This window comes from Neopsephotus bourkii, unplaced genomic scaffold (assembly GCF_033783945.1).
Source record: "Neopsephotus bourkii isolate Nb327-2 ecotype Australia unplaced genomic scaffold, CSIRO-AGI_Nbou_v1 NB_107, whole genome shotgun sequence".
In the NCBI taxonomy this organism is placed as follows: Eukaryota; Metazoa; Chordata; class Aves; order Psittaciformes; family Psittacidae; genus Neopsephotus; species Neopsephotus bourkii.
In genome coordinates, this window is record NW_026900624.1 from 15,122,674 (window position 1) to 15,178,577 (window position 55,904).

At 47.4% G+C, this 55,904-nt stretch overlaps 1 protein-coding gene across 7 annotated transcripts; it reads right to left on the reverse strand.

The window, feature by feature from the left end:
* Window positions 1-983: 983 nt before the first annotated feature.
* Window positions 984-52,919, reverse strand: ZC3H7B (zinc finger CCCH-type containing 7B). Of its 7 annotated transcripts, none has more exons than XM_061363200.1 (23): window positions 52,286-52,919; window positions 46,131-46,191; window positions 44,239-44,272; window positions 43,664-43,861; window positions 42,689-42,847; window positions 39,667-39,747; window positions 38,439-38,498; window positions 37,137-37,179; window positions 32,861-33,126; window positions 31,614-31,962; window positions 30,533-30,645; window positions 29,497-29,659; window positions 29,249-29,410; window positions 28,176-28,381; window positions 24,842-24,942; window positions 24,002-24,183; window positions 19,906-19,991; window positions 14,405-14,538; window positions 10,093-10,198; window positions 8,622-8,730; window positions 6,785-6,918; window positions 5,869-6,032; window positions 984-5,090 (listed from the first exon to the last, which is right to left on the reverse strand). In XM_061363200.1, exons 2-23 carry the CDS (start codon window positions 46,181-46,183, stop codon window positions 4,898-4,900), a joined length of 3,096 nt encoding a protein of 1,031 aa, XP_061219184.1. In that variant the 5' UTR covers window positions 46,184-46,191; window positions 52,286-52,919; the 3' UTR covers window positions 984-4,897. The 7 variants fall into 7 exon arrangements, with proteins under 7 accessions (XP_061219184.1, XP_061219194.1, XP_061219229.1 ...); XM_061363210.1 differs by having other exon boundaries at window positions 38,439-38,495; window positions 52,286-52,918; XM_061363245.1 differs by having other exon boundaries at window positions 30,587-30,645; window positions 52,286-52,918.
* Between the last annotated feature and the right edge of the window lie 2,985 nt (window positions 52,920-55,904).

Genomic DNA, 55,904 nt, shown 5'->3' on the forward strand with positions numbered 1-55,904 from the left:
GTTTGCTCTCTATTGTACTGGAAAACTACCCTTGCTCTTGCCAGCATGACCTCAATCATCTTTGGAGTGTAGAACTAATGCCTCTCACATTGTGTAGATGCACCTTAGAAGTGCACTGGGTCCTCATTCCCTCTGCACTACAAGCTTGTATTCAGGCCTCTCCTCCTTCGACAAGAAGGACACCAGTCCTTGTGTCTGTAGCTAGGCACATGGGGGAGATGCATCGTCAATCTCCTCTCCTCAGGTCTGGCTGCAGATCCCCTTCTGGTCACACCATCAGTTTATGCAGTGTTAGCAGGGTGTCTCCATGGGACCCCCTTGCCTTTGCCACATCTCCAGTTTTGGCTTCACTGGGAATCCAGATCAATCTGTATCGAGATGGAATTGAAAAATGAAGAAAATAGTTTTATTAATAAATGTTTCCACCTCAACCTGTTCCCCCAGATGCGACCATTGCTGCACAGCATCCTCTGCAGGGGGATCTGCACTGACACTGCCTGCGACTCGGTGCGTAGGGCAAAGCAGGGAGCACACTGCTGGGCAAAAGAACCGGCTGACCCAGTCGAACAGAGCAGCCTACACAGTGGAACAACCTCTAAGTGAAGGTGATGACAAGACATGATTACTGGAGGTTTCAAAACACGGGTTACCCAAACACCTGAAACTGTGTGTTAATGCAGAGCGTGTGGATTCTTGATCCTTGGGGGAATGAAAAACAGAGAAAGTCTTAAATACACCTAAAAGCTCACAAGAACTGTGCACCTGATGGAGAACTGCAGAATCTCTTCATACACACAGAGGCAATTTTGCACTCAGCAACAAACAGCAGTAGCTTACACCTAAAAGATGGGAGAAAGCAAAAGCGATCCAGCACCTGAAGTGCTCCCTTTGCTTCCCTCCTTACAGGAGGGAAACCTGAAACCAGGACAAAAAGCCTTTGCAGGGCATCTGAAAAATGCAAACACACACACTGGATCAGGAGCGGGTTTAAAGTGCACACTTTTATTTTCTATTACAAAGGCTAAAAGAAGCAAGTTTGGTTGTTGGGTTTTATTTATTTATTTCTTTAAGAACAAAACCAAAAATGTTGTTAAAACATCTACATTATTATCTTGATACTAGACCTTATGAAAGATACTAAGTTCTTTTTTAATAGTAAAGCGTGGTATTCTTAAATTATATTAATACAAAGACATATTAAAGGACTCAAAGTCATTACTACCCAGCTCAGAACTGCAGCATCCCCTTGCTGTCTTTCCCTCTCACTTGCTAAAACCCTTCCATTTTTGACATACAGTTTCATACACACTAAGTAGGGTATTTTTTGGTTTTATACTTCCCCCCGTAAAGGTCAGATCAGCTCCAACACCAGTGCCACTGAAATCCCTGCCCCTACCAAAGGATTTGGGAAAAGCTTTTCACTAAGTCCTTCAGCATTTGACAAGCCCCTGCTCTGTGCAAGTGTGTGTGGCTGGGGTTATTTTACAGGGTATGTGATTTTCTTCTAATGTTATAAAATTAAACCATCGCTTGTTTTGTTAATAACCCTCGACTTTGGTTCTGCGCTGCAAAATCATCTCCTCTCACGTGAATGAAGAAAAGAGAGAGCTGTCACAGGGTCAGCAGCCCTACAACGTGTGGTTTGTCTGCAGCTCTGCTAAGAGTACAGAATGTGCTGAAGAAAACCGTCTGGGCTTGGTAAAGCCAGCCTGGGAAGTCAAGTGTGAAGCTTCCTGCCCTTTAAATAATATAAGCAAAGCCTTTACCATTAAAACTTTACTTGCTAGTGAGCAGTATAATCCTCTGCCATCGAGATACGACCGCGAGGACATCCTAGGGGGTTTCAGAATGTGAACAGGGAAGCCTGTCCCATCTCAATGTTTATACCTATCTATATAAACCCTCCCCTCTTTGTTATTTCCCTTTCCCTAACCCAAATAAAAGTCTTCATATTTAAAATGGAGATGCTGCGTTTCCTGGCCCGAGTCCTTTTCCTTTACCCTCATTTAAAAGATTCTTTCGATACCACACACATATAATATTATATAGAGCGATATATTTAATACCTGTGTATATATGCTTCATGGGAGGGGTCACATATATACACACTAAAACAAGTCTGGTGACAAAGTACTGCAACACCACAGACCAGGTTATCATACCAGGGAAAACATAAGGAGATATTGGACGCAACCCCCATGACTGTGGGCCTCCCTCACATCACCTCACCTCCCCTCACACACCTCTCCCCGCCTCAGCCCCGGAGCAACAGGGAGAGGGGACAGCGACCCACTTTGTACCCTACAAAGTTACTGTATGAGAAATCACGGCGCAGTGAACACTAGAGTCACACTAAGAGATGGAGGTTTGGTTTAAAATGAAAACACATCCCAGTGTTCCACGATCCACATCAGCTTCCTTGGCATCTCTGCCTGAGAAGAGCAGAACAAGACAACCCGGAAGCTGATGCCAACCTCCTCCTGTCTCTCTCTGTCTATGAAGCTGACCACTTAAGCACAAGGAGCACCAGGAGAAGGTATGACCCGGACAGCTACAGTGAAGGGCAGAGGAGAAAATACACCACCTGACCACTCAAACTGCCATGTTTGATGCTGCGCCACTCTCTCTCCCCACAGCACCACAGATCCTTCCCCATCTTGTCCTCCCCACACGTGGGCAGAGATGGAAATAGCCACTTCCCTCCCCATCTATCCCAGCGAGCCGCCTGTATCATCAGATGTTATGGTCCTGGCCCCTTCCAAACCAGATCTCAAGGTGCTGAGCAGCTGGGAAAGGAAGCTCACACCAAACCAGCAACCACCATCCACACTTTAAAGGAGAGGAAATAAGCTCTGCAGGGCAGTGGTTGAGTTGTCATCCCTGGAGGTATTTTAAAGACATGCAGATGTGGTGCTCAGTGACATGATTTAGTGACGGACTTGGCAGTCCTAGGGTAAACAGTTGGACTTCATGATCTTCAAGGTCTTTTCTAATCTAAACAATTCTAAGCCCAGGAGCACATTCAGCTTACTTAGAGCATGGAGTATCTCTGAAGGGACCCCAAACCAGCATGCAGCGCACTCTGCTCCTGGGCCGTAACTATCCCAGTGGAGCTGATGCACCCACCTGGAAGCTGGTTTAAAAAAGGTGCAGCTGCCCCCACAGCACCTCCTGCACTTCCACATCTCTGCTGAAGCTGGGAACCCCAGGGATATGGGAGCAGTGGGGGAAGAAGGAGACCCAGCAATGCCAAAGCACAAAGCAGTTCACAGCCAGTTTCTATTTACCACGGATACAGCACTGCCAGCCCCAAGGGCTCTGAGCCTGCTGTCCTGGGAGACTCTGTATGAAAAATACATCCCCTACAAATGCTGGGAAGGAGATGTGTTTGTGTTTGAGTGGATGGTGCCATCCATGCATGCAAAACTGCGGAGCGCAGCTGGACTGTGGAAGAGAGGAAAGGGAAGCTCAGGACAGGACAAGCTTTTTACTGCCTATGGGGTGAGACCAACAGAAAGGAGAAGGCTGGCATGCAGAGCAGTGCTGCCTCTATAAAAGCCGAAACTCCTGTCCCAGAGCTCAGCATCACTGTTTCCCATGGTGGCACATGTCAGGTGGGACAGGAGCGGGTGCATGGCTGGGTCCCGTTGTGCCACTTGCCCTCCACCACAGCCCCTGCCCTGGGTCACAGCCTGGCTGCACTGTGTGTCTGCAAGCTCCCTGCCTCAGCTCCGAGGAGGAGGGGGATAGACCTCTGGTGCTGGTAAGCATCCTTCCAGCTGGATTCCCATCAGCAAAGCTCTGCCTGTGCTGCTCAGTGCTGTCCTTTTGAACAGGTCCCCACTTCTTCTGGCAGTGCAGGTCAAAATGCAGCTATAAGTAACCACGAGCAAGAAGGGAAACCCATTACCTCCCTACCTCTCTTCAGGAGACAAGGCAACACAGGAACACAGGCTCCTTTTGGTTACAGCCTTCCTCCTCACTAATACTGCTCACAGATTGCAGTGACACAGAGTGTGCCACAGCCTCCACTACACCTTATAGATGCCTTCAGTCTTAATGCTACCAGTCACACCAGCCAAAAAACCAAACCAAAACCTGCTGCGCACTGAGAAAGACATCTAATGAGGAGTCACCAATTTGCTTTCCGAGTACAGTCAGCTGAAACAGTCTTAAGTCGCCTACAATTCAGTTCCTGCTGCTGCAAGGGGTTTTATTACTTTGCTGCTCTTAGCTATAGTCTTTATATGACACGGCTGTTATTTCAGCACCAGTTGATGCCTCACGGCAATACAGAGAGCAGAAGCTAAAGCCTACATGTTTTAAGCCAGATCTAGTGGTTTTCCCTCTTTGCATCCCGATTCCTAATTTTCCTGGTACCGAACCCCCAGGAGAGCAGGCCAGCCGCAGCAGTGTTAGATGGGGCTTGCTCTGCAGCACTGAGAAAAGGAGCACATGAACTTCAGGGTCACCTTTTCACCAGATGTCTGGCCCTTCCTCTCAGCTTTGTCCTCCACACCTCCGCAGCCACATTCTGAGCTGAGGGGCAGAAGAATGATACAGCGACAAGCTCTCCAATCCACAGCCCAGTCTAGACTGGATTCATTCCTTTGAATGAAGGACAGTGAAAACAAGAAGATGAAGATGAAGGAGGATTGGGAGGGAAAGAAGAAAGAGGAAATGGATCACAAACTCGGTGAGCACGGTGTTCACTGGCCAAGGAGAATCAAATTCACGATTTCATTCACCACTAATAAATCATCATCTCATAATCTTAAAACAAAAGAAAAGAAAAAGTTCTCTTTGCGAGACACAGGCCTCGCTCTCCCTGCTACTGCCCCCCATGGAAAACCCGCCCTGTGTTTCTCCAGCTGACAGGCTCCCCCCTCATCCCTTACTATACGCCATCCCGCAATAGGAAGTTGTATTTCCCAAAGTCGTCATCCCTGGGGCACAGCAGCATGTCCTTGCGGGCTTTGGCCAGTTTCTGCTTGAGCACCTCCCTCCGGTCCAGCCACTCTGTCAGCTCATCCTGGCCGTGGGCAAAGCGGCATTCCTCTCCTTCGGGGCAGGTCTTGCTCTTCTGGAACCTGCCGGCACAAGGAGCGCGATCAAGACGGCACCCCTGGGATAGGGTTTTTTGCTCCCCATCTGGAATACCCGCTTGGAGCCCACTGAAACATGCTGCCAACTCTGCTTTCTAAGGGTGAAGTGATCCTCCTAGATCCTTCCCATGCACAGCTAGGGAAGGCAACAGAGAGGTTGTGCAGAGCAACAGAGCAGCAAACAGAGCAATGTCTACAAGGGGATTTAGTCAACAGAACAAAACAGTGTGAGCTGGAACTGGACCAGCAGGGATGAGGAGAAACTACCACACAACACCACGTGGTAGCCATGAGAGACAGAGCCTTTCCTTGAATGAAAATGGCACTTCTAACCATCACAAGCCTTCTGAAGACACCTCAAGGCACCGATCTGGAGGATGCAAAGCATTCAAACCACTCAATAAAGCACCTGGGATTCCCCCAAGCATCACGCCAAGCAGACTGTTCAGCAGCCAGAGCCAAGAGCATCCTGGCTACGGAGGGCACAGGTGCAGATGTGAACCCCCCTCTCCTTTTCTAAAGACATGTGCTTGGGAATGTATTTTTACCACTCAGCAGTGTGGCTGAGCATCCCTGGGATCCAACTGCAGCCTCACTGTCACCCAAACCTGCCAGTCTCACCCCTCCTCCAAGCAGAATTCCCTGGGGACTCTGTGAGAAGAGGAGGAGGAGGAGGGAGTGAAGGAGGAGGAAGGATGAGGTCCCTGGGCCTGCTGCCCCATCCCTGCAGCAGCAGCACAGAGGGGAGATGAGACAACGGTACCTTTCGCAGAGCCGGAATTCACCCATGGGGAAGCGGTAGTTCCAGCAGCTGGAGTCGCTGTCCGAGGTGAAGACCTTCTCCTTGTGCTTCTCTGACTGGATGTGCTGCTGCCATTGCTTTTTGCTGTTGCTGTTCTTCCCGCAGAGCCAGCAGTGGTAGCCCATCTAACCGGTGCAGACAGGGCAAAGGGCCAGTCAGTGCATGAACAGTCACACCCATCGGCCTTCCCCATGCTGGCACTGCCTCTCCCCCTCTCTTTCCAGAGCATCCTGGAAGCTCCACTCAGTCTAAGCTCTCCCACACTTCCCTGCCATGCCATCTCTAGGACATCATGCTGCTGCTAAGGGGGAGCAGAGGAGATGCTCTGTCAACATCTACCCTGCACCTCAAACAGGCTTAGAGAACAGTTCACTGACATGGTCCCCATGCCCCTGCTGATGGCACCCAGGAGCACAGACAATGCAGGACTCTTCATACACCATTCACAACCCCTGGCCTGAGGAGATATATCTGCCTCTGGTTCTCCCAGGCCTTTATGCTCCCAACCCAGTTCTTCTCCAAGCTTCTACACCTTTTCCAACAGACCAGCAATGACTTTGCCAGCTTTCCCAGGAGCCGGTAGGAACCTTGTGGAAAGGCTGAGCCCACATGAAAGGGAACCTAAGGTAGACTCCTACTGACTGGAGGATTAACAGGAAAGCCATTGCAGAGCCTTACTGATGCCAGGTCAATCTCTTTCCACCTCATCTATGCTGCCCTTGCTGTGCTGCTCCAAGCTGCCCATCTATCCTGCATTAGCACAAGCTCTTTCCCACAAAAGCAGTGCAGTCCCTGCTGGCTCACACCTGGAGTACAGGAGGGGGCAGGCTGTCAGCACCGAGGAGGAGGGATAAAAGACAAGAGATGAGCTGATTACCATGATGTCAGCATAGTCGGTGGGCATCTGGATCTGTTTCTCCCCTTCTCGCGAGGTGAGTGGTGTCCCCTCTCCAGGCTTCCCAGGATTGTGTTTCTTCAGCCACATGTCATAGGTCTGCTGCATATCCAGTACTGCACAAAGGCGATCCACGAGGTCACTCAACTTCCTGCACCGCGCACAAACTACAGCACAAACACTGGGCCAGCCCTTCCCTCCCCTCCCCTGTCCTCTGCAGCAGCACCAGCCGCCACACTGAAGGCTCAGGAGGCCCCATGTAACCTCCTCAGATCAGACCCCTGGGGAAAAGAACCAAGTTCACACCACGACCATGCGGGGTAGGTGTCTTCTATGAGTCAAGCGGCAACCTTGACAGCAGCTACACAGAGTGTTCAGGAAGGAGGGGAAGTGCCCAAGATCTCCACGGGTTTTCCCCACCAGCTGGTTCTCCATCAGGCCTGATTCTGCTTGACTCAGCAGACATCTCACTCCAGCCAGGGACCAAAGGCAGGGGCTGGATTCAGACTGGTCCCTTCCCTCTAAGCCCTTCATCCTCAGCACTCGAGAGGTAGGAGAGCCCTTAAGCAAGCTGGCCACAGGAAACACTGGGGAAGGGAAGAAGACCTAATGATAGCTTGCCCCAAGTTCAAAACCTGCCCAGAGGACTGCAGTAGATGTCTCTTGGTGCTTTTGTTTTAAAACCCACTCAGCACACTAGTGGGAAGGGAAATTTTGGGTGCTTTGAGTGCACACCTCCTTTTTCCCCTATTTTCTCCTGAGAGAGGCTATGGAAACAAATGTTTGCAGCACCAGGGTGATGCTGTAAGTGTGTTGGTAGTGATTTAGTCCTCTCTAAATGGGTAATTGAGGAACTCGTGGTAATTTGGGATAATGAATGCAAATTCCCCCAAACTAAAACAACTCTTTGTCATCTGCAGATCTTCCTGCTTGGGCAAACACACCCCGACTGGTCTGATGTGCTTTAAAGGCCTCAACAACAAAATTACTTGGACTGCAACAAGTAACAGCGTCTGGCTGGCAAAGACTCTCCATCCAAACACGAAGACTGAAGAAACTCAGAGCATGCCTGAAACCCTCCAAGCTTTGCAGCATCTCCCAACAGAAACAGGTGAGCACCTGGACAACTGGGCCTTGCAGAGAGTCTCTTTTCCCAGCTCACTGTTGGTCTGAATAAACAAGGATTGCTGCCAGGGAGTTGGCTGTCAAGGACATGGGTAACCCCCCAGCTATCCCACAGAAAGTAAGCTGGGAGTCTCCATAATTAATTCCAGACAATCCACTCCACAAAGGCACCACCCAACGATGCTCTCATTCGGGATCTCAAATCCAATCCAATGAATACAATGCCATGAGCAGGGAGTGCCACAGCCCAGGAGCAAGGGATAGGGGCAGAAATGAGCAAGAAAGCTAAGGCAGATACAAGACAGACAAAAAAGATACAGGAGCAGCTACACGTCAGGACTGGTGCTTTGGCAGAGCTCCATACGGAGTCAGGCCTGGGACAATACAGGCAACTGGAGGGACAGCACAGCATGGATTCAACAAGCTGCAGAAAGGGAGGGCAGCAATGGAGCAGTGCAAGACATGGGACCAGTGTGCACTAGTCCCAGAGTGAGGGACTCAAGATATGCATATATGTTTAAGAAAAGAGCAGCTCTAAATTACTGTAGACAGACCTGCCCCATAATCCCATCAAAGCTCATGGTACCAGCTCTGTCTCTGCTGTCAAGAGTACACCTTAACAAACCCTGCATCCATTGCCCACATGCCCTCTTCCCTCTTCCCACAGTCTCTGGTCCGTGTTTCCCCCACTCACTTTTATTTTCCTTCATGAAGGTCCACATGTCTCTCTCCTCAGGGCTGTGGGCGAAGGAGCAGTTGCCCACATACTGGCATTTCCTGCCATTTTGTGCATGGATACACAACTGGTGAAAGAGAGCAAAAGTTAGCATCTGCACAAACACTCCTTGCTAAAGGGGACAGTGGGTTCAGAAAAACAGCTGGGGCATTAAACTGCACACAGGAGAGGTTGCAAACTGGGCCCTCCATATGATGCTAACTCATGCTTCTTTTCCTCGATGACATGAAGGGTAAGTTTTCCCTATAAACATGTGGGCAGCTCAGTTCAGCCCCTGGCCACTCTCTTGTTGCCATTTCCACACGTGACTGTGTGCAGGTACACTTAGTGCTGGCCCTGGGTGAGGCAGCAGGGAGCAACTTGGATGGACCTAATGTTGTCTCCTGCTGGTCAAGTTGCTGGTCCCAAAAGGTGCTCCATTCTCCACCCATTTCCAAGTGGATGAAGAGTGGCCTTACTTACAGGTTGCTTAGACCACACTATTGTGCACACAACTCTACCTCACAGCTACCAACAGCATCATTGACAGGGAAAATGAGCAGCTTTCTTAGCATCGTGTTTACTGATGGTTCCTTCTCCCCCAGTCCTGTCACCAATGTGGACACCAGCTCGCCCATTCAAACTGGGGAAGAAGAGACAACACTGCTTCTCTCTGGCTGGGGCTGAGTGGGAGCTCAGGCAACACACACTCGAACTGCTTTGCTGCATGATCTGTGACTCACCTGCTGGCTCGTTGCCTACTGTAGCAGCTATAAATAACTCCTCTTCCCCCACACCAGCTTCTAGCAACTGCCCTACAACTGGAGAGTGCTCAAAGCCTTGCGCCTGCCCATGGACTAGGGAGCAGCAGATCCCATAGGACAGGGGGAGAGGTGCCTTCTACTTTCAGGGAGAAAGGAAAGGAGAGGAAGAGGGAACTATCAATTGCTGTATTTGGGGCTGGGCTTGGAGGTTGAGTATCTGTAGTTCTCAGAGAACATGGCTTTTTAGATGACTTCTTAGTTCTCCTGTCAAAATACATCATGAGGCAGTTTCACAGTCTACAGCAGCACAGCCATAGGGACAAGGCCTCTCAAGTGCCCTGTTTCACCTCTCACCCACATTGGGAAACCCTGACCTAAAGCAAGAATCAAGTCTCATTCCCAAACCCCATGCCATCGACTTCTTGAGATGGTGACTGCATTAATAGCAATGTCAGAAACTCCCATACGTGTGTAGAGTGGCTTAAATAGGTGCTGCTCCTCCTTCTGCTCCACCCTTTTGCTGGATGTGTTTGAAATCTTGATGCCATCAGTCTGTCCTTGCTTTCCACCTCAGCCAACACGTGCTTGCATCCCTACCAGGTCTCCAAGGGACCAGCCCCAAAGCACTGCACCATGGTGGGAGGGAAGAGGAAGGGGCACCTGGCTGTGCCAGGCATGGGGCTTACATCATACTGCTGTGGGAAGTTGCGGATGGAAGGCAGTGGTCGGACAGACACCCACTTCTTCTTTGCTTTGGACATCACCAGCAGGACACGACGTTCCTTTGTCCAACTGAAAACCAGAGAATAAATCAAGAGAGGCAAAGGAAGAGCAGAACAAAGCTTTGTTTTCCTCAGGGACTCTTAAATACTGAGAGATGACCAGATCCTCCTGTCCAGGTTGCCCCTGCACTATGCAGCTATTCCTAGACATGCACACCTGTGATAGAGAAGCCTCAAGAAGGGTGTTTAGGAGGATTTCTCCTTGTACGTGCTACATATTTCCTGGGGTATCTCTTCTCTTAAAGTCCCTGAAGTCTCCCCCAGGTCTCACAGGGCATCTCCAAGGACTATTAAACAGCTGCTTTCCACCCTTCTACACAGCCAATTCTTGTGCAATCAGATCCATGAAAAACAATTGGGAGTATTTTCTGCTTGAAAGGTGTAGTAGAAATTCAAGTCATTACAAGCACTGGTTTATGAACAGGTGCCAGAAAGTACTAATTCTCCTGCAGCTCCAGCAGGTGATCACCAGGAGATACCCTGGGCAAAACCTCAAGCTCAACTCAGCAGCTGCACAAAGAGGCGTTGTCCTTCCCATTCCAGGAAGCGATCCTCACCTGCTCACCTCTTCCAGCAACTGCTGCTTCTGTCTCTTGTTCAACAAAGTGCTTACATTTGCAATAGGATGATGGACTGTGCGGCTTGTGTTACGGGTTGTGAAGTCCTATAAACCCTTCTATCCTATCATGCCAGGGAGCCTAGGTGAGATGGGCCACAGTTCCCATGACCCAGTGGTGACTGCCCAGGTGATACTCCTCTTCTAGCGGGCTTATAAGAAAGATGGGGACAAACTTTGTAGTACGGCATAGAATCATAGAATAGTTAGGGTTGGAAAGGACCTTAAAATCATCAAGTTCCAACCCCCCTGCCATGGGCAGGGACACCTCACACTAAACCATGTCACCCAAGGCCTCGTCCAACCTGGCCTTGAACACCACCAGGGATGGAGCATTCACAGCTTCCTTGGGCAACCCATTCCAGTGCCTCACCACCCTCACAGTAAAGAATTTCCTCCTTATATCCAATCTAAACTTCCCCTGTTTAAGTTTTAACCCATTACCCCTTGTCCTATCACTACAGTCCCTAATGAAGAGTCCCTCCCCAGCATCCCTATAGGCCCCCTTCAGATACTGGAAGGCTGCTATGAGGTCTCCACGCAGCCTTCTCTTCTCCAGGCTGAACAGACCCAACTTTCTCAGCCTGTCTTCATATGGGAGGTGCTCCAGTCCCCTGATCATCCTCGTGGCCCTCCTCTGGACTTGTTCCAACAGTTCCATGTCCTTTTTATGTTGAGGACACCAGAACTGCACACAATACTCCAAGTGAGGTCTCACGAGAGCAGAGTAAAGGGGCAGGATCACCTCCTTCGACCTGCTGGTCACACTCCTTTTGATGCAGCCCAGGATACGGTTGGCTTTCTGGGCTGCAAGCGCACACTGCAGCTGGCTCATGTTCAGTTTCTCATTGACCAGCACCCCCAAGTCCTTCTCCGCAGGGCTGCTCTGAATCTCTTCTCTGCCCAGCCTGTAGCTGTGCCTGGGATTGCTCCGACCCAGGTGTAGGACCTTGCACTTGGCATGGTTAAACTTCATGAGGTTGGCATCAGCCCACCTCACAAGCGTGTCAAGGTCCCTCTGGATGGCATTCCTTCCCTCCAGCGTATCAACCGAACCACACAGCTTGGTGTCATTGGCAAACTTGCTGAGGGCGCACTCAATCCCACTGTCCATGTCAGCGACGAAGATGTTGAACAAGACCGGTCCCAACACCGATCCCTGAGGGACACCGCTCGATACTGGTCTCCAGCTGGACACTGAGCCATTGACCACAACTCTTTGTGTGCGGCCATCCAGCCAGTTCTTTATCCACCGAGTGGTCCGTCCATCAAGTTGATGTCTCTCCAATTTAGAGACAAGGATGTCGTGTGGGACAGTGTCGAACGCTTTACACAAGTCCAGGTTGATGACATCAACTGCTCTATCGCTGTCCATCAGTTCTATAGCCCCATCATAGAAGGCCATCAAATCGGTCAGGCAGGATTTCCCCTTAATGAAGCCATGCTGGCTGTCACCAAGCACCTTGTTGTTTTTCATGTGCCTTAGCATGCCTTCCAGGAGAATCTGCTCCAAGATTTTGCCAGGCACAGAGGTGAGACTGACTGGTCTGTAATTCCCCGGGTCATCCATTTTCCCCTTCTTGAAAATGGGGGTTATATTTCCCTTTTTCCAGTCGTCAGGAACTTCACCTCACTGCCATGATTTTTCAAATATGATGGCCAGTGGCTTAGCAACTTCATTTGCCAGCTCCTTCAGGACCCGCGGATGGATTTTATCAGGTCCCATGGACTTGTGCATGTTCAGTCTCGAACCATCACAGTGGGCCTACAGTGGTCCCAAGGTCTTCATTCTAACAGTCCCTGCGTCTGCCTTCCAAGCCTTGGGTGGTGTGGTCAGAGCATTTGCCAGTGAAGACTGAGGCAAAGAAGTCATTCAGAACCTCAGCCTTCCCCAAATCCAGGGCAGCCAGGTATCCTGGTAGCTTCCAGAGAGGGCCCACGTGGTCCCCTACCTTCCTGTTTTCACATCCCCAGCCAAGTCTGATTCTAACTGGGCCTTAGCCTAACCTGGTCCCTAGCTTCCCAGACAACATCCCAACCCACCTGTCCTTGCTTCCACTTTTTATAAGCCTCTTTTTTCATTTGAATTTTCCTCAGCAGCTCCTTATCCATCCAAGGAGGTCTCCTGGCCCTCCTGCTGCACTTCCTTCTAGTTGGGATGCAACACTCCTGAGCTTGTAGCAGGTGATCCTTGAATATCAACCAGCAGCCTTGCCCCCCCTGCCCTCAAGGGCTATATCCCACTGAACCTTACTAAGCAGGTTCCTGAAGAGGCCAAAGTCTGCTCTCTTGAAGTCCAGGGCAGTGAGCTTGCTGCACGCTCTCCTCACTGTCCTGAGGATCTCGAATTCGACCATCTCGTGATCGCTGCATCCAAGGCTGCCCTGGAGCGTCACATTTCCAGTGAGCCCTTCCCTGTTGGTGAGCACAAGGTCAAGCATGGCACCTCTCCTTGTCAGCTCCGCTATTACTTGCAGAAGGAAGCTGTCTTCCACACAACCAAGGAACCTCCTGGATTGCTTGTGCCGGGCCATACCGTCATTCCAACAGATGTCAGGGTGGTTGAAGTCACCCATGAGAACAAGGGCCTGTGAATGTGAGGCTTTTCCTATCTGTCTATAAAGCACTTCATCCGCAGGTTCTCCTTGATCAGGTGGTCTGTAACAGATCCCCACAGTAATGTCTCCCATCACTGTTTTCCCTTTAACCCTGATCCACAAACTATCTGTTACCTGATCACCTGTCCCCAGACAGAGTTCCATACTCTCCAGCCTATCGCTAACATAAAGGGAAACTCCCCCTACCCATCTGCTGGGCCTGTCTTTTCTAAAGAGCAATAGAACAAGGGGTAACTAAAAGAGGGGAGTTTCAGACTAGGTAAGGAAGAAACTTTTTACAATAAGGGTGTTGAAACACTGGAAGCACCAACAGAGGTTGTAATGCTCCATCCCTGGAAACATTCAAGGTGAGGCTGGATGGGGCTCTGAGCAACCTGATCTAGTTCAAGATGTCCCTGCTCATTGCAGGGTGGGGTTTGGACAAGATGACCTTTAAAGGTCCCTTCCAACCCAAACTATTCTATGATTCTATGATGCTACCACACCAATCATCCTCACGGGCCCCAAGGAGCTAGGAGCTGCAAAAGGACAAGACATGCCTCAGAAAAGAGCAATCAAAGCAATGAAAGAGTCAAGGAAATGAATTTAAAAGGAAGCAGAATACTTTGAATCATTGCTAATAGTGACCTGACAGACATCTGCAAACAGGTAGGAGTATAAACAACTGCAGAGAACTATATTAGTGACCTTTCTAAGAAGAAATGACAGCAACTGGGAGAAAAGGGATTTGTGGGAGCTGGACTGCATGCACCAGGAGTAATAGCCTGCACAATGCTGGAAGCAAATACAAACAGTAAAGGGAGCTGGAAACTGGAAACCAGCTGTCTGCAATGCTTGCTGTAGTGACAAACACCCTGAGCAGAGAGGCTGCAAGGTTTCCTAGCAGCCTCTTCCAGAGAGGCCAAATGAAGCCCTGGAGAGGGTAAGAGGAGAAATTTCTGCCCTTGGGGAGGGGTGGGGAAGAGAAGGCAGCATTGCTCACCAGTGGCGGGCTTTGGCACTACAGTACTTGAGGTCTTTGTCTGGCTCCACCAGCTGCCCATTCCTCCAGCACTGGCCACAGACAAATTTCATCTGGAGGTCGAAGGTGCTTGATGCAGGAGCCCGGGGAGAAGCCTGAGGAAGAGAACCACAACCTCAGGCAACCTGATCCAAAATGCACCCCTCAAGCTGCGTGTCAGCAACAACTCGGGTTAAATCAGAGACAGCCCAGTTCTCCTCTGCCAGTGTTATCTGCTGTCCCACTGATATACTGGACAGGAGCAAAACCACTGCTTGCTCCAGCATTATTTCTTGAGCTTTGACAAATGGCCAAAACACAGCCACCCTGGCAGATTCAAGCACGGACCAGGCCTGGCTGTGAAACCCCCGCAGCATATCTCCATGTACAGATAAGCTCTGTGAGACCTGCACCAGCACCTAATCCCCACCTCCCTGCAGGGAGGGCAATCCATAGCCCCTCGCTACCATGGGGAGAGCTCAATCACACAGTTCAGAGAGTCCCATCAGGCGGCAATGAGGCCGTGCCACAGCAGAGGACCCACCACTCCTGCTGTTGGACTAAGAGGCACATTTGACACCATGAAGTCAGAGCTGGGTCCCCTTCCAATCCATTTCTGGGCAGGTTTCCATCTCTCACAGTCCCTTTGCACCAGGTTTCACAGGCATTGTGATCACTGAGCAGAAACATACAATGCACATATTCCAAATCCTCTCAGCCACTTGACTGGCCTTCTGCTTGTCCTCATGAAAAAGCTGGTTTGGGATTATAACTAACTGGCTGAGGATTAAAAACGAGCCAGTCTGCCCATCCCATATCACTGCTGCCTCATGTTTTCTGAACAAATCTCTGGAAAGCTGTTTGCATTCTGTATCCCCACTGGAAAACACATTACTGGTGTCTCCAATTCATTTCCAAACCAAAGAGCAAACCTGCCTGGATGCCAGTGGTCCTGAGCATGGGAATATGTGAGGGTACAAGAGAACACCCCAGTCATCAGGCTGACCATAACATACAGAAGTTGTGTATGGATGAAACAGCTCCTGATTGCTGACACTGCCCATCCCAGCTGCCATGCCTTGACTTCTAATCCTGAGCATCTAACAAGGAGAAGACAGGAAAACCACATCCCCCAGGAGCAGGCTCCTGCCAGCAATTGATTAGCCGCAGCATGGACCCTATGTGCATCCCTTTGGCACAGGGAAAACAAGCACAGGCAGTGCAGAATCAAAGCATCTCCCAGGAAATGCCACATAAGCTACTACCACTCTGCATTGCTCCAGACCTGACACGTGAAAGTTACCCAGCTGCTGCGAAAAGCTGACCAAAGAGCTGTGCTGACTACAGGAGACCATCACTGCCCAGGATGTCCCAAGAAAAGGACTCGTCCAGAGAACCATCATCGCTCACGAAAAGCAGCAGCAATTCTGTTTTACTCGCCTCCAAGATGGCCTTTCTGGTGGCATCTGGCACATGACTTGTGCATCTGTCAGCTTTCACCAGTGCTGGTGACCACAAAGAACATATCAATCTGTCTGGCTGTGGGATGAGCAGGCTTGAGACGGGTAGAAAGGGAGTAGAGTACTTCCCTCTCAGATGCATGGCCTCTGAACACTAGTTCTAATCTCCACTTGGTCTCCAAGGGAAATTACGCTACAGCTTGCCTCTGACCCACCAAACTTAGAGATAGGCCTAAGGTAATAAAACAGCACTGCTGGCATATTCCCTTTTATCAGCCCCATGCTATCTGCCATGTAATCCTCCAGGCAACAGATCTCTCAGCACAGCCAGGGAGCTTGGCTCAAACCTACTGACACAGCAAAACCAGAAACTGAGTGGCTCCAGAAGGCACAACAGATCAGAGATAAAGAGAATGTTTCCCAGGTAATTCTGGTGATCCTGGCTGTTTTTCCCACAAATTCTTAACCAAAAGAAGACTTTCTGTGTGCATTTCTTCATCAGTCATGCAAACTGCTGGTCAATCCAGTGGGCATGTATGCTCCCAGGGGATTAGGAGACAAGTGAAAAATCAAAGCTGCTGCTGCTGTTGCTGTTACATGACTGTATTTGTGAAGGCAAGACACATACCTGGCAGGCTGCTGATAACCAGCAGTGTGGAAATTATATCACATGAGACTCTAGCAGATGAAGCCAGGCAAAACTGCCTCAGGCTGTGGCACCACCCCTTGCTATGGAGCCAGACAATATAGTGTTAGCTATGCACCATGGCAACCAAATAAATAAAGGTCTTTAGCACGACAGCTCTCCACTTCAGGCTTTGCAGAAAGCAACAGCCCCAGCGTAGCCACTCGTGTCTTCCAGCTTCAGGAACCCCGCTCAGCAATACTTGAAATGCTCTCTGGAGGAGCCACATGTCTCGAGGGGACTGTAAGAGTGGCCCAGGTTACTCAGCCACCTGGCCCAGTGAGCTGTACTTAGGTGCAAACTCCCCTTACTAGGCACTTTGTGCTCCATGCTGAAATTGATAATTCTGAGGCCACTTCTTTTTTTACTCCAACAAGAGGAGTAAAACCAGGATAGTCCTCAAGAATCAGAAAAAATGAGCATTAAGTCCCCTCAGCTCCTAAGGAGGTGATGGGAGGACACCCAGCTATTGCAACAGTCTCTTCTGCTCACTGCCTCTTCAACCTGCAGCCACTGGTTTTACTCCAATAGCAGCCTTTATGGGGCCAAAGGCAAGATCCCTGACAGGTCTTTAGCAAGCAGTGTATCTTCATTTTCCACTTCTTGCTAACTTCCACTCTCCTGACCCGCAGCATCACAGCTGCTGGGTCCCTGCATGCTGCCTGCCTCTTTTCTCCAGAACTGGATAGCCCCAGCCGGTAACTGAGTCCAACTGGCAGCTGTGACAAAACTGCAGCAAAATCCCTGGGAGCGACTGCTTCCGCTGACCAGAGGGCGCTGGGGTGAGCATGGATCACACGGGATGGTGGGAAGGAGGGGTCTGCTTTTACAGCACTCCTGGGAAGTTGTCTTTGCCAAGCAGCCAACTTCGAAAGCTGGGAGGGCGCTGAGAAAACTCTGAGTCACATCAGCCTGCTTGGATGGGAGAAAATAATGGCAAAAGTAAACATCTCTCAACAGATATGTTAGTCCTGCCCCTGAGGTCTGTGGCAACAAGCCAGTGTCTCATCCCATAGCACAGCCCTCTGGCTGAGTACGTGCTGATGCCAAAGCCATGGTTTGCTATTGCAGATGCATGCATCTGACCGATTTGATTCTGTCTCCCTGCGCAGTGTCAGTGCCAGGCTGCCAATCCCTGGTGCTGCTGGCAGGCACTTCCTGACTGTAGCAACAAAGTTGCTGCTTTGCCTCCGCACAAAGTAACAACCTGGAAGGGATGGAGGGTGCAGTCCGGGTCTGACAGGCATCTGTGAGGCACACCTAGACTTGGTCTCTAGCCATCAGCCCTCATACTGCCCAGGGTGCAGAAGCTGTAGCTCACTGCTCATCTCCCGACAGCTGATGTAGCGGGCACTGCCATTCCTTTTCCTGATCCACTGTCCCCTGCAAGCCCCAAAAGCCAAAACTAAACCCTTGCTCAGCATCCAGATCCCAAGTGCTTCAGAGGACATGCTCTGACTGTGCCTGCTGAACAACCTGTTCTTCCAACAGCAGCACCTCCAGACAAAGGTGAATTTGAAGCTGCAGGGGTTGCAGGACAACAGCTCTTCACCCATCTTTTTTTATCCCCTGATTATGCACAGAGAATGGCCAGACAGAGCTTTCTGGAAAACGCAGATCCACAGCAGGCAGGACAGAACCAGTCTCTGGACTCCTCTCTCCATGCGGCAGGGATTGCTGATATATATCCAACTACTGTCACAAGCTGCTGTACATTCACACTTTGCTTCCTCCACTATGAGGATGCAGGCAGCTGCCTCTGTACTCACATCAGGCAGAAAGAGATCATAGCCAGCTCTGTCTGCAGGGGCCATTCAGGTCATCCAGGCTCACTTCTTATACAATACAGGCTGCAGAAACTCATCCTCTCAGCTTCCTGAGAGGCTAGAACATATTCCTTAAGCAAGTCAGGCAACTTTGAGAACTAGAAACCTTGGTTACTCTGGACTGTTGCTTCGCATTCTTCTCCTCCAACCATGTCAGACCACAACAGAACAAGCTGCACAAGTACGTTGCTGAGCATCTCCTCAAAGATGACTCCATTCAGCATGATGTAGACACAAAGCCCACTGCAAACATCAGTGCAGTCACCCAAACTTTTCCTGCTGGTCTTGCCCGTGCCCATCAGATCTGCTTTTCCCCAGCATCAGTGCCCTGGAGCCTTCTGAACACTTTCTGATGGTCCATAACCAGCAAAAAAAAGCTGCTACCTGACACACTGAGTGACTCGTATACCTTTCCTATAAAACACCTCCTCTGCAGGGTGCTCACAGGCTGCACTCAGTGCTGGTCTCTGCAGAGGGACTCCTGGGTGAGGGGTCCCAGATAAAGGTGATGCACCCTTGCTCTGCCAGCGAGGCACAGGCCAAGGGGTGGCAGCTCAAGCATCTACAGGGGGAAAGAAAGTTGTCAGGTGGGAACAAAAGGGATTCGCAACACCTTCCCCAACATTTTGCAGGGGACAGAATTGCTCCTATGCCTGAGAGCTTGCTGGGAGGCATGAACTTTCTCATCTCATCAGACAGATTCTCTGAAAGTAATGAAAGAACAACAAACTTCCTGTTCTAATGGCAGAACTGCTTTAGTTCAATCTCAGGGCTGGGTTGGAAATCATCCTCACTGGGTGGGCTCTGTTCCTACACTACAGAATGCCCTCTTGGGGAAAAAAATAAAAGAGGGGTAAGGCCGTGCCACCCATAGCCAACAGGCTGGAAGAAAGCAAAGAGGTGCTCTTTGCTTGTAACACACCTCTCCAGAGAAAGCTTTTGGCCGTGCTGGAGGGTACAGGCAGAGGCACCTTCTCCCACACTGAGAGATTGGTGGCACAAAGAGAGTCAAAGCTCACAGCCTCCTCCTGGCAAGGTGTTGCTAAGATCTCTGCCCAGCCCCAACAGCATCTGAGCTGGAAGTTCCATCCACTCCTGCATTCAGAGCAGTCCTGAGGGTCATTTCTTAGAACCCTTCAAACTGTCGTATCGTCCCTTGGCCACTGAAGGGCAGCAGGACACCTTTGGTCCCCCCTCTGTGTGGCCATGGTCTCCAAAGTCTCTTGATTTCAGTAGCAAGGTGTCACAGGAAGCACCATGCTCTGCACATTGCCCTCCATCCTCTGGAGGCTTCACCCCACCACTGAACAGATCAGATAACAGTGCTGCAAGACAAGCCACACAGCACATCACTAGTACTGCAACCAGGAAAGCTCTCAGGTGTCCTGCTCCTCAATGGCCGGCCTAGTCCGCCTGGGACCTGTCACACACTGCACTGGAAGTTGAAAAGAGAAAGTGCTGGAACAGTTGGGAGCAAAGCTAGGCTGCAAGCAATAGATGCACCTTACTTACCATGCTGTTGGCTGGTTTGCTGGCATGTGCCTCCATCTGCTGCCAGTACTTCTTTGATTCCTGCACGATATCTTCGTGAGTCATTCCTGGGAACAAAAGGGGACAGAACTGAGCTACCCTGTCTTGGCCAAGAGAGGGAAGGAGAGGTTTCAGGACTTCCTATGTTGGGGCTTACTAACCCCTGTGTGACTGACAGCTCCCAGTGTACCTACTGGGAATGTCAGGGTTGTAAGAGGACCTACCACAGAATGTATTTAAGCACAGGCTAAGGAAGCTCCTCTCTCCACACAGGGCAAATAAAAGGGGTAAGAGTTTGGTCTCCTGGGCTCACTCAGACCTGATGTTCTGCACACACTGTCAGCAAAGGACCCAGATGTTGCCTCCAAAATGATGATTCTTGGCACAGGGTCAAGAGGCCATCCCTCAACACTGTATCAACAGATCCTACCCAAGACCTTCAAGACAATGCTTTGTTACTGTTGGCCTACTGTATACTGGAGTTTTGGGCACTAGCTTGGAAGATCACAGATATTCCACCAAGACATCTACCATCTCCAAGACCCCAGAAGTCTCACCTAATCCCTGCTGGCATTAATTAACCTGTTACTTCTTTAATCAATAGGTGAAGAGGAAAGTTGAAATTCAACACAGACAAACACCAAGCGCAACCAAGGTAGCAAGGAAAGACCAACAGCACAAAGCCATCCAAGGAACAGCTACGAGTACATAATCAGCAAGTAAAGATCTGCAAGGTTTCAGAAATCAGAAATGCAATATCAGACAGCAAGAAAAAGGGTTGTTCAGACCTTATCTAAGGAATTAGCTCCTGAGCAACCCAAGTGGTGAGGGAAAAGCCCCTGCCAGCACCAAGCAGCTAGATGGCCAGTATGAATGTCAGAGTGCTGAACAGCAAGAGAAAAGTATGTAAGAGTAGGAACTGTCTGGTCAATGTGAGGTCTCTGTTACAAAAGAGCCATGTTATTCAAGTGCTGTGAAGACCTGAGGTAGCTGCCAAAATAAACTGAAGCAGGTATCTTAGAACAGCCAGCTGACTGCAACAAGTGGGGTGCTGGGGGTGACCTTGATGCAGCACCCCCAGCACAGAGAGGTTGCAAAATTGCTTGCTTTGCTTTTGCCTATAGCTTTTATTATTGAAGTGTTCCCCAGAAGTGCCACATGGACACGATCTTTGATCTGAGAGGCAGCATGTTCCAGAACTTAAAGGCCAGCAAACACAAGTTTTCATCTCAGCTTAGGCTGTGTGTAACTTGGGTAAGTCACAGCATTCCTGACCTCAGTTTCCCCACCTGTGATTTCAGCTGTCCAGGTCCCTGCCAGGCAACAATACTGCTGTTTGTACAGGGCTTGGAGAGAATGAAAAGCATTCAGGGAACTTTACCATTCTTCAAGAACATTTGCTCAGGCCTCCAAAATGGCAGCTGCTGCAGAGCCAGTACTACTCCCAGATCAGAGCTGTTTGTGGATTTTCTTCTTCTTAACCATTAATCCCAGAAGAAACTGTGCAAAGTTGGGAAAACTGCAACTCTCTCTTTCGTGTCCAAATATTCCAGAGCTGGACACAACACTTATCTGTACATTTCTGAGGGACAAAAACTCTAAAGCTGGGAAAAGGCACAGTAAAAAGTTAACTGCACTGGACCTGGCACAGAAAGGGCCAAAGCAGCTGCCATTTTCTCCATTCTGTACACCTGCACTGTGATCCTTGGGGTGCAGAACCGACAGGAGAAGCATATAGAGCTCTTGTCACAGGACTGAATTTTAGGTCAAGTTCTTAGCAAGTGACTGCCTTCTTCCCGTCTCAGAAATCTGAATTAACTCAACAATACAGTCTAGAAATGTGGTGGCTGGGGAAAAAAACAACCCTCCCAAATATGAAAGGATGTTTTTCAATATACCAGCTCTCAATAGCATGAACTGTCCCCGAAGAGATGATCTGGGAAGCAGAAGACCCATGTGTTGATTACTTATATTTCAGCTTCTTTTGCAACACCATTAGTGAGGACAAAGACCCTGTGATTTCCCCTGATGGAAGAAGATAGTAAGATATGGCTGTGAAAAGCCACAGTGAACAAGAAAACAGTCCTGCCTGCCCACATTTTCATATCTTGGGAACCTTTATTCCACTAATACAATTCTTTATCCCCATGAACAAAGCTACAAGCTCTGTAAAAACTCAAATGGCTGTGAAATACAACAGACCAGAGGTTTTAAATGCAAGCTGCAATGAATGATGCCTCCTTCCTAATCTTGCCAAGCAATGGTGCCCAAATCAAACTCTCTGCTCCAAAGCTAAAGCATTCCCAGAAAATAGCAACAACTACCTTTCGTCTCCATTTCCATCATGAGGGATATACTTAAGAGAGATAATAAACTACCACTCCAAGAAGGAACACTCACAAGGGAAGCAGGCTCATACATACAGCCCTGCATGAACACACAAATTCATACAACAAACAAACCAAAAAAATATGATGGCTCTCCCATTGTTGGAAAAGGTGGGAGTAAGTACAAGGCTTACTGACCACCTCTGCAGCTAAACTCATGGCTTATTTCATCTCCTCAGCCTCCTGTTTGGAAAGCATTCTTCAAGCAAACAAGGCAAGAAGCAAAAAATCAATCTAACCGATTTCTTCCACAGTCTGAAGAGGAAGGACCAGGGGAGGAGGGGGCAAAACACTTTTTCTAAAACAAATTAAGCAAAATATTACAAAAATAAACCAACCACAGGGTGAGTTAAAGAGCAAGGAGCTTGAATGTTAGACTGCCCAGATTAGTACAGGCAGCATCATAAGCATGTAGGGCAGCAGTGGTGACTTATGGCTCACAGGCAACAGTCTTAGAAACTCTGGTGGTGTCATTTTTAATTTCTTGTGGCCACAAGCAAGAAGAGCAGAAGATGGCATTTGCCACAACGTGCTATTTGTTCATCTGTATCCCCCAGTGAGTCAAGCCAAGGACAATGACTGCGCTGAACTACAGTGACAGGCACTTCACAATAAACTGAAGAAGTTGCCCCCAACTGTACCAAAGAGTGGTGAGAAACATCCATAACATGTTTCCTCTCTGAAATACTCTGGGCTAGGTCCTGCACTAAACAGGACCCTGTGGTTAAAAAAGATGTAGCATTGTGGGTGAACCAGCATCTACTCAGTTGGAGAGCAGCAAATGAAACCCTCCAGCATGTCAGAAAGAGAGAGAGAAAAGACTGAAAGTGCCAGATGTGGGATTGTCATCATATAAGTGACCTGAATATAATTTTTGCAATAAGCTCTTCAGAGCCATGTCATCAAAGCCTCTCTGGGAAACACTGAGTTATTTTGTCATTTTCCACTGGTGGTGAACTTGAAACTGGAGATGCACAGTCTTTGTATAACTGCTTTGTAACCTATGCATACTGCCATTCCTTCTCACTGCACCAGATGCTCACTCAGGGATCCAATTGTTATTTAGGGTCTTGCACAGGATTTATGCACCAAAAACCTCTGGTGATTCAGCCCTACCTAATAATCATTTCAACTTATGCAGCTGGTCCCAAGGGAAAGGATTCCTGGTCTGCAAACTACAATAGCACATGTAAAGGGACAAGGGCTAAATCAGAATCACAAAATGGTTTGGAAGGGACCTTAAAGATCATCTACTTACAATCCCCCTGCCATCAGCAGGGACACCTTCCACTAGACCAGGTTGCTCAAAGCCCTGTCCAGCCTGGCCTTGAACACTGCCAGGGATGGGGCAGCCCCAACTTCTCAGGCACAGCTTCTGGTGCCAGGGCCTTACCACCCTTATAGTGAAGAATTAACCCTAATATCTAATCTAAATCTACCCTCTTCTAGTTTAAAGCCATTCCCCTTGTCCTGTCATTACATGCCCTTGTAAAAAGTCCCTCTCCAAATCATCTCACAGAACACCTTGGTTCTCTTTTCTGTGCCCCTGAGGACAAAAAGTATACGCACAAGTTGAGCGACAACTTCTCAGTACTCCCAAATCACTCTTTTCCCCTCTCAAATGGCGTGGGGTACACACCGGAGGAAACTCAAGTCCACACATCACCAGCCCTGCACCAAATCACACTCACCTGAATACTGCTGCAGCAGCCAGACCTTGAGCTCGATGAAACTATGGGCGAAGTGGCAGCTGTCCTCGCGCAGGCAGCCGTACCGCACCTCATGCCGGCACACATCAAACTGGAAGTGCTCCTGGAACTGTCGGATTTTGGAGTACTTCAGGGAGGTGGAACGTACGATGTGGACCAGACACCTGCCCATGCCAGAGAAATATGAAGCACCTGAGGAAACAAATCTTCACTCCCTCCTCCTTGCATGTGACTTTCAGACATTTGACTGGGCAGACAAAGGTCCTCTGGGAGAGACAGACTCCACTGGGAAAACCAAATCCCTGTCCTCCTACCCTATCAACCCTAGGTAAGTACTTTCAATCTTCTCAGCCCATGGGTGATGCTCCACTTAAGTTCACAGATCAGACACATTTCAAAGTATGAAGCAAAGATACCAACACCTCTGGCTCAGCAAGTCCCCAAGTCTCAGGTTGCCAGGAACCAGAGGGTTCTATTACTGTGTACTTGATGTGTTTCTTATACTTGTTTTCCTAAACATTCATCACCAGCCAGAGGTAGGATCCTGAGCTAGGGGATCTTTGGTTTGACCTTTATGTAAAGGCCAAACTGAAAGGCAAATTAAGTCAAAGGCTGACTTCAAAGGGCTTTGCCAATGCCTGAAATCCCTTAGTACCAGGAAGAAACAGGCAGGGTGAAGCACACAGTGCTATTTATCATGCTTTGAGCTGCCCTATGATTGGAACCCATGGGGAGGAAATAAAGAAAGAGAGCAGTGCCCTGGAGTTAAACTGGCTGGACTTGTGAGAGATTGCTCTCATCAACACAAAAACATTCACTCACTTGTTGTCATGGAAACTGTGTTTGGCAGAAAGGTTGGAGCAGACAGATGGTGTGTCCTTGGTCCCTTTGCTGATAATCCGGGGTTTGCTGTCAAAGCAAATCTGAGAAGAGAAGAATTAGCATGCTGGGAAAATCTTAGAGAGCAGTGAACCCGAGCCACTTCACTTGGAAGGAGAAGAAGAGCCAGAACCAGCCTATTCTGATGTTCAAAGCCAGAAGCAGCCTGGTGAAAACTTTGTGGTGGGGCTTTAAAATAAAGCAAGCAAACTTTTGGAAGAGCTTCCAGGCAACATTTTTTGGCTTATTCTCAACAGTATTTTCCATTGTGGTTGGAAAACTTTTGGTCAGAGCCACATATTCTTTCCCAGTTAGCCAACACAGCAAGAACAAGGGGGAAACATTGGGGAGAAATAAAAGAACAGCCAATTCACAGCAAAGAATGTGTCTCTACATGTACCACTGCTAATGTGGGGCACTTTCTGCTGCAGAACATCAAGATGGTACAAGTCAATTCTCAACTGCCTGTCTTGGTGGCTCAGCACAGACAGCAAATCAGAATTCACTGATTTACAGGTTTCTAAAGTAGATGAGGATAAATTACAATTCAAAGCAGTATCTCAAGACAGAGAAAGAGATGGGTGATCGATCCCATGAGTCTGCGTGCACCTGGTTCAGCTGCAGGAGGAGGAAAACTACCTCTCCTTTCTTCTACACAGCTGTATCCACTACTCACTGCCCTTCTGGGAGCAGGACAATGACTGGGACATATAAAATCATAAAATTTATTAGGTTGAAAAAGGCCTTTAAGATCACCGAGTCCAACTGCTACCCTAGCACTGCCAAGTCCACCACTAAACCATGTCACTAACCATCACATCTACAACTTCTAAATGCATCTACACCTTCTAAATACTTCCATGGATGGTGACTCAACCAATTCCCTAGGCAGCCTGTTCCAATGCTTAATAATCCTTTCGGTGAAGAAATGGTTCCTAATATCCAGTCTAAACCTACCCTGGCACAACCTGAGGCCACTTTCTCTTGTCTTATCGCTTGTTACTTTGAGAAGAGAGGGACCCCACCTCACTACAACCTCTTTTCAAGTAGCTGTAGAGAGCGATAAGGTACCCCCTGAGCCTTCTCTTCTCCAGACTAAACACCCCTAGTTCCCACAGCTGCTCCTCATCACACTTGTGCTCCAGATCCTTCATCAGCTTCATTGCCCTTTTCTGGACCTGCTCCAGCACCTCCATGTCTCTCTTATAATGAAGCGCCCAGAACTGAACACAGGATTTGAGGTGTGGCCTCACCAGTGCCAAGTACAGGGGGATGATCACTGCCCTGGCCCTGCTGCGACACTGGTGCTGATACAGGCCAGGATGCTGTTGTCCTCGGCTGCGTGGGCACAAGCTGGCTCATGTTCAGCTGCCTGTTGACCAACACCCCACCCGTCTTTTTCTGATGGGCAGCTTTCCAAACACTCTTCTCCAAGTAGCATTGCATGGGATTGTTGTGACTCAAGTGCAGGACTCAGCACTTGGCCTTTCTGAATCTCATACAATTGGCCTTGGCCCAATGGCGCAGCGTGTTCAGATGCCAAATTGGTGCTGTCTGCAAATTTACTGAGGGTGCACTGTATCCTCTCATCCAGACCATCGGTCAAGATATCAGAGCTGGCCCCAGTACCGAGCCCAGGGAACACCACTTGTGACCAGCCACCAGTTGGAGCTAATCCCATTCAGCACCACTCTTTGGGCCTGGCCATCCAGCCGGTTTTTTACCCAGCAAAGACTGCACCCATCCAAGCCACGAGCAGCTTCTCCCAGAGAATCCTGGGGAAAACGGTGTCAAAGGTTTTATTGAAGTCTCAGCAGACAACAACCACAGCCTTTCCCTCATCCACTCTGGGTCACTTTGTCACAGGAGATCAGGTTGGTCAAGCAGGGCCTGACTTTCATAAATCCATGCTGACTGGACCCAATAGCCTGGTTGTGCCATATGTGCCACGTGATGGCACTCAAGATGATCTGCTCCATAACCTTTTCTGGCATGAGGTCAGGTTGACAGGCCTGTAGTTCCCCAAATCCTCCATCCAGCCCTTCCTGTAGATGGGCATCCCATTTGCTAACCTCCAGTCAACTGGGACCTGCCAGGTTAGCCAGGACTGCTGAGAAATGATGGAAAGTGGCTCAGTGAGCACTTCCACCAGCTCCTTCAGAACCCCTGGGTGGATCCCACCAGGCCCCATAGATCTGTGTGTATCTAAGTGGTGTAGCAGGTTGTTGATCATTTCCCCTTGGATTACAGGGGCTTTGTTCTGCTCCCCATCCCTGTCTTCCAGCTCAGAGGTATGGGTACTGAGAGAACAACTGGTCTTGCTATTAAAAGATTGGGGCATTAAGTACCTCATTCTTTGTCACTATGTTTCCTCCTGCACCCAATAAACGATGGAGATTCTTCCAAAGGTCATAAACTCTCCTTATTTACCCAACTTCCAGCCAGAGTTCTGTTCAGTCAGACTGGTTTCTTCCCACCAGCTCAGCTTTTGGCACACAGGGAGGTCCTGCTCCTGCACCTTAAAGATTTCCTTGTTGAAGAAGGCCCAGCCTTCCTGGACTCCTTTTCCCTCCAGGACTGCTTCCCAAGGGGCTCTGTCATCCAGGCTCCTATACAGTACTGAGTCTGCCCTCCAGAAGCCCAAGGTGGCAGTTCTGCTTACCCCTCTCCTTACTTCTCTGTCATTTTGTGACTGCTGTGCCCAAGACAGGCTCCAACCACCACATCACCTACAAGTCCTTCTCAGTTCAGGAACAACAGGTCCAGTGGGTACCTTCCCTGGTTGTGTCACTCACCAGCTGTGCCAGGAAGTTACCTGCCACACACTCCAGGAACCTCCTAGGCTGTTTCCTCTCTGCTGTGTTGTATTTCCAGTGGACATCTGGTACGTTGAAGTCCCCCATGAGAACAAGGACTTCTCCCAGCTGCTTACAAAATGTTTCATCTGCCTCTTCATCTTGGTTGGGTGGTCTATAATAAGACTCCCACCATGATACCTGTTGGCCTTTCTCCTGATTCTTAGCCATAAACACTCAACCCTATCATCACCATCATTAGGTCTAGACAGTCAAAATACTCCCTAACATACAGGGTTACCCCACCACCTCTTCTTCCTTGCCTATCTCTTCTGAAGGGTTTATAGCCATCCACTGCAGCACTCCAGTTGTGCAAGTCATCCTACTATGTTTCTGCGATGGCAACTATCAACGTATCAATGGTTCAGACACATACTGAGGAGATGCTGAAAGGTGCCTGCTCCCTCCTGCCAGCTCTGTACCTCACAGAGGAAGGTGAAGATTCCTTGATGTTCCTTGAGGAGCTTGGCAATGGTGAGGCTGCTTTGCTTGATCCCACCTAGTGGGTCAAAGAGGAGGTCACGGTTGAGGGTCCCCTTCCTCTCCTCCGTCCACACGTCGATCTCTTCCTGGTGGTACGCGAAGGTGCAGTTATCCCCGTACTTACAGTCCTGCTTGTTTAGCATATCTACAAAGCAACAAACAGCACACACCACCACACAGGGAGGGCGGCCCAGTCAGAAACTAAACTCTCTCTTGTCTCCTCCCACTGCCCACACCTCACAAGGAGCTGAAAGCAAGAGAACACAGAGTTAAAGAAAAAAAGAAAAGGCATCTCTCCCTGAGTTTGCCTATACCCAGGACATTCAGGAATTGTTAATGCAAACTACTGAATGGTGACAATCTCAAGTAATTACATCTGCTGTGGAAACTGTCTCAAGATGGAGGCCTGCTTTAATTGAGTGCCTGGCCACGGGCAGACCACAGTTTAACCAACCCCTTTTAAACCCAATTCAGATTAAGTTCTCCTAGCAGCCCAGCACTGAGGAGCCCTGTTATCTTGGCTCTTGCAATCTCCCTACTTCATTAGGTACTTTGTAAAGACACTGCCTTAGTGACCAATCTGGTCACATTGCCCACCCATAGTGATAGGCTGAAGCAAAGCAGCAAGCAGAGTGAACTTTTACCTAGGCAGAACCACAGCTCTGCCATGGCGCTGCTGAGTGGAGCAGGACTAACGCAGGCACACATACAGGAGGCAGGTTCTCAGCAAAGCCCACATCAACAGTGCAGCTCTGAGTGCCTGGCTCTGCACAGCACCTCACTATGCTTTTGCAACATTTCTGCTCCACCACTTTAAAAGCTGCTTGTTCTCCACAGCATGGGAGCTCATTGCCTTTCACTGTACACAGCCTCTTGGTCCATGAGCTACTGAAGGGGCAGGAAGACCCCAAAGACAGCACATGATACCAAGTGAAGTCCCCTCCCAACCTCCCCTGGCACATGCCAAACAGTCCCTTCCCAGCCACTGAGAGGCCTATCCCCTCCAGATCACCTTTGCACAGGTAATAGGATCCTACAAAGTTGGTTTTGGTTGGGCGAGGACGGATCCTCTTCCAGGTCTTGTCTTCTGAGCTCTTCAGCCTGCCCAGCAGAATGTCCCGCTTGCACTTGTGCTCCAAGCCTTCCCGGTAGGTGTAATCACCAGCCTTGGGTCCTGCAGGACAGAATAACCCTATCAGCCCAGGCAAAGGCAAACCCTAACCTGGGCCAGTGCTCTGGGTGGCAGAGCACACGCATCACCTGTTTTGGGGTAGCAGATATGACAGGCTTGTTTGAAGACGTGAGTAGACGCCAGAGGGTTCTTCACCAGCAGGGCTGTGTTGGGCATTACTGGTTCTGGCTGGGACAGTAAGTGCTCAGTGACCTTGGGCACAGCTGGGTGACTCACTCCACCAAGGCTGACCTGAGCAAAACCACACATACCTCTGTTTTCAGCTTTGCAACCACATGGAAGAAACCTCTCCAACCCCCTGCCCCATGCCAGTCTCTCAAAAACCCTTCTTGTTTTCTCTCTTATCAAAATGTTTTCATCTGAAGTAGCAGTTCCAAAGGAGCAGCATGCAACTCTTTTAAAGATGATAAACAGTGTGGTATGTTCACTTCAAAGATGGGCCTCTTTCTCTTTTGGTAAGGGACCTCAGTTTTCTACTGTGAGTCACAGAACAAAATATCCCACTCACTCCCTCTCATACCTTCCGTCACAACCAGCTCCACATTGGAAGACTCTCATATCAGCCCTATCCCAAGCTGGGAAAAAGCCAAACCACTTATCAGTGAGTCTTCAGAGAGCAGATTAATTTGAGGACAGAGACTTTGCTTCACACTGACGTTAACAGGACTATCAGATCACAGGAACTTATGAATATAATTCTTGTTCCAAGCTTGCCAACCATAGATATCCCTCCCCCTTTTCTCCAAGACTGAAGACATGGGAGAGGGGCAGAGAAGTGTTATTCTTTGCACTCCTGACAGGTGCAAAGAAACTCAGCAGCCTGAAGACAAAGTTGGCTTACTCTGCCTCATCCTTCAGTGTTATGTGGCTGCCAGATAGAGTGGGGCACTGGCCTCCATGATTACCTGTCAACCCTACAACCTAGGTCACACCATGTTTACCTTGGCAACAGGCAAAGTAGCAGATGAAAATGAAGATGGAACTAATGTCTTCCTACTGACTCTAGGGAAATCTTTACCTGCCTTGCCATAACATGGGAGACAACACTCACTGGGGCAGGTTAAGAGGAGGGGCCCAAATTACCTACATCACTCAAGTCACTACTACCTTGGCTCCAGAGCACCTTGGGACATCAACACGAGGGAGCGGCTCACTCACCACGGGGGATGGTTTTTGGCTGCCAGGTGGGTGTCGCAGTTCCTGAGGACTAGTTTCTTCTGGAAAAAAGAGGGAGAAAGAGCTCCACAAAACAATCATTTCACTTTGAGAGGCAGTTTTGCTCACAAAAAGACAAAACAAAAAAAAGCTTATTAAAGCCATCTGTTTTATTGCTTTTATAACCTTTTAGTATTTTTTTTTCCAGAACAATTAGTCTAAGTCTGAAAAACTCCAGGAAAGGCCTTCTTGTTCCCCAAACCCTACTGAACTCAATTATAGGCTGCTGAGCACTGGCATTCCCAATGTTGCAACTCCAAGGTAGCCCAGTGCTGAGGCGAATCTAAAGATTGAAGTGCTGACTGGCCAATATCTACTCTTCTCAAAATACTGCTGACAACATACTGCAGTACTGGGGTCAAGTAGGTCAAGAAGCCTGCCTTCCCTCTTGGGACAGGAGGGGACAGACTTTTTGGCCACAGCCCTCCAAAACTTTGCTCCCTGTGGCATGAGAGCGCAGTGCCACAAGCAACAGGACACTCACTGCCCTGAAAAAAGAGATGTGAGAGACCCACCTTAGCCTCTACCATTCTGCCCAGTGCTACAAGGTCCCGTATCATCTAGAACAGTCATCAGGCGTTTGCTCATTTGGTCCAAAATGTCAAAGAGATGTTGGAGGGATCATGTTATAGCCTAGCAAACTGTATCAAGGGAGGTGCCCTAGACTCCAAGCTGAGTTTAAAACTCATCACTCATCATTACGCACCTTTGCGTTCCTTTCTCCTCTTGAGATTTCACACCATGGACATACTGTTTATCTGGGATTACACACCTGTAGCCTTTCTCATTACTCCTGAGCTAGACATACTCAGTTGCTCTGTCCAAGACAACTTCCTGCATTACATTTACACTCCCGTTCTGCAGCACCAGCAGACAAAGCTATAGACAGATAGCCTCAGCACTGAAGGAAATCATTTTGGCATGCATTCACAGCTAAAGCAGCACAAAACCCCATCAGTCCTGTGCTTACCAACAGCAAAGGAATCCAAGGCATCCAGTGATCCTCTGCTTGTCCCAAAGGAGTCTAGGGCATCAAGCCGTGAGTCTGTGTAGGGGAGCAGATCCAGGGAATCCAGCGAATCTAAGGTGGAGCCGCCACTTCCTCCTGGTGGGGCCTCAAAGGCATCCAGGACAGAGGAGGAGGAAAGCTGTTTAGTGGGATCCATCACCAGCCCGAAGGAGGCAGGAGGCAGCGGGGTGGAGACAGGAATGCTGGCTGTCACAACTGGGGGCAGCAGCGGAGTTCCCCCCGGAAACACAGGGATCAGCTGGGGCATCTCTGTTGGCAGGTTGGTAGGAATGGTGCCCTGGACCAGAGACTTTGGGGAATCAGGAAGGGAGGAGATAAACAGAAATTAGGAACAAGGAGCAGAGAATGAGTGAATACAGACAGCAACAGGCTCCCACTCAAGTGGGTGAAACAAAAGGACACCCAGCAGCTCCATCCGCCAGCAGACTTCCCAGAGACCTTCCAATCTACACAGCACATGGACTGGACCGAGGTCCCTGTGGAGGTGCTGGGCTACCTGAGCTCATCAGTCTGCAAGGCAGAGCCATGTGCTGGGCATTTAAGCCCGTTCAGGTCAAGAAAAAGTGCAGCTGAGCACATGTAGTGCTGAGGTCAGGTTGACAACTGTTATTCATGGCACCTCTCATCTGAGCTTTTTGGTTCAAGAGGTGTCCTGCATGAATATGAGTATACTGCTTCCAGACTCAAGCTCACTCACATAACATCAGCAACACCAGCAACCAAAATCCAACGTAAGTACGAATACAAATTATCTCTACAGCTCCCAGACACGTTCAAATACCTTAGGCTGAATGCAGCCTGCACAAAATACAAGGACATTAGAGCATGCCCACTGTATAAAATACATCCATCATTCCTGCTTCAGCACACTCATTTCTACGCTCAGGCCTGCTTCAACTCCATGGCCACCAGAGTCTAGGGGAGAGGTGATGGTGTGGGACGGTTATCTTGGGTACCTTTTGAGGGACAGCTCCATGACGTTGCACACAGCAAAGCAGGCTTAAAGGCGGGCTCCTTTAGATACCCCCAAGCCAATTACAGAAGTAAAGGAAGGAATGAATGAGTTTTACCAGAGGAAGAGCAAGGAGGAGAGAGTGGTGGAAAGAGAGAGAGAACGGCAGCACACATATTCACATGCTCCAAGGACCTATTTGGAACAAGAAGCAGGGGACCCACACAGCATCCGCTCTTACTAGAGGGTATGGTGACCCTTCGGCAAGGGAGTCCAGGAGGGAGTCCAGTTCTTCTCCAATGATGTCCCCATCTGTGAAGTCCTCCACGCTCTCAGGCGCTGGCAAGGACATGCAGTCTGGAGATGGGAGCAGGCTGGCAGCAGGGAGCGAGGTAGGCAAGCCCTTTGCATCCGAGTCAGAGGGCAAAGAGGCCAGCCCCTCACTCACAGGGATGGAGGTGGCCACAGGAGCTGGGAGGCACTGCAGGTCCATAGAGCAGTCTATGATGAGGGAGAAACAGAGCCAGTCACCCAGGAGAGCCTCTTGCAGGGGGCAGGCAGAGCACAGCCTGACAAAAATAATATTGTACAACTCCCTCAAATCACAAAAAACAAGTATGACAGTTTTCTAAGAGGAGAAGCTCTGGTCTGAAGAGTTCTTGCCCTTTCATTTTTGTTCCCAGTCTCTCATAGCTCACTGATAGCTGAAACACACTCTAAGGGGCAGTGCCCAGGCTGACTATCAGGATTTGGCAAACATGACCAAAAGCTTGTACAGTATCTAGGAAAAACACAAAACCTGTGGTTGAGCAGCTACTGAGTTCACTGGGTCTAGGACTAAAGGCCAGGGGCACATAATCCAATTTCTCTATAACCCACCACCTGGTGTTTTCTTTAATGTTCCTCACTAATGGATTTGGCAGAGATCACTGCCTTCTCTACTCCCTGAAGCTTCGATACCCCAGCTGAAAGCTTGCTTACTTGTTCCCTCTCTAAAACCTCAGGCATCCTAAACGGCAAAAGATAAAAAACACAGTCTTGCTGGGAAGGAGTCAGAGATGAGGTGCTCAGACCAGGCTGTGCTAACAGTGGGTCCCCCAAAACACCCATCAGACTCACTTAGCTGTCTTTACCCACGTAAATTCCCTGCTCGAGTGCTTCCTGATGTCTGCGGGTGGAAGGGTGCTGCCCACACTCCCTCTCAACACCTCAGCAACAAACATTCTCCTGGGAGCTTGTGTGAACCAGGGTCAGGGCAGGAGAGAGGCAGTGATTTTCCCTAAGGCTTCCTTGCCTCTCCAATACATTACTGAAATGGTAAGATGTCCCCACCATGCAATATAAACCTCTGTTAACTGAAGTTAAGGTTAAAACACATATTCTCCATAGAAGAGCATTTTATTCTCAAATAAAATAAAGGTTAAAAAACCAAAAGAAGTTCAAATGTTAGAAATTTGGAAAATGCAGCGTTACACTTGCAGCTCTCAAACCAAGCACCCAAACTACCTTAATTCTGCCCCTGTGCAGATGTCCTGGAATAAAAGAAAAGAAGTAAGACAAAGATGCTGCTTTCTCAGTCCACACAGCAGCGTCTGCACCATAGCTATGATGGTCTAAGGCTGTAAGCAAGGCAAAGTTTGGAAGTAGAGACAATAGCTTTTATTAGAAAGACTGGTAAGAATGGGAAAGAAACTAGACAAGCTTCCAAGACACAAATCCTGATCCAGTGAGAAATGCTGCCTCCTGTCTATACAAGATCTGCTCACTCAGCCCCCACAAGAACTCAGCCATCCCTTTCTAACTGGGACTGGGTGAGTGAGCTGTGTTGCTGTCCTCTACACTGCATGTTCACTGACTGCAGACTGCGTTGGTGACCTTCTTAGCTCAGAGGATCAGCAGTTCCTGCAAACCCCCAAGTCCTGAACAGAACAACAGCAGAGACAACACACACATGCAGCCCCCCTTATCTCTAACCCCACCAGGAACACACCACCACCCCCTGCCACCTTTCCTCTGGCTTTTGTTGTGAGTGGTCCACAGGGATGAACCACAGCCAAGGTCACTATGCAAGGCACCGGAGGCAGAGACATGACAAAGACAGGGAAAGCAGGGGGAGGCAGCAAGGGATAGACACAGGGCCCTCCCCACAACCTCATGCATGCAACTGAAGGAAAGTGCATGTTGTACCTTATGGGATCCAACACAGGTTTTCGGGGCTGCAGTTGGAAACATTCCCCACAGGCAGCAGCAGCTCAAAGGAAGCCTGTAAATGTCCTTAGTTTTGCAGCTGCTCCTCAGACCAAGCTCAGCTCCAACCCCAAGCCCCCTTTGTGTTGGCTTCTCTCAGCTCACCTCCCTTTGTGCTTAGGAGCCAGCCATTGAGCTTTCCTTGGTGACGGCCTCATCACCAGTAGCTCGGCTGGATTTCCCTCAGTATAAAGGGACGGCTTGTGCCTTTCCATTTTTCAGATGTTTAAACCTGCAGTATTGTTAAAATCCCTCCAGGGGCAAACAAGAAGTTCAGAACACACCGGAAAGGACAGGGACATGTGCACGGGGGAGCAAAAGGGTTCACAACGACAGGGCCCTAAAGGATCCAGAAGTTCAGACCTTCTTTGAAGAATGAAAGAGGCCCTCCAGTTCTACTCAGACTGGGGAGCAAAATGGCCCTCACACACCCTAAGAGGCTCCAAACCCTGAAAAAGCTGACTGCACAACAAAAAGGCAAAGAATGATATGGGACCCATACACACAACTCAGTGCATGTGAAGGGTGAGAAGAGCAGGGACCAACAGGTTCCACTACTTCTAAGGGGCAGAGGGGAGATGTCTGCTCCCCTCTCCCTGACCAGAAACGCTCTCATTCCTTCAGTCACTTCCACCCATTCCCCACTGTCCAATCTTTTCGCCTCTCCCTCCTTTCCCATTCCTGCTTTCCTCGGGATACCCCATCTGCTGACCTTACCAGCCACCATACCCACATCTCACGTATTCTTCTTCCAGAAAGCTCATGCACCTCCTGCATTCACCTAAGGTTTGCTCCATCTTAAAAAAATACACCAGCCTTCTTTGATGGGCAAATCACAAGCATGCACCTGAGTCCCCTTCATTTCTGCCACTGCCATACCACTAAGCCCCATGTATTATTATAAGCTCAATGAGAGTCTTGTCCATCTGCTCCTCCATCTCTCATTCCATGCCCCCCACTTGGTAGCTTCTCTGGCCATACACCTGCTTGTCCCAGAGGGGCAAGTACAGTACTTTTAAAAGCTCTGTTTCTAGCTCTGCTTCCCAAACCAGCAGTGGCTCCCTAAGTGCATTATCTGGCCAAAGGCCATCTGAGCCATGATCTGTGCAGTGCCAGCCTGACTTAACCAGATGACTTCAAGCAAAGCATGGGGGAAAGGGCTTCAGAAGTCTGCATCTTAAAAACAAACCACCAACCCAACCACAAAAAGCCCTTGCTAAAACAACTTTGAATACGAGACTCTCAAGGTACTCAGCACGCACAGCCCTCCTGGTGGCACACTACTCTCAGGGCGATGGAATACCATGTAATTTCAGTGCTTTTGAAAAGATTTCCCAGCAGTAAAGGTTCTCTCTGCCTGAACAAAGGTGGTATGTTGCTCTTACACCAAATCCTGATTACATAAAGAGCTTACTGGATGCAGCCTCTCTTAATTCTGCAGTAAGAGTCCAGTTCATTTTAGCACTACAAGATAATGTGAAAAACTCCCCGATTCACAGAACTGGGACTCATGATTGCACACAGCATTTAGTTACTGAGCTGATATTCAACAGAGAACTAACATGTTTTCCAAAGCATCCTAATAATGGAATTATTTTTTGTTCTATAAGAGCAATTGCTACTTGCAATAAGGCTTCACACTTACCTTCACACACAGAGCTGTCTTTCAAAGGAGCAAAGACGGATGTGCTCAGAGGCACGAGTTCAGTGCTCCAGCACACAGGAAAGGGCAAAGCACATAAGAAGCCTTTCTACAGGGGCAAAGTTAAGGTCACTTGTTTCCCAGCATGAGGAAAGCAAGCCTGTAGCCCTCCTTCTTTTTCTGAGTGCCTGACTTTGAACACAGCTCTGCCTGGGTCCCTCCAAACTCCCTTGGTTTTCTTCCACCTCAGCATCTTGGAGGATCATTTGTGCTCAGAGCACTGACAGCTGCCTACAACCTTAACTTCACTTTATCTGGACTGTTCTGCCTAGGAGCAGAGTTTCAGGAGCTTTGCCAAGCCCAGCTTTAAGAAAGCATAACTGGAGAGAGCTGTGTGCCTCAGCACACCTTTTTAATTCCCAGATGTGTCTCTCACTGGGCCCGGACAAAAAGCTTTTCTGCAGGAAAAACACTCCTGCTTCCCACCACCTTTTCCTCCTCCTAGTTACTAAAGCCAGGAGTGCACAGAAGAGACACAAATAATGACAGTGAACCTCTCAGGCCTGCCAGCGTAGTGAGGTATCTTACCAAAGCCACAAAAATCAGAGAGAGATGTCTTTACCTGTTTCAATGTCATCTATTGAACCCAATCCATTAGAAGTGGTCTGCAAAAAGGGTGTAGGGGAGGAGAGAGAAAAATATTACCAGGTATTAATCTTTAAAAAGACATTTACACTTCACAGATGAGACTCTACTACTCCTAAATGCATCTGGCCCCTTCTTTATGGCCTCTTTCAGTGCAAGACCATTAAACCCAACAAACTTTAAGAGGCCATTAATCCTAGGACCCTATTCATTTCTACCTCCAGCAGTAGACAAACCCTGTTGCTGCAAAGCAATACCAGCCCTGCACAATACCCAACCATGTGAGCAAATCTGTACACAGAATAAGGTTTTTCATGTGTGGATGAGAACGCTGTGCCCTGAGTCCTAGGACACATCAACCAGTCAGCCCCATGCTGCGTAAGATCTGATAGCCTGATCTTACACAACGTTCCTTTTCTCAGTTCACATATTTTGCAATTTAACAATTTGCAATTTATAACAAACTCAAAACAGGAGAAGGTTTCCGCCAAGACGACTGCTGACTCGGAGCTCCAGGCAAGGAATGAAATGAGCCCATATTTTACAGAAACATAAACGGAGGTAAGTATGCGTGCCTTCAACTTAAGCTTAAAAGATACAAGTACAGCATTAATCTTGAGATGCTGCATCTGCTGCAACAGTTTTTGCAACCTCTAGTTTTTGCACTGTTTTCATTTATTGCAAACGGGAATATCTGCAAATTAAAAACTTGGCTCAGCTATTACAGAAAGCTGACTGTCTTTCCTAGAAAGATGTGAAGGCAAGTCACTGAACGGTGGGAGCTAAGCTCATTCTTTAGTATCCCATCTTGCACAAGCTGACAATTTTTACAGTTTTATAGTTTGTTACCTTGGAAGAGTAGTGTGAAGTACAACACAAAGACTACACAAACTGTGTATGCACCTTGGCTTGGTACATGGAGTAATTTCATTTTGTCTGTTTCTTCAGCACTTGCACTTTCTGACTTATACTTAGCATTGCCCTAACTACCTAAAAACTTGCAAACTAAAACTTGTTTAAAATGCAAGCAAAAGCAAACCTTCACAATAACTAAGGAAAATACCATCTTCAGCAACCTAATTACCAACATAAAAAATGTTGCCATGAGAAGTACTTTCAAAGAAATTAATTTCCTTGGCAATATTCCTTAAAAGTGGAACACACTAATTAACACATTTAAATCCTAAATGACAGTTACAAATTTGGAGGTAAAACAAATCTGTGAAGCATTCTAGTAACAGTGACACGAACAGTGACAATCACACAATGCAAACTCTACCTGGTTTGATAAATTGATTGACGTGCCATTACTGAGTAACGAGAACGTTTCCAATTCCTGCTGCAAGGAAGAGAGAGATCTTAGAACACAGACAGACTGTGAATGCTCATAAATGAGGTAAAGCTAGGTTACAATAAGGTTTTCCTTCCAGGCACTGCCCTTAAATAACAGCCACCCCAAAAGGCATACCACTGTGACACAAGGGTACAGTTTTCTCAACACTGAAAGGACCATACATTAGCTCTGGACACCTCAATGCAAAACAACCAACATCCAACACACAATCAGGAAGCAAAACAACTTCCCTGAGAAACAGAAGTTTTTGTCTTTTTACCAAGAAATTACTACTTTGGGAAGGCATTACAGCACTGGAATGAAAGCTGGAAGTCAAAACAAGAGATAGCAAGGTGTCATCAAAATACCAAGCACTACATTTCAAATAACAAAACACATTTTGGAGTTTTTAATTTTTATTTTTCTAGCATACAGGTGGTTTAAGCCCATCACAACTGAGTAACATGACAGCAGCAAAAAGGTAGCAAGGCCAACACAGTGAGCAGCTACAAAAAGTATTTCTGCATTAAGCTTCCCTTTCTGTGAGACAGAATCATTCTGGAGTGTGAGAGCTGCTACAATGACAAGGAATTTTTGGGGGTTGGTGAACCACAGGTGTGGTTGGTCGGGGAGAGAAGTAAGATGCTACAGCCAAATTTACTCCAAAAGCTTTCGGCAACCTGGATGCCCAAGTGATTGATCACTTCACAACACACTGCAATGGTGCCCCTGTTGAGATGGGAACATGCTACCTGTTTAACACACCACTGCACATGTGGCTGAGGATGCAAATGCAAACAGAAATATAAGCCTCGACTACTATTTAATGTTCCCTACTCCTGAAAATGTATCCTGGGATTTTACGAAGACCAAGGCAGCGTTGTCCAAGAGTGGATATCCAAGAGGCCTAACGCCCTCTAGCTCCATTCCAGGGTATACATTTAAACACCAACAGCACTCCAGTTACAGCAGCACTTTCTTGCAGAGCCAAGTTACAGATAAAGCCACTGGCGTAAATTAATTGGCCCCACGATTTGGTATTTGCTGCCTTCTCTCCTAGCATCTGACCAGATGTGTACCTGCTCTCTCAAAGTGAGAGAGCAGTACCTACCACATTTCCAAAAGTAAATCTGAAAAAGCCAAAGAATAGCCTATAAGAAAAAAGAAGTCATACCTGAGGTCTTTTGTATGCTTTGCGAACTCTCAGTCCCAGCTTCTGGGCAAGCTCCTGCCCGAGTTGCGTGACGCTTTCATCCTGGGGACAAAACCATTGGCAGGACACTTTCAGTTTTGCCTCTGTGGCACCCACAATGAAATAAACAGGAATGCAGTTATGCACACTGGGCTGCACCAGGAAGCCTCACTTGCAGGCAGAAGCAGGTGGACAATTGCCAGAGCAGCCCTAGGAGAGTTAAATGCAGAACCTAAAGAGCTCTTGTCATTCAGTCCCACTGAGTTTTTGAGGTGGCACCAGGAGCTCTCCCAACACTCTTTCAATGCTGCAGAAAATCAGAATCAAGTGTCTACTTCCAAGAAAGCACACACTCTCCACAAACAGGGTTCTTGAGTCTTGCTGGCAAGACAGATGGAGGGGCTGCCATGGCTGGCTGCTGGGGGCTGATACAACTTCCACAAGGTCCCCAGGTCTGGGAAGGAGCCTGCATGCCTTCCCTCTCTGCCAGCCAGAGTTAACAATCAGTTTTGATATGAAGACAGTATTCACTAGCCTGTTTTGCTTGTTTGTTTGTTTGTTTGTTTTTAAAGCTGAAATCAAGTCTCAGTTTCCAACTTATTAGCTACAAGGCATTTTCACTGGCTCTGGCTCTGGTTAAATTACCTCAACAGATCCTTCTGCTTTCCTTATCATGTGCCATTTACCATCCTCCCTGTTCACTGCCTATGCCCACTCACACACCACTGTGGGCTTTAAACAAAGTTCTAGGCCATGCTCCATTCCCCTTCTCCACCCTCTGCCGTTCTGTCTGGACTAACAACCTGCCATAACCTTATTCACTTATTTACCACCAGCAACTCTTTCCTTCTGCTTTCTCTTTCTCCCTGTTTGCAAAAATGCTAGAGTACTTTAACAGTTTCTTCAAAGCAGAATAAAATATCTGCCCAACCTCTTCTGATATCCCTCCTTCATGTCCCAACATCTCCTACATTGAAGCTTGCTCTCTTCTCTCTACTTGCTATGCTGGTCTTTCCAACTTCCTTCTCCCTGCAGGTTCATCATCCTTTGCCTTTCAACCCCTCACTAGCCTCTGGTTCTTCTAGCCCACAGTATCAGGAACTTTTCGCTTCAATTTGGAGTGCCACTTTCTGACTTTACTTGCTCCCCCACACCCTCAACAATGGTCTTGCCACCATCTTCTCCGAACTCACTGAAGACACAATCTTGTCCATTTCTTCTCCTCTCCCCATCTGACACCCCTTCAGTATTGTACCAGCTTCTGAAACTGTCCTCGCAACCTCCGAAGACTTCTTCTTGGTCAAATCTCATGGTGACTCTTTCTTCCACCTCTCAAATCTTTCTAACACCAATCATGCTTTCATTGCTCTGTTTGCCTTTCCAAACACTCTCAGGTGTCTGTTTGCCTTTCCAAACACTCTCAGGTGCCTTTCCAAACACTCTCAGGTGTCTTCTGAAGTCAGCCATTTTCTTGCTCCCTGTGAAAACCTCACCAGAATGACCTCTGATGTAATTTCTTTAAATTGATCTCATACTCATGCCTACTAGGCTTACCCTATCCAACACCAGATGCTAACATAGATCCCTGGACAAGATTAAGATCCCTGGACAAGATTAAGAATGTATTTCTCTCTAGACTGCCTCCACTTCCCTTCCCAAAGACACATGCTTAATCACTGTTCTTTTTGTCAGGAGGCCTGAGGTTTGGGGAGAGGGGTTATTTGCTCTTTGCCATCCCCAAGATCTTCCTTTAGCTTTCCCTTCCCTCAGACAGGTGCTTATTACATCCCACTTAAATGAGGGGATGCTCAACAAGGGCGTGCAATATACTCCCCTCCAACACCCTAAAAAAATAATGTGCCATGCCAAAAAAAGCATCCTACCAAGGAGTATCAACTTCACACTGGAAGCCTCTGGAAACTAAGTTAACTGCTAGACAGTGAGTCAACTGAGTGGCAAGTCCTTTATCACCTGAAGTTTTAATACCTGGAGTTTTAAGTGGCTCAACTGGAACATGAAATATAGCCAGACATGGCTTTACATGAACACATATATTAGAGGGTTGGGTTTTTTTTAAAAGGATTTGTTTAAAAAAAAAACCAATTTTTTTTAATTCTCCTAACATGACACCTTTAACATGTTTTGGTCACCCTATTCTGCCAAGTCAAAGAAATCAGAATTTACAAGCCTTACAGAAAGAATAACTAGTTGCTAACAAGGCTTCCAAAGACTGCTTCTGTAACACCAATAATAAAGACAAGTTAACTTCTCCTGCTGAAGTAGATGTATTTTTCTTGTATTACTGTGATTGATCAGAACCAAATTTAGCAAAGGCAACCAGTGCTCACTAGAATCTATCTAATCATAGTCCGTTTTCCTGCTCAATACTTGGCCTAAAAGGACATGCAACAAAAGCATTGTCAAGAAAATATCTACAGCCTCATAATGCAGAATGTCCTTTCTGAGTGCAAAAATTTACCTGCCTGTGAGTACAAAAATAAATATGACATGTGATCTCAAGGACACCTTTGCACGTCCCTCAGAAATTAAAAGCTTTATCAGCTTGCCTTAGCAATCAGCAAGCAAAACGTGAGACATTTTTATGTAAAACATTAAAAGTACGCATGTTTTCCTTCCAGTGCTCCAGTTCCCATTTGTCCCATGCTCCTAGTCACTCCCATTAGGCACATAAACCCAGCTACTTAAAATACTTTCATGGCCTTAGTTCACATTTTGTTAGTGTAGGGTTTTGCTCTTCACAAATAGGCCACCAAACCTGATTATCTCTGGCTGGCATTATCCATAGAGGGTGACTTGGACTGAAAAAACATGGGAGGTCAAGTAACTTCTTCAAGTCAGAGAGAAAAAATTTCTAGGTATAACATGTTCCCAGGAACAGCCAAGCTTCCTTTTTCACTATCCTCTGGCCTCATTCTAAGCATATTATGAAGAAGGAAGGTGGTGAGCCACAGAAAGCAAGATGAGTTGTATATCAAAAACTTACATGTGGGAGGGACAGCAAGCATCTGCTATTGCACTCATATGCTTCTTTGTGTCTTCCAAGTTCATTTAAGGAGCGGGCTTTCCGGAAGAGTGCTCGGATGTTCTCCTTGTCAAGACTTAAAGCCTTCTCACTGTCTTCAAGTGCCTTCTCATACAAGCCCTGCATGGAAGAGACCACCTTGAATCAGGTGAGGCACAGCAGACTAAACCCTCCTTCTGTGTGAACGCTAACTTTTTATCTCTCAACAGAAAACAGGAATATAAAAGGCAGTTGGAAAGAGGTGTATTACCTCATACAAGACCAGAATAATACACAAAACCTTTGTTATGTCATGCAAGACTGAAAACACTTCAAAGTCAGTAAAAGCCAGAATTGAGGCTGCTTGAGCAACCTTGTCTCCCCCTCCACCTTGGGCATGTCACATTTGACAGTCTTTAATTATCTGACTGCTTCTTAATTTTTTTTTCATGGGACTCAGCCTCATTATGAACAGGATGGACCTGCTCTGGGGTTGTGCCTAAAGGAAAGCTGTTATATTCCTTAGAAAAATGGAAGCACACAGCCGTTTATAGCCTAAGTATTTCAGAATGCTTCTCAATGTGTGTGCCGAAAGTTCCAGCAAGACCCAAAGCCTTCTCACCATCGTCCAGTGCCTCACTTGAGGAGGCAGGAGCCTCCAGAGCAATGTTCAAACAGTATTCCAGAGAAATACTTAGGCAGTACCGGAAGGCACTGGATCATACTAACTCATCACCAACAAGGACCAATACCTTAGGCCTGGCCCCCTCTCCTGCACATCCTTCCTCAGGTCTCATAAGACACCATGCAATACTGGGGAGATTCTGTGTCATCATCTTCTCCAGTGTTGGAACACAGAGGAGACAAAACCAGTTGAAAATCCTCTTGACATCTTTTCTAATTGCATGGCAATGCAATCACAACATTCTCCCTGCCCTGTTTTGGGAAGGCACTCACCATGGCAAAGTAGCAGGCAGCTCGGTTGACATGCAGCTTGCACAGGAGCTCCTTTGGGATGGTCACCTCGTCGGAGGCTGCATAATCCGCCACAGTCAGACCTTCTACATACTGCACGAGCGAAAGCTTGAAATCCTTCTCTTTAAACAAATCATTGCCCTCTGCAAACAGGTTTCTCACCAGCTTCTGCAAAAAGGCCTGGGCAGCAGGGAGAGAGCAAACAGACTGAAGTGGAGTGGCTATTCAGAGACAGGAGAGGCTTCCCAACTTCCCATATGTTTTAGCAAACTTCTTTTCCATTAAGATTATCCTGCCTCCCCATCCTCCTCTAAAACATTAGTCTCCTAGTTAGAGGAGAATAATGCAGTCAAATCTCCTTTCTTCTTGAATATTCAAGTGTCTTCTCCTTTTCCTGACAGTTGTCATTGTCAGAACCTTAGAACTTTATGTTACAGACAAATTGTGACAGACCATTCCACACTCTCCACTTTTGATATGCAAACTAATAGCTGTACAAGAGATCAAATCTTGCTAACCAGTGGGTTCCCAACTTTAGAAAACAAGTTCTTCATTACCTCATAATCTTCTTGGCTTAGGGGTAATGTGGACCTGAAAAAGAAAGAAAATGCTCATAAAACAGGCATCCATGCAAACAAGGGCTTTTGTCTGGTGATGAAATCATCTTTCTGGTCCTGTGTTGTTGACTTCAGTGAGGTACTGAACATTTTATCACTTCAAAGACAGCTGGAGCAAAGAGAACACAACTGGGGAGCATTATGCTTGGTCATGGCCACAGTAGTATCAAGAGATGGTCAGGTCCCAAAGGGATTTGGGACTAGAGGAATCATACTCTCAGCTATTTCCTGCACACACATGATCATCTGTAATGTGCCTTCAGAGAGACAACTGAAAAAACCATCTTTGAGAAAGTCCCATGGGAGATTGTCATGAAGAATACAAAAGTATTTTAAGTAATCTGGCTCTAATGAGAGACATCAGACTGCCACTCCAAGACCTCCTCAAATACTTTGTGAGACTAAAGACATACAATGACAAATGCAGTCACTTTCCTCCACATTAATTTAGCCACATACCTTTAGGTTTACACCACAAAAGGAAGAGAGGCCACTTAACTCCAGCTGTCTTAGCCAAGGCTGCTAGGCTATACCACCGAACTGGCAGTGCTGTGTGGATAACACCTACCCCACAACAACACTGAGACTCAGAAGAAAGGACCGTTCTTCAGATCAGACCAGACAAGTCATCCAGGCTTGGTCCACATATATTTAATTTTCCTCTTCAAGGAGAAAACAACAGGCTTTAGAGAAATCCTTCACGCCTTTCATAGCCCTCCTCACTTCTGAAATATATCTCATCTAATCATCATCTACTCCTTAAAATTAAGTATAGGAAATGCCATGGCTTTGCAAGAAACATTCACGCTACTCATAAAATTGGACTACCTCTTTCACATCAAAACAAGCCAACAAATGACACTGCCCCTGGTTCAGAATTCAAGATACACTCCAGAAGCATGAGCAACACCCTGTATTTCTGAATTATCGTCTTTCCAGGAATATTGAGCATTTTTATGAATGTTACCAAAATAAACCTCACAAATGCCTCTCTGAAACTGGGTTGTCAGCCCCAGTCTCAGACTGGGGGAAAATATCATTGCCATGCTACAGGATGTAAATATGTAACATGGAAGATTTGGCTATTTTTCTTTTTTTCCCCTATTGCAGAGGAACAGATTTCAGCTACAATAACTTCAGGCTCAAAGAAGACCTTAAAAAAAATCCCAAACCAATCTGATTACAATCTTGTTGGTTTGTTACTCACCATGCAACCCGGACCTGAGTCTGAGGCCTTTGCAAACTCAAATACTAGAGGGAAAAAAACCTATTGTACTTTATAAGGAAGTACTTGGACTTACAACTGTTACTTAAGCAATCACTTCAAGCTCTAGATAGTCACAGAAGACTGACCTGAGCACCTACCAGGCTGGCAACTGCAAAAGAGCCCAGGTCATCTATTTCTCCTATAGGCACCATATGGGGTACCTGGTAAGTAATTTACCTTGCTTTCCCCACCTACAAAATAGAGACAGTATCTCCCTTCCCAAGAAAGGTGGGATGACCTTGTTGAAAGAGCACTTTGAGATCTTCATGCTGAAGATGAATTAGAAGGTCCAAGTACTATTGGTGCTATGCTGACTATAAAGATCATCCTGGAACTGCAGTGAAGAGCAAAACCAAAAGAAATTAAAATGACAGAATTTCAAGTTTAGAGAGCTGGCAGGACAAGAAACACCCTGAAGAATGACAGTGAAAATCCTTAGGAAAAATATCTCTTTCCTATGCAGCAGACTCAAAATCAGTGAATAGGATGCACTCACTTCCTGAAATCTTTGGTACAAAGAAAACTGCTTGCAAAGCCACAGGAAACAATGAGGCTGTCCACTTACTGAATGAACTGAAGTCCTTTCTCTATTTCTTGTTTCCTCTTCTGTCTCTCCATTATAGCTGCTGCAGAGGAAGAAGAAAAAGAAACAACACAAAATGAGTCATTTTAGGCCTTGCTGGCAATTAAGCAGCACAGCATTTTGTGTGTGCCTGAATTTACTACTAACAAAATGTTCCAGACCAGATGCCCTGAACATCGAAGTCCATGATTTATCCACACTGCAGATACAGAACAGCAAGCAGCTCAGTACCAAGTGTCTGCTTTTTCTCACATGCCACCATGAAGATACATGGGCAAAGAGGGATTACTTCAGATTGAGCTCTCTACTTAGGCTGTCAGTAAACAAAGCAATGTGAACCAACTGTTATCATGGCTGCCTTCTAGGAAAAGGGAAAGAAAAAAATCAGCATTTCCTCTGCACTGGCAGGCATTTCAGGAATTTGTGCTAGGCCCCTCCCATGATAAGGAATTCTGACCACTATTTATCTGGGCCAGATTTAAACTGGTTTACTGCAGGACATATGAAACAAGTCATCTATATACCGTATACAGAGACACATCATGAAGAAACATGTGAAGGAAGGAGATGGAATTGATTGCTGTGGGCCACATAAAAGGGCAGCCATGAATCTATGCAATGGGAATTCCATGATGAAAATCAACAGGCAAGAGCAGCACAGACTTGGGAATGCTCCTACACAGAGGGAACAGAGCCCCATCCCACACTGTTTGAAATTGGAGTGGGCAGTGCCTGGGGATGGCTCAAGAAAGAGTTATCCTCACTTAGCCAGGGACACAAACAGGCATAATAACTTGTCTGTGTTTGACCAAATCCAGTCTGGGTCTCTGTAAGCACAGACAAATAAGTAGAATGATGGAGCCATTTTGGAATAATATCCCTTTTCTCAACTAAATTGGGTTTGAATTATACCACTAGACACATGAGCTTCATCCCCTGCAGTACGGAAGCACATCTTGGAATGGCTCCCCCAGACGTCTCCCCCAGGCCTGCCACACAAGAAAAGGATAAAGAAGGGTAAATGGCATGGCACTTTGAGGCAAAATACAGTTGCTGGCAACAGCAAATTTCCCAGTCTTGCTATCAACCAGCTGTGGTCACAAGCAATGCTCAGCATTTGAGGGATGGTAACTTGTGGACAAAGGTAGCAAGCACAGAAACACTGAGACGAGACAGAGCTAACAACACTGTGCCTTCCCAGCCTGGGACCACCTCTGAAGAGACCATGAGAAAAACAAAAGTAATTTCTCTAACTCTATACTACAATAGCTTTGAGAGCATTATGGCCTGGCTCCTTTTTACATTAAGACCATCCCTGTCATTTTTAGGTATCTTACAGTATCAATGGCACATTCAGTCTGGAATAGGGTGAAGGGACCTTTAAAGTACATGAAAATCAATCCTGACAACTCAGCAAGCCCTTATTGATCGTGCTCTGTGCCATGCAAAATGCAGAAGAATTGATACCTGCCCTTTACCAAGAAGGAGAGTTGGGGGAAGGGGGAAAGTTAGGAGCAAGGAAAAGACCAGAAAGATGTGGTAGCACAATGAAGCAATAGCTTGAAAGTGACAGTGTGCCATTTGTAAGTCATCAGACATTAAATCTGAGAGCAATCTGGTCCAAGCAGCAGGCAGAACATTTTAAGCAGCTGCATTTGGAACAGGATGGGCAGTGCAGCAAGAAAGGGAAAGCCAATAGACAAGGTGAGTGATGGTCAGCACCTCTACAAGGGCTTTTAACAGAAGCAGTGGAGAAGAGCAGGTAGACTTCAGTACAACACCAACAGAAGGCCTGGAATGATTTATAAATAGCCTGGATAATGAGCAATCAGGAAGAAAGAAGGAAACTTAGCAAGGAGACTGTGAGGTTAATATGATCACTAACACCACAGGCAGACAGGCTTGAGGGGCAGAAAAAGAGACAGATAATTCATATGATATTTCTCCTTGTATGAAACTCTGCAAAGACAGAAGAAGTAAGAGAAAACAGACAAGGTGAAAGGAGCAGTAGGTTAATTTCCACATAGACAGCACTGAAAGGCACAACAGAGGACAGAGGAACCGCAAGGCTCCAGGAGAACTGTGAGGGTTATCAGAGGCAATGGTGGGGAAAAGAGCTACCATAAGAAACTACAAAAGATGAACTGGGTTGGAAGGGGAGAAGGCAAAAGAGCAAAGCTGTCTGGTTCTTGAGTGCACTAACAGGCTTGAAGTATCTCCAACAGCCTCCTCTTGAACCCCACCCATACACCCTCTGCCCATGGTCCATGAGCTCCACTGCAGCTCTGGTCCAGGCATACTGCCTTGTCTGAGCTATACTGTATGTGGACCTGTCCTCAGTCCTATCTCCTGGACAAACCTTGGACTTACACTGTAGGCAGCTCGCCTCCAGTCCTGTCTCTGACACCATCTCCTGCTGCTGGATTTGCTGGGTGGACCCAATTCACCACCTCATCTTCTTTGGGAATGTTGATGGACCCCTGCTATCAGCATCTTGTTCTGCCTGCACTCTTCAGATGTGGTAGGACTGTACCCCAGTTACTGAGGGCACTGCTGGTGGCTGTCAGCACCTTCAGCTCCTAGCCTGTCTTCCCCGGAGGAGCAGCCCTGTTCTTGCTGCTCCCTGACATGAGCCATGCTAGGGAGAACAGAAGTCAGGGAAGCAAAGCGGCAGCCCACAGATCTGATGAAATGGGAAGACTGTTGGTGACTGTGGGGAGAAGAGTTAACACTGGCTAGTCACCACAAAGACGATGGCTGCACTCCAAAAATCCTGTGGCACACACCTTCACAATTCTGTACGTCCACAAAACAGATCACCTTGAAAAGCTTCTGATATGCACAGCCTACCTTAACCTCTGCTTCTGAGCTCAACTTTTAAAACACTACTGCAAGGAGGGGAGATAAGTACCTGTCCTCACCCCATTGCTACCCTCACCCCACTGCTAAAACACCACACACAGCAGGACCTGGGCATGGGTTACAACCAGAGCTGCTTACTGTTGCTTGCCCATAGAGAAGGGTATTCAAACCTTACTGACTAAAACCTGGAGTGGAGCCAAAGGACTACAGGGAAAGGCTCCAGAATGTCTCTTTCCTACAGTTACCCAATTCTTCTTTCCTGCTGGAGCTCCCTTTTGCTTTTGTTCTCCTCACCACCTTTACCACCGCATCCAGCATGCGTATCTCTATCCTTGCTTCATGTGGATGGCTGACCAAGCTGCTCCATCTCTGTTAAGTCCCACAACAAAGCCCCCCATTAAAAAAGCCCTCTGTGCTATGCATGCTGTTTACTCTCTGCAGTCCTACCTTCATCTTCCACAGTGAGCATTCTGCAACTCAGGACCCTTCATTGCCTTCTTTAAACATAAACCAGAAGCTTAATCACCCCTCCAGACTGTTGCTCCCTGATACTGCCCTGAATTCCTTTCCCCTTTCAAATAGGTGACCAGATTTCCACTGAAGCTCTGTCACACCTTCAAGCTTATGTCACGACTTTGCACATAAGGCTCATCTCTTCATAGCAACACCCTCAAAATGCACACCACATGCTGCTGCCCTAACCGTCCTTCACGTCTCATCAGGTGGCAGACCTCTCCCCTGTTCTGCCTGCCCCACCACTGCTGGAGCCTACCATTCGCACACCTCCATTTGCTCCTCACACCTCTTCCCTGCCACCCCACCAGCAAACTTGGTCACTTCTGTCTCCCCTCATTGCTCCAGCCTCCTCACCGTGTCTCATTTGACCCTCAGACCAAGCCATACGCTGGTTATGCCAGCAAACCCAACACACCGCCAACCACCTGTACATGCAACACTTCTGCTGCACACCATTCCATGGGTACAGCATCATTAATTTTAAGCACAGAGCCTGTTTAGCTTTTGTTTTCTTAGTCTTTCGAATATTTTTAGAAACACAGTGGAAAACGTTTAATGAAGCAGTATGTCTAAGCGCCCTCCCCCCCCCCAAATCTGTCTGTCCAGACTTGTCTGCTCAAACCGCCAGCAGAGTTTGAATTCAGAGTATTTATATCCACACTACAAAGTTCCTATCCTTTCAGTCCAGAGATGTTTGTCCTCTTTGGTCCAGCATCTAGAAAGGACTTTATTCAGAGTTTGTCAATGAGTTACAAACTACTTGCCAGACAGAAGTGCTGCAGACAGGCAAAATGGCTTCTTGCCTTGAGAAGGAAGCACAAGCCAGTAAATAGGGTGACTCAAGCACAAACTGATACGCTCTACGAGACACTATGAGATGAACCGAAAGTCTGGAATTTACCTTATCAAGGACCTGGGTGTTATTCCCAACCCTGCCAGAGCTGAATTTGTGCAAAGTTTTTCATACTGTATTTCTGGGATGGCAACGAGTTCACACTTGATGTTCTTCCAGGCTTTGAGTATAACATTTCAGCCAGAAATAAGTGCACCGAGATGCAAGTGGCAGGTTGTAGAGCTGAGACAGGAGCTCAGCCCCAGGCTGTGTGTGCTCTCCTCCAGGCAAAAGACTCCAGGATGTACTAGTCTACAACAAGAGAGTCTTTCACTGGCTGCAGTTTGGCCACCTCAGTGGTGCAGCAGAATGGGTCTGCAGACTCACGTGAAGCAGGGGACAAACCACACAGCCTACTACAAACATGAGCTCTACTGGGTCCTGCAGCTGTTCTCTGCCAAGCCCTGCTGCCTGGGCTTGAACGCTTCTCACAGCCATCAGCTCTGAGTCCCCACCACCACAGTGTGTCCACTGGGTCCGACAACCCTGCCCATCCGCACACAGGCCCCCCCAAAGTACCTCTGTGGCCACTCTCCCACACCCCAGCACCCCACTCCTGCTCCACAGCACTCTCAAGGTAGCTGATCCAGGTGCCACCAGGTTCACTCAGCCATACTTCCAGTGAATGCAGGGTGAGGCGGTGACAAACCCCTCACCCCCAGCTGAAAATAATACCGTAAGTACTGCAGGCCACCCTTCCTCCTGCCCCAGCCCACCGGGCCCTGTCTGAAGGCCCCTGCAGTGTGAGGAGTGAGGAGAGCGTGGTGGGGTGATGCTGCCCGCCCACCCCTCGGCCCCTTGCTCTTGGTTTCGTGCCCACCTCGTTTGAAAATTAAATCCCGGGGCTGGCTCCCACACGGGTGTAGCGGGAAAACCCGCTTGCCTCCTCCCCCCACCCCCAGCACTAGGCCGCCGATCCCCGGCCTTGCCTAGCGGCCGCCGCCGACACCAAACGCGCCACCTCTCCCGGCCGGGGCGGAGAGGGACCGGCGGCGCCTCCCGCACCCGCCGCGGCTCGGCCAGGCGCCGGCACCCCGACATCCCCGGCACCCCGGGCCTGCTGGGAGGGGTCTCCGGCGGCAGGAGATACACAGGCTTCCCCAGGAAAAGGAAAACAAACCGAAACGTACTCTTCCTCCTTCCCCACCCCCCATCCGCTTAAATAAAAATCGCACATTTCCATGAGCCTAGGAAGTGGCTTTAAGATTAAAAAAAAACCCCAGAGATAACCTCCCGTGCCACCCGGAAACTGAATAAAGCATTAAAGAACTGGGGAGGGGGGAAGAGGGAGAAGGAAAATAAAATATCCCACAACCTTATTTGATAAACTTTACAAGCCCCAACGGAAGGGTTGCATCTGAAAAGCTATTTCACAAGAGCTTCTCTGCTGCTTCATGGGGTTTATACCAAACAAGAGGGGGAAACTGCAGCCTAAATAAAGACGTGAACACAGCGCTCAAACCTCCAAACCACAAACAGGCACAAACGCAATTAATACCAAGTTTTTTCATATAAACCCAGGGGCTTTTCCCCCAGCTATCCACTTTTAGACTAGTGCCACATTTTTTTTTCCAGGGGGTGGGATTAGGATCTCTGACAATTATTTTTTTGCAAACCCCACATTTTTGGCGGAAGAGAGGGTTTGCTTCAAAATCTCACCCATATTATTATTATTTTTTTTAATTTTCAATTACACAACGTTTCATCCATGCAGCTACTATTTGAAACCTTTACTTTCCAATGAAGCAACATCCAGATTTTCTCGTTTCTCAAGTCCACCTCTTTCTACATACACAAACACATACACACACACAGAACTGGTTTAAGACAAAAATAATCCCCCCAAAATAATAATAAAAGGACTCACCTCTCCTTGGGTTTTCCCCCCCACACTATGTATAAACTTTCCGTGATAAATGGTATTGTATTACTAGAGATATTATTAATGTATTATTACTAGAAGTAATAATAATAGTAAGTGCTATTTAATTACAGAAGGCAGCATTCTGCTTCTGGATCGGCTGCCCCTGCAGCTCCCTCCATGTGCCTCCTGATCTCTTTACTTTCATTTCCAGGTCTCGCTCTCGCTCGCTCGCTCGCTCGCTCTCAGCTGCACCAGCAAGAGAAAATGCCTCCCTGCATATCCTCTGGGCCCTAGAGGCTCCCGCTTTTCATTACAAAAATTCACAGATTCAGCCCTTGTGGTTGGTTTTGAGATTCTTTAAGGTGAATTAGCCTTTAAAAAGGTATATTTAAAGAAAAAAAATACAAAAATGAAAGTGCTTAAGCAGTCGAGGCTCCGTTCTTATTTTAATGCGACATTTTTCTTCTTCCTGTTGTCTTTGCTGATGTACAATATACACCCCAGAAAAAAGCAAAGCTGCCCCTGCAGAGGAATTGCATGCATGTGAAGCGCAGCAATGAACTGAATTACAAGACACCCCCCTCCCCATGGGATTATAACATACGTGAAGCAGTGACCCTGATGCCCACCCATATATGCTTGCTGGAAGGGGGCCAGAGCTATCGCTTATGGCAGAGCAATTATCTGTTCCAGCCAGACCTTACTTATTCCACCCCACGCTGCTGAACAGAGTCCCTGTAAATAAGATCTTCTGCAAACATAAATCTTTAGGTGGAAAGGAATACGCAGCGTGTGTGTGTGCATACAACACTTTTATTACATACCACTGCATATTATACAATACACGCATATGATATATATGTACATGCATATGTATTTTTATGTTTACATATATGAGTTTAGGCACTTCTTTGAACCAGATTTTTACCTTGTTTTCATCCCAAATCCCTCAATATTTGCAGAAAGTGCACTGAATCTCAACAGCAGCCCATGCCAGCAGAGCTCCAGGAATGAGCTGCTGATGGGAAGTGGGGGCCCAGCAGCACGTTGTTCTGTCATGGGGAATGGTTGTGATGACAGACATCCACTGATGGCCTTGGACCAGGATTCATTCATCCCTGCCCAGCTGCACTACCATTAACTTAAAAAAACCCTCTGAAACGAGTTTCATGGGGTTTTTAGCTTCCTGGGTAGGATAGGTTTTTCTCTCCCTAAAGGATTCTGTCTACTGTTATGTCGATTATCTCCAAACTGACACTGGTTTAAATTATTACCCATTTTCCAATGTAATCAGTGACATGTTTACTCCTCAGCATCTTGCTTCTTGTATTTACAGTGACCCAAGAGAGTGTTGCTTTGTGCTATGCAGCTAAGCAACGCTGACAAGATTCAGAGGCAGGTAGAAGATATCATCTGAAAGTGTACTAAACTTGTTTAATATTTTAAAAGCTGATCAGAAAAGAGAAGACTTATACTGAGTAGGATTGGCTTCTATCAGCTCTGTCAACACAATAAAAAGATAATTTATGAATTATATTATGAATATACATTATTGTATAATGTACCATATGACACTGGAGAGCACCGTCTTATGCTCTTCACAATATATAATCACATTTTTTTTTATATTATGATCCAAAGATTGATTGACACAAGCAACCGTTGTGTTACAATAACCTTGTTCTGACATGAGAAAAAACACAGAAGCTTTTGTTCATTAAAAACTGACAGTACATGTTTTTCAGATTGTGCTAAATTCCAATTTAGGCAATAAAGATCTGCCTACCAAGACACACCCTGTGACAGGAATTATATATAATTAATAAAATCATAGAATGGCTTCATTTGGAAGGGACCTTAAAGCTCATCCAGTTCCAACTCCCTGCCATGGACAGGGACACCTTCCACTAGTCCAAGTTGCTTCAAGCCCTGGCCAAGCTGGCCTTGAACACTGCCAGGGATGGGGCAGCCACAGCTTCTCTGGGCAACCTGTGCCAGGGCCTCACCACTCTCACGGTGAAGAATTTCTTCCTAATATCCAATCTCAATCTCCCCTCTGTCAGCTAAAAGCCATCCCCACTTGTCATGTCACTACCTGCCCTTGTAAAATGTCCCTCTCCAGATTTCTTGTAGGTCCCCTTTAGCTACTGGAAGGCTGCTATAAGGTCTCCCCTGTGCCCTCCCTTCTCCAGGCCAAACAAGCTGAACAATAAGTAGAGTCTATCCAAGCTGGGCCTCTGCTGTAGAAGCTGCTGAGCAAAACATGCATGAAATGGTGGGCTCTGTCAAGGGGTGTCTTTGGACCAGGAAAAGTAAACATGGATGAGACCTGATATGCCCCAGAACACACGGGAAGGGCAGCCTCACAGAGCCATTATGTACCAAATGATTCACAGAACCCAGGACACTTACAACTCTGCAGCACTTCTGAAAGGCAAGACATCACAGCTGGGGGAAAGACGAGGGCTTAGGAGTTGCTGGGAAAAAGACTAGCAAGCCAAAAGTCTACACACAATTAAGAGTTATACTGGAAGAAGCACTAATGTTTAAATCAAGAGAATTCATTTACAAGACTGCATTTCCTAATTCAATGTCATGTTATGCTTCCCTCCAGTCCTATATCCTTTGCCCTGTAAGACTGAGAGATGTCCTGCAAGGTCATGGTCCAGCACATACAGCTCCTCTCATGAAACATCTTTCCTCAGTGGTTAGCACAAAGATTTTCACCATTTACAAGAGTGGTTATCGAGGCCTTGTGTGTGGGAAGTCAGCACAGCCAGAACACCACCAATCCTGCTACAAAATACTCTGTCATAAAAATTACTTTGATTTGTAAAGCTATTCCTGTAGGGAGAATAAATGTATGGATCTATGCTACACTAGCACAGCACAAATTCATTCCAATTCCAACTGCATCCACAGTTAAAGACTTTATTCTCACGCCTCCAGCCCATGTAATTAGCATTAGTATTTGGGAGGACAACAGAGAATCAGATATATTTGATATGATTCTGTTTACTGATAAATATTGTGAAGAGCTAATAACAAATGCCAAATTTCTTGCTTATATTTTCAAAGTTCAAGCTCCTTGAGATCACACTCATTTATTCCCTCATCTGCTTTGAGTTTTCTGGCAGCTTTATGCTTCTCACATACAACCATAATCTAGTCATTGATCACTTCATCTTCTTGTTTTTCTTCAGTTGCAAGAGAAACTCCCCTTATTATTTCTGAGTTAATTTTTGCTCAGGTTTTCCATCTGGTTGCTGTACCAACTTAATGGCTTTTATTCTCTCAGCTGTCATGCTCCATAAAGAAACTTCATTGCTTTTTGTATTCCCCCTGAACAAAGGTGGTCTATCATGCCATTCAACCTAATGCTGTCTCCCACGTCACTCAGCGTTGCCAATTACTGACAATCTTGTCTTGGGTCCATATAAGCATTTGATATCATGTCTTAAAACCACAGTTTGGAGAATTGTGAGAGAATAAAAATGCCTCTTGTAATGTTTTGGGGCTGAATGGCAGAATAAATCCAGGCTATTACTGACCTCAGTACCTATGTCACCAGGTATCTGTACTTGTCACATGAAATGTACCTGCATCAGTGCCTGTAGGTTGG

Excerpts from the sequence above, each read along its gene's own strand:
- ZC3H7B (XM_061363200.1), bottom strand. The coding sequence starts at position 46,183 with ATGGAGAGACAGAAGAGGAAACAAGAAATAGAGAAAGGACTTCAGTTC. Across the intron at positions 43,862-44,238 it reads TAAGCCAAGAAGATTATGAG|GCCTTTTTGCAGAAGCTGGT; the intron begins GTAATGAAGAAC and ends CCTGCTGCCCAG. Across the intron at positions 24,184-24,841 it reads CACAGTTTCCATGACAACAA|GTGTCTGGTCCACATCGTAC; the intron begins GTGAGTGAATGT and ends TGGCATGGGCAG.